The sequence below is a fragment of the Protomyctophum bolini genome (assembly GCF_963924005.1).
Source record: "Protomyctophum bolini genome assembly, chromosome: 5".
In the NCBI taxonomy this organism is placed as follows: domain Eukaryota; kingdom Metazoa; phylum Chordata; class Actinopteri; order Myctophiformes; family Myctophidae; genus Protomyctophum; species Protomyctophum bolini.
This window is the reverse complement of record NC_137866.1, coordinates 11605506-11675238: the sequence shown is the minus strand read 5'-3', so window position 1 is coordinate 11675238 and position 69733 is coordinate 11605506. Positions and strand designations below refer to the sequence as shown.

The window sequence follows — 69733 nt, the reverse complement described above, 5'->3', positions numbered from 1 at the left end:
CTATGTCAGTTCGGGGAGGGTGGCGAATTTATTTTGCATATAGAGATGTGTGGTGAAAGTGTGGTTCGGTCGGAGATAGAGCATGAAGAATGAGTATGGGTACACCTTTTCACTTGTATATATGATGATGCATTGTCTGAGTGCTAATCGGCGAGCAGAGTAAAGATTTCACACCCTTTAACCACTGTTCCTCAGCAAACTATCTGCTTCAAAACTGAAACTAAGCTTATTTGCATATTAATTAAAGTAAAACACTTTCTTCTTCTGCTTTCATCTTTCCCATTATCTCTCCAGGTGGACTTTAACCAGCACCTACTCTGCGAGCAGTGAGTGACACGGGACATAAGCCCTCTCCCTGATTAGAGCAGCACTGTGGTGGAGGAGGGGGCTTGAGGCTTATTTACTCGCCCCCTTTTTTCTTTTGATTAGTCTGAGGAGGGGAGAGGAGGAGAGGAGGGTGGTGCCGTTATAACCAGCCAGAGCATGGGGCAGAAAGTTCCAGGTGGCATAAAAACCATTGACATGCGGGACCCGGCGTTCAGCCCCCTCAAGCTGGAGCTGCAGGCCCTAGACCATACCAAACCATCGCGCCTGGACCTTCTGCTGGACATGCCGCCGGCCGGCATGGACGTGCAGGTGCAGCACTCGTGGAACAATGACGACCGCTCACTCAACATCTTTGTCAAAGACGACAACAAGCTGGTGTTTCACCGGCACCCCGTAGCCCAAAGTACGGACGCCATCCGCGGCCATGTGGGCTACACGCGGGGACTGCATGTCTGGGAGATCAGCTGGGCTATGCGCCAGCGGGGCACCCACGCCGTGGTCGGGGTGGCTACGGTCGATGCCCCGCTGCACTCTGTGGGCTACACCGCACTGGTAGGAAACAATGCTGAGTCTTGGGGCTGGGACCTGTGCAGGAATAAACTCTACCATGATGGCAAAAACAACCCGGGAAAAACGTACCCTGCCTTCCTGGAGCCAGATGAGACCTTCATAATACCAGATTCATTCTTAGTAGTGTTGGACATGGATGAGGGGACTCTAGGGTACGTGGTTGATGGACAGTATCTAGGGGTGGCATTCAGAGGACTGAAGGGCAGAAAGCTGTACCCCGTGGTGAGCGCTGTGTGGGGACACTGTGAAATACGAATCCGGTACATTAATGGACTTGACCGTAAGTACCAAGCTTTGCCACACTTGCATCCTAAGCCACTATTCATTCTGTCTCTCTTGGGGATAAGGAAAACTGGTTGTGTCTGGACAATAGTGCAGACACGTCTAGCAGGGTTTCAGACAAAGTAGAAGTGTTTATTGTTGCAATAAACCAAGTTGTAACATTATACGGCTGGTCAAAGGGGACATATTAGGGTTACTTACTGTAGAGCAACACTATGGTTTACTGACTAGATTTGGGTCAGTCGGACCACAAATCCAACTATTATGTAAAGGAGCCTGACACATCTGATAAGGTGACATGACATCATTTTCCCTTTGCCCTATATCCCAGAAACTGAAATGTAATCATTAAACTCCCATAATCATACTTTCCTCAGAGGGAATGATGTTGTACTGTGTAACATCTTGTAGCACTGTCTTTTTAGATTTTAATGAACAAAGCAAAGATATCTGTACACGGTTTTCCACTTAAACCCTATACGTAGTTGACCGGGATCTCCCAGGGCTCTATACTAGGTCAGCTAGTATTTCCGTCTACACCAATTCGGGCAAATGGCTGATCTACAAGCAGTTTACAATGTGTTATGAGCCTTGTACATCTGATATTTTTGATGAACCTGTGATGAGGCCTCGGGCTCTCCAGCATCAATGCAGATCGCTTTGAAGTGTGAAGTCTGGTCCTTGTCCATATGTAATTTATACAAACAAGCTGCTTGTGACTTTCCAGACCAATGTCAAATGACTTCCAGTAGACTCTCCTCCATGGCTAAAGTGTGAAGGTTCATCACTAAGAAAAATGATTGCATCAATGTTCCCCGCAAGTAGTCATTGGAAAAGTCTGGTCATTTAATATTTAACTCTATACTTTTTTTTTAAATTGTTCGTAGAGCAAAGAATTCATTGTCCACATTGATGAACAACAATGTAATCCTTATACAATTTTCTTCTCTCTAGAAAGCCATAATTGTCAAGGCTTTTATTTATTTTTAATTTGGGCAACAAATACTATAGTTGGTTTCACTGTACACTTTAAGCGGAAGCCACATACTGAAATGTCTTGTTCCGCAGCTGGCGGGAAATCATTTTTTTATAAAGCACATTTAAAACAACCAAGATTGACCAAAGTACTGTACAGAATGAAAAACGGCAAACATGTACACGTGCGTTCACATATGCACAAGACATACAGGTATATGCTAAATCTATTTCTATCATATCAGTATAATAGTAATCACACTCATTGCTACCTGTACCATCTTAAGAAGTATTTTTATGATTTGTAATTATATACACTTTGGGTTTAGTTGATCACTTGATAATCACAAAATGTTGGCAGATTTTCTATTTTGAAAAAGTATTTAATTTCTAGCAATAGTCTACACTACAGTATTATTGAAAACCTATTTTTGTATTTCATGTCAATGCAGATCTAAGAGAAATTAAGCTTCTCGTGATCATTACTTTAGATCAGACAATTCATCAGTCTTAACATTTTGTTAAGACCCTCTGCTTACCACTCTTCTCCTCTTCTCTTCCTACCAGCGGAGCCCCTTCCTCTGATGGACCTGTGTAGGCGCTCTGTGAGGGTGGCTCTAGGAAGGGAACGTCTAAGCGAGATCCATGGGCTGCCCCTGCCGGCCTCGCTTAAGAACTACCTGCTCTACCAATGACCAATGACTTGAGCTGATAATCACGCATAGCACACACCCTCCTCTATCGTATGTCTCTGGGAATCTTAACTTGGGTTGAACTGGTTTGACCACATCACTCCAGCCTGTAGAGAACTGACTCAGCCCCTCCCAAAGGGCCTTTTCAAAACGACGCCAATCAGCATTATATTTTACCTAAGTGGGAGTCTATTAGAAGTGTCTGGTGCTCCTTTTGGCTTTTCTAATCCTATTTTTTTAGGACTCATCTCAGTTATATTGGGGGACATTTTTAATCAGGATTTGAACACTATGCAGACCCGATGGTGACCCAGGTGCACCACCTCTAGGCAACATGATGTGAAGTCGGATGAGTTTTGTCGGTACCTCTGCTTTGACCTCCAGACCTCTTGATATTAATTATGATTTGTTTTTTCTCCTGTCTCATAGCCTTTTTAAAAATGAATTGAAATTTCATAAATTAATGTGGTGATGACCACAGTCTGCTGTACTCGACTCTTGGCTTTGAGGTTGTAGTGCAGTTCTGCACTTTCTGTCTGACCACAAGGTGGCAACACACACACATTTCATCATTAATGTCCCCTGTCTGTACAAGAGGAAATCCTAATGGCTTTTTAGAAATCATTGATTTTAACTAGTCTATAGATAAAAAGTTACTGCTCACAAAACGGGAGGAGATGTTGACCGCTACACTGTGAGTCGACGATGCAGTGTTTGTAAATGCACTGCTAGGTAGCTCGACAGAAGTGCAAGGCTTTGACTTTGCAGATGCGGTGCAACTGTCAGACTAACCAGCTGTGCCCCTCCCCACCCCCCACTCCCCTTGATTCTCTCTTTTGCACTCTCTCTACACACTATCAGGTTTCTCTGCAATATGGAAGTGCCTGTTTGTTTGCCATCGGGGCTTCAGATATGAATTACAATTCATTCCCAGAGATTTTTACAGAAGGATAACGTCACTGTGATTATTTGTAGCATACATCTGCAGGAGTTTTTTCCGCAGTGCAATCACATGGTCACCTCTATCTTTTTGTCACTCCCTGCTTTTTTCCCCTTGTATTGTAGTGTTTGTATTTTAGGATTTTACGAAACTGGGTGGGAGCGTTTGGGAGACATGCGTAATACGTTAAGTGGTTGGTATGGTGCCTTTTTAAAATGGTAACACTAGTATTTGTTTTTAATGTGCAAACTTAAGCCAAATTTATACTTGTGTTGCATCACAGTGTTGCGTGCCGAAAACAACTGATAAAACGTGATACGCTGTTGTGCAACTAAGTATAAATTAGGCTTTTGTCCCTGCTTGGCACTATGCTGAGGATGTACACACCGTGCCACACCTTGTTTTTCCTCCTTGCTTGCAACTGCTCATTTTATTTGTATACTTTGATGTAGATTTATTTGTAACTACCTAATAAAGTTTATTTCAATGTAACCTTTGCTTCCTGTGTGTTGTTGGAGCCTGGAGGAAATAATTGGCCATATTATTTGGTATCACTGCTTTTTATTGTGTAGAATTTGTACATTTTTCATGATGCATTCATTAAATTTTTAATGCCTTTTAGATGTTAAAATCCATGTTCTTCATGTAATGGTACTTTTAAAGAGCATTAAAGACTTATTTCACTATAATCCTGTTCATCCAGGGTATAACTTTTACTGAACATTGTAAACTTTTTTTAATCTCTTTTAGCTGAACACTACATTTTCTAATTCACAGTATGATAAAAGCAAATTATCCAAAATGACAAACTACTGTCCACGAGGAAAGGAGGCTCTGGAGCAACTCGGACAGCGCTCCAGTGCCTCCTTTCCTCCTGTAACCTGTCCTGCCTCTGAGATGCACCAGACTGGCCTACCATAGGCTAGCGGCCGGTTGGAACTCCCTTCTGCTTAAACTACTGTCCACACCAGAGGAGGATGCTGCAGTGCCCATGGTCTGCCAGTAGAGGATGCTGCTGCAGTATTTACCAACTACTGTGCTAGTATTCATTGACCAATCCATTCCAAATGTATTTGTTTTAGCCATAAACCAAATGCATTTACTTGCAGATACCCTGATACAACATAGACTCAAAGAGAAGAAAAAGATTGAAGAGACTTGTGGCGTATCCCAAGGTGGATTCACATGGTTCACCCTCCAGACATTTTATTTTTCCCACAGGTCTATTGACATTTCATTTCCTGATGTAGTTCAAGATGTAGTCCCATGTGTTTACGTCACTTCCCATGCACCATGGCTCGGTTCTTGCATACTATAACATAGTTAGAGCCTCTAGCGCAGCCAGCGACTACCTCTAAAGTCTAAACTGTAAAAACAATGTTGCACAAAATCATAACTAATATTCTTGACGATGTCTGAAGTGAACTGTAGCCTACAAACTGACCTTGTCTCTGCCTGTGTGTATTCAATCTGTGATATTCCAACTCTGAACTCCTCATAACCTACTAGCCTATCAGTTATCCTGTAACTTTGTAATGTAAGGTTGCATGATCATTGTTTCTGACCCAGCTCCACATACCAACTTTACCACAGAACAAAAATAACTTTCCTCCCAGACTATAGCCTATACAATAAAATACAGGAGGCCTATTATGTAATTAATGTCGGTGAAAGCGTTTAGACAGCACAGAAAAATAGTCCATGAGCGAGAGAAAAAAAAGCTTGAATCTTTGGACAATAACTTGTTATTGAATGTTATTTACATGATTTCGTATAAAACCTATGCTTGACCATGTATTCCTATTTGTATTCTATGTCCATGATTTTATGCATATTCTGTGTCATTCTTATGTTAAATAAGCTGTCAGCTTTCTTGCATTTGTCCTTTTGATAGTGATGTAGGCCTATATATCTATGTGAATTTTTCTGTACATGTAAACATTGGCAATAAACATGTCAATCAATCAAAACTGTGAAGCATTTGATTTCTGTCCTGCCTGTGAAGCACTTTAAACTGCAACTCTGTATGAAAGGTGCTATACAAATAAAGTTTATTATTATTATTGATAATACTGAGCTGCCAGTCATGCAGGACCTTTACACCCAGACGGTAGCAAAGTCAAGATTGTGTCATGCTGGCTTTCTCAATCACCATCAACAAAGGTCAGGGGCAAGAAAATGAAAGAATTGGTATTCCTGCCATCCCATGACCTCTCCAGCAAGTGAAGCATTCGTTCGAACACATGAAAATATATATAAAATAACATTCTGCAGTCTGCAATTCTGCAAAATAAATCTCAAACTTCTGCTTTTCAAAAATAAAACTATACTATATGCTCTGCTGATAGTGTCAGGGTGGAGTACAGGTGAGGGGGCCTTTGTTTAGTTCAGAAGAAGAGACCCAAAAACATGTTCACCCCCCCATATTGGGCTGTGAGGTGCTAGCCTCTCCTATGTCCAGCTTTGAGGGTTTGTGTAAACGCCAACATTGTGTTGACACAAACATTGAATGCCATTGACATTGAATGCCCAGATTTTAGTGTTTGTGTAAACACAAACATTGTTTTGCTTTTTGCTACAGTTTCCTATGACTAGTTTTGAGTGTTTGTGTATGAGATGAGATGAGATATACTTTATTGTCCCACAAGGGGAAATTTGTCTTAAGCAAAAGTGCACTAGTACATCAACGTTTAAAACACACAAACAATAGCAGCATTGTACAAGGTATAGTATCACAATAGTATCACAAGATAAGAACAGTGCAAATTTGCAATCAGAAAGTATGAGTATAAAAAGTACAAGAGAGTATTCACCAGTTATAAGAGAGTATACACAAGGTATAGTATCACAAGAGTATCACAAGAGAACAATAAGTAACAGACGAAAGGTCAAGAAGTCCCTACCCTACTAAGAGCTATGTGGCTTCAGTAGAACAATTGAAGTGGGTTATTATGGTGTATGATGATAAGAGTGCCACTCACTTCCCACGGGTGTGATTTGTAGAGTCTAAATGGGCATGCCTGTCTATCTATCTATCTTATCCCCATATATGGAAATCCCTGGAGTCATGTTGTACTGAAGTATCCTATTAGAGTAGACTGACAGTCTAGTACAAGTACATGCCTTTTTTAACCTTCATTTATGGGAGTTTTTTCCCCCCAAATGAAAATCTGAAGAAAGAAAAGTGAGTGGCACCCTTTATCATGCTGACATGTATGATGATGTAGTTACGGGGGTCACACACACAGCCACACACGTATTGATTAAAACAAGATGGCACCCACTGTGGCACCCAGCCACTTATGTCATAGTTAGTGTAATGTATTTTGCCATTGACTTGGCCTGAAAGATTCTGCTGAATAACGTCACAGGGGGCACACACACACAAAAAACAGAGATGTATAAATACACATCAGTCAGCTGAATCATGTTTATATTAATATACATTAGGTGAGGTGTTCTCTGTCTATATGGTGCAATGGGTATATTGTACCCGTCCGACAGGCATTGTTCCCAACAGGCTTTGGTCTGTAGTTAGATCTAAAATTGCACAACAAACCCAACATAAACCTCATCTTTCTAGTCTGTTTTCTTCCTGAGATATGACCAATTATGTCATTTTGACATTGACCTTTGACCCTTTAAACACCAACTTAACAATTGGCCAGGTTTCTGGTCATGCCCTCGTGAAAATCATGAAAATCTGTCCATCTTATGGACAGATTATCAAGTTATGATCTTGAATAAAAAATTAAAAAAGTGAGTGGTATTTCTGATTTTGTGTTGTCATATATTGCTGTACTGTACTGTACTGTACTGTACTGTACTGTACTGTACTGTGCTGTACTGTACTGTACTGTACTGTACTGTACTGTACTGTACTGTACTGTACTGTACTGTACTGCTCTAAAGCCCAAACCACACCAAAGGATCGGCAGACTCGGCATGAGACTGTTTTTAAGGAAAACCACACCAATGCAACTCATTGCAACTCAATGAGTTGCATTGGTGTGGTTTACCTTAAAAACAGTCTCGTCCCGACCATTTGGTGTGGTTTGGGCTTCATCATCATGCATCATCATACATCATCTCATTCCGGCCAATCACAATTTGTGTCCTCACTTTTCTGTCTTCACTTTTCTGCCCTCTATATGCAATATGATAATAATAAATTAATAATAACAATAACAATAATATGCAAATGTGTCTTCCTGGTGTATTCCCGGCTTCTTCTGAAAGCCTTTGAGTCAAAATGTCAAAATCAGGCAATCCTCTTATTATCATACAACAGGCGTAGCTATAGAGGTATTGTATCTTTCGAGTATTGTCTGACATTTCTCTACCAGCCACATATCGTTATGTGATGCTCAACCAATGGCCACCCAATCACAATTTGCGTCTTCACTTTTCCGTCCTCACTTTTATCTTCAATGTTTGTGTTTACACAAACCCGGAAAGCTGGGCATAGGAGGGGATAGCACCTCAAAAATGCAATAATATATTGATTTAAAAAAAGTAATAACTGACTCATTTCAGTCTTTTCACCCATACACTCATTTAGCATAATGCATTTTCTTATGTAAAACTAAGAGAAAATGTTGGTCTCTCTGAGTTAAACTTTTTTCTCAGTTGAACTGCTTTAAGTTTTAATGAAAGTAGTGCAATATTGCAGTAGTGCAGTATTGCAGTATTACCTCTACTGGTAGACCAGAGTCAGACCACCATGAGTCAGTTATTACTTTATTTTTTAAATCAATATATTATTGCATTTTTGAGGTCTGACTCTGGTCTACCAGTAGAGGTAGTTGGGAAATACTGCAATATTGCACTACTGTAGGAAGGTTCATTAAAACTAAAAGCAGTTCAACTGAGAAAAAAGTTTAACTCAGAGAGACCAACATTTTCTCTTAGTTTTACATAAGAAAATGCATTATGCTAAATGAGTGTATGGGTGAAAAGACTGAAATTTGATTGAAACCACCACACAATGGAAAACAGGGAGAAACTCAATGTAGTTGGAGGTGAAGTGGAATATAAATATAAATTGGAAAGTATTTAGTAGGCTATAAGATTCAAATGATGTCCAATTGTTTGTGTGTGTGTGTGTGTGTGTGTGTGTGTGTGTGTGTGTGTGTGTGTGTGTGTGTGTGTGTGTGTGTGTGTGTGTGTGTGTGTGTGTGTGTGTGTGTGTGTGTGTGTGTGTGTGTGTGTGTGTGTGTGTGTGTGTGTGTGTGGCTTTGTTTCATAATAGTACAGAGTTGAAACCCAGTCTGTCAGTATCTGCTGTACTGTACAGCAGATACTGACAGACTGGATTTCAACCTTTTGTAGTCACAGTGTTGACCTCTCAGGTAAATGGTGAACAATTAGCATTAAACATAAATCCAACAGAGCCTGTGTGAATGCCTTAAGACCAATTTAGCTTGTGACCTAAACAGCATTATGTAATTGTAACTCAAGGAGTAGGTGGCAAAGGAGTGGGGCCTAGGTTACATAATAATATAGCATATTTTAATGTGAATCTTGTGTAATTGTTATTCTTTTACTCTATACATTGCATGGAACTTTCAAATTTAAAGCAACTGAAGCTATGTGAAAGTTTCATCATGTCAGTCCAATGGGTCACAAAGTAACTGAACGCATATACTGTTAATGAAGACAGTCCGAATAAGGACAGTATTACAGACATAATTAAAATCTATAGAATCTATAGGCTATAGAATAGTTAATAGTCCATAGGCCAAATTATGTATCTTACAACAATCTTCAATTACCACTCAAATTGTACAGTTGCTTGGTACAGTATACATTATTAAAATGTTGGTTGTATTTACTTCCCATGTTTGTTTGGTTTGTTTGGTTTTTTGTTGGTATTTTTCATTCTTTGCGTTATTTTCTACTTCTGTCCTACGTTTATACTGTATTTAAACATATTCCATCTCGGCATCACTGAAAAGAGGACTGAGGCTGAAGTGCTGAACCCTCACATGTTGGCATATAGGAGTATTGCAAAAGTTCTGCCAGCCGTGGAAGAAATCACTAAATACTATTTACTATAATACTATTTAGGACAATTACCAACAGCATAAATGTATTGTAATTATTCTGTGATAACTGTGGTGTATATTCACATTTCTTGTTGAAGACCAAAATACATGACCTGAAATTATTTGTGAATAATAATAATAATATTAAAAAACGCGTGAAAAGCAAGGTCAGCTGACTGTTTTGACACAAAAATACTTTGTTATTGTACTTCTGTCCTGACAAACAACCCCCCAAGGTGACTGAACAACCCGGTTATCTGTCTGCTTGTTTAGATATCACCGCGCAGGGTGAGAATGTAAGTCAAATTCCAATCCTGTTCACACACCTCCAACTCCTATTGGCTGACAGAACATAAATTCACTTGCTAGTGACCAGTGGCTGGTTACTGTAAGTTACAGTACCATGTTCAGATGCCGTGTAGCGGATCATGCATGGTGTCATGTTTACCCCCTAATGACCTATACTGTATGTTTTCTGCTCTTCTTATCTACAGTATATGATATGTTGATGTTCCGGTTTTCGTATCTAATTGGATAGCTATAGCGCCCCTCAAATTTTTTCTCTTACACAAACATTGAATTCCCATTGACAATGAATGGAGAAATTACGTCATATGTAGACGAGCAAATCGGCTATTATTGTCCTACACAGTCCATCACGTCTCGTGACACGTCACACAACCATTTACTGTATGGTCGTCAATCCGCCACGCCTCGTAACACGCTATATGGCCTTCTCCATATATGAAGATCAAACCCTGCATAGCCATACATGGACTGGATCATCACCTCGATCTGCATATAATGGAGCTGGCTAGCCGGCCAGCTCAGAGTGCTCAACAGGCCCGAAAATTAGGCCTGGTCCAACCTGGGCCCTCATCAAACACTGTACCCTAAAGACACTGCCACCTTTAGATCTCCATATATGGAGCTGACCTGTTCTGACATTCCATATGTTGATCTGACCTCATCAAACCCTGTACAATCAAGACACTGCCCCGGCTGCCACCCTTAGATCTCCATATATTGAGCTGACCTGTCCTGTTCTGACATTTCATATGTTGCTCTGACCTCATCAAACCCTGTACACTCAAGACATGCCCCATATATGGCCAGTGAATAATTCATTCTGTTGATCTGCCCCCCCATGCCAAAGCGGCAGCACTCGCCCAGCAGTCTGTCGTCACCCAGGCGGATGCGTGCACATGACCTGGTCGCTTCTCGCACCCTCAGGGCGTTTTTACTGGTCAATAATGGGAAATTATGGCTTAGATAGCAGACCAAGAGGATCTGATTCCTGAAGAAGATCCTAAGGGATCGAAACGTTGAGTCAAATAAACCAGTGGAGCTGAGTTTTCATACCAGTGTTGCGGACTCTATTTTTCCCTCTTGTACTGCCTTTTGTCCAGCACCTGGGCTAGAGTGGAGGTGCATGCTCTATTTATCTAATCAATAATAGGAAATTATGGCTTAGATAGCGGATCATAAAAAGGAAGGGATGTACGCACACTGTTTCTCTGCTCCCAGGAAAACCTTTTATTGAAGTCAATAAAAGATTTTCCTGGGAGCAGAGAAACAGTTTGCGGACATCCCTTCCTTTTCATTGTAAGTATATTTTTGACCAGCACCTGTAGAATTTCTATAAATAATAAATAATAATAATAAATAATGGAAAATTAGGTCATCTTCTGTTGCCTTGCTCATTTAAATCATTAATCATCATCATTCATTCTTCACCTGAAAACGGAGTGCCTCAGTAGTACCTTTTCCCTACAGTCTACCTCACCACAAGCATAACTTTTTGGCTTTTGGGCATTCCATTATTATTTTCAATTAATTCATTTGGCACAAGGTTTGTGAGACCAGTTTGTCTTACTTCCCAACAATACGGGATGGGGATATCACCCCTCTAATAGTTCATGCAACACCAACGCCTAATCAGTATTGGAAAACACGTTTTCTAACAAGTTTCGACATTTACTTGAGTAAATATATATAATATATGTATATGTAATATATATAATAAATCATATGCATGATTTGAAGCAACATAAGAACATGCTTGAACATCTGACATTTAAGGCCTAATATCTGTTGCAAATAATCACTCCAAAATCTGTTGGCCTGTCAGCTATTATGTATGTGTAACAGAGTTTTAGGGTTCCACTTGCTCCATCAGTAATGACATTTCTTATTGGTTAGTGGCCTACTAACACTGGTGTCCACGTTTAGAGTGGTGTCAGTCTAACATGAGACATGCCTAGCCCAAATATTTAGACTCTCGTAGAGGTTTTTTTTCGATTCTGATGAATCTCTCTACGTAGCGAGATTAGTCAGAATCGAAAAACACCTACGAGAGTCTAAATGTTTGGGCTACCCATGGTAAGATGTGTTCCTCAGCACACTATATTTTCAACAAGAGTCTGTATGTTTACTGTGATACTGTGATGAATACTAGTTGTTCTAAACATGCTAAATGTACCAACATGAAGTGGTGATTTTGTACATGTTTTCAATTCATTATTTTGACATACTAAACTGTAAACTCTTTATAAAAACATGCTCTTAAGGTCACACTGTTAATTCTGTTATAGACGTGCTGAGGATTGGATGTGTTACACAGACAGAAACTGACCAGATACGTCTGTGTATTTACCAGGTACATTGTGTTGTATTGTATGTTTATTGATTGGGGCCAGTCTAACATGAGACATGCCCATGACATGCTGAGGATTGGGTGTGTTACACAGACAGAAACTGACCAGATACGTCTGTGTATTAAAGATTAAACTGTCAACAAAGAGAGAAGTTGTCCGGAACTTCATTATTCCACAACACAACGCAGATCACACGTTACATTATGGTAATAAAAAATAAGACCATAATAAGACCATTTTCCGAAATCTTACAAAACCCCTAACCTGCAATGTTATAGCCAGGTGCCCACTTTCCTGTATCCAATGGAACAACTTACAACATGAACATACTACATAACCTTTAAATTAATGCAGCACTTTTGCAGTGTGCAATATTTAGTGTTTTTAACTAGTGGGTTTAAAATTACAACTAAACCTTAGAATGGATACAGTGGCAATATTTAAACGTGTGTGTACCTATGGTGTGTACTCTGTTTTGTTGTGTTGCGGTCTGTTCAACAGACTGTTCTGTTGATGCTTATGTTACGTAACAAAATAAGTGCAACAGAGCTCTCAGGTCATCAAGTGTAACAGAGAAGAGCAGAAGGCCCCACACAAAAAAACACAACAGATCTACAAGCTAACAACGCCTCGCTGCGCGTCGCGTTGTTAGCTTGTAGATCTGTTCTGAATTTCTGAATCTGATTCTTTTGACGAGCGTTTGGTTTTGCTACGTCATGGACACACCCCCGTGTCCGGCCCCCTCATCATGACGCAGCTGCCAGCTCACAGACATCAGATCAGCAGAGTGACTCGTGAGCAGACAGTAAAGCCAGAGCTATATGCTAAAGCACACTGCCGCAACCAGGCGGAGTCGACCGCTTCACAGAAAAGCCGGTTGCTGGAAAAGAGGACAGGACACAGGACGTGAGTCAGACAGCCAGCTGCTGCTTCGGATCGGTGTGGTGGCCAGCCTTCCTTAGTTCCTTCCCCTCCCTCCCTCCACAGACAACCCTCATCAACTTTCGCTGAAACATCCAAATTCTTCCAGTCATTTACAAAGAAGAAGAGCATGGTGGCGGTGATTGTTTAAACTAAAGGAAGGAAGGAAGGAAGGAAGCAGGGCAAACATGGCACAGAAAGACACGCTGTTACATCTCTTCGCCGGGGGGTAAGTTTAGTGACATTTTATTTATATTACGGTTTCTCCGTTTGGAGGAGGAGGAGGAGGAGGAGAGAACAACGGGGTGGACGTACTGTACTCTGCGGATCTTTTTTTCCCCGTCAGGCACGTGCATGGAAGCGTGAACTCTGTCCTTCACGTGTTCGACGTTTTGTATTTTAATTTATTTAAATAATAACTAGTTATGCTTATCGTACTGCACCAGTAAGCTTAGTTTTGCTTAACTTTTGCCCTGGATAAGTTCAAATATTATCTGAACACTAGTAATGCTCGTTGTTTAGTTTCTTTGTGTGTGTGGAATACACGAGAAGAATCATTTATATTTCCACAATCCCAAAACCGGACAAACTAGCTGTCATTGCTAGCCATGCTAGCTCTCATGCTAACGCCAGACAGCTAGACAGTCACCATCTACTTCCAGGGAGTCCTTGTTAAGTTGTATGTACTTACGGGAAGGCCCAATGTTGCCTCCAGAAAACACATTTGAATGTTGGTATTTTGTGGTAGTTTCATAACTGTGAAAAGCATCTTATCCTTTCACATTAAACCACACTGGCCATGTAATGTAGCTCAATGGCAGGACGACACTATTTCGTTCCGCAAATTAGTCAAATCCGCCTCGGAAGTCAGCCATCGTTTTGCTCGTTTGTCAGTAGTCTGGTGGGTTTGATTCTTATCTCGTGTTGTGTTTTTAACAATGACATTGACAGACACTTTAGGTCAAATTTATGTAAAAATAAATAAATACAATATTTTGTTTTCATAGTGGTCTCAATGCCCGGCATAATTCGAGAGGTTGAAAGTGGCGCAGTCATGAGACTGACCTTAGCACAATGTCCTCTGCTGTTACATAATACTTACAGTTCTAGTCCTTCCATGACAGCCGGCCGGCCAGCCCTGGATCTGTACTGACTTAGCATGGCAGTGTTATTTAAATATCATATGGATGCGAAAGTAGCCGGTTTTCTGCATATATTAATGGAGTCCGATTACGTTCATCATGTAATGTCTGCATTACATTTGAATGGCTGTTATCGTTGATCAAGAACGACATGTTCTACTCTGTGCAAACAAGTCTTAGTAGGCTTTCAACACGGAGGAAAATATAGCGTAGGATGTAAATCTAATTATGAGATATATATATATATATATATTACACACACACAACCATAACTTGTTGACTATAAATTGGGAAGTGGTTAGTATTGAGCTTTATTATGATCCCAATTGTTGTGTGCGTGGCTTTGCATAACAACAGGTACTGACAGGCTGGGTTTCAAAATCGTTATGCAGCTGTCACTGTGTTGACCTATTGGATGAATGAATGGTGAACAATAAACGTTAAAGATAAATCCAATTGAGCCATGTGTGACTGCCTTTGACCAGTTCAGTTAGTTAAAAAACAAACCTGCAGGAGATGTGGCCATAGTGCCATGATATAAGTTTATAACTTATGTTAATGTGATCAAGAATTAAATTTGTATTAGTGTGTGTGTGTGTGTGTGTGTGTGTGTGTGTGTGTGTGTGTGTGTGGTTAATACTTAATATTAACATATTGTGTAATGTTCTCAAATGTATAGAATACATGTAAGGCAATGTTTCAGTTTAGATTTTTTCTAGATTCGTTGTTTTTATGTTGTGTTTAATGTTGTAAGCCTGAAGGGAATTTGACTGCAACTTTTGTTAAGGACAGCTTTCCCTACAGAGATTAGAACCAACCTACTGCAACCTAACCTAGTGCATGCTGATGTGACATACATGCAGTCATTTCAAAAGTGTAACATACAGTCATTTTAAAAGTGTGTTACATTATTTCACATGGCCTATAATATATGCCCTATATCATTATAAGGAGAAACAGGAACTTCTCTTGAATGCATGTCATTATCCCATCTTTGGGATCGGTGTCATGCACACAACAGCTCTTCTTTGTCACCTCACTTCAGCATCAGCAACATTTGTTTGTCAAAGTAGCCTAGCTGTGTGTGTGTGTCGTATAACAAGTCCACATCCAAAACCATGATCAGATTTCGGACCATGTTACGTTCCATTAGATGGAAAAGGTGCATTGTTTACAGATGAATGGGTTCGTGGCTAGGTCAGCTGTATTGGACAACTTTCTTCAGACACAGACAGTAGGCCAGTACAGTAGAGTAGTAGATAATCTGACTAATCTGATTTAAACGGGTCAATGGCAAGGTGGTAGATCAGATTGCTTATTAAGACTACACTACTAGTGGGAGGGGAGCAGGCATTGGATAGTATAAAACAAAGGAGTTTTAACTGCATAATGTTTTCCTGGCCCATAGCTGTGAGTAGACTTGTCAAATGGTGTGTTTAAACCGGTATGGTCCTTTGACTCCTTTCTATAAGCTGGGACTCCTTTCTATAATCTGGGAAAGGTACATCTATTCTGAGATGTCCCTTCTCACAGCAGCAGTGTCTGAGCCCTCATCAACCTTTTGTCTCTGATGTGTTGATTTGATACAGTGGCAACAGCAGAGCAAATGGAGAGGAGTCATTATTTTACCACAACTGTTCATCACCTAGAGCTGCACAGCTGTGTTTTCATGGGAAAGTAATTTCCCTCTGCTGATGTTGATTGTAGTCTCACAATCACAAATCTCAGGAACACACTGTTCTAAGAAGTTTAGGCGTTGTCTTAAATAGTAAACAATATGTAATGTGATATGTAGTCTAGGTTCATTGCATTGTGTCACTCACACATACCGTATTCCACGTTGCAGTCCCTAATCCCCATGTTTGTGTAATTGATCTGTTGTTTACAGATGTAGTGGTACAGTGGGAGCAATCGTGACCTGTCCCCTGGAGGTACTGAAGACCCGGTTGCAGTCCTCTGGCCTTAATCTACGGCCTGTCTTCCAGGTCCAGCTGGGTACTGTGGGTAGTACCGGAGTCATCCGGCCAGGGCCAGGCACTGTTACGCCTGGTCTGCTTCAGGTTTTACGGTAAGACTGATGTTGTTGGTGCTGTTGCAGTGCAGGGGCACTTGCTGTCTCTTGAGGCAGTTATTAGTATTTTTCCACTTGCAGACAGCATGTTTTCTTTCTTTCAGCAGGGTACACCTTTTGTTCGCCAAAACTATTATGCTGGGAAGGGCATAATTATACAGCTGATGTCTTGCTATAGTCATTAGGCACTGAGAATGTGGGAAACACCAACGTTGCTGTTGTGTAGGAGCATGCCATGTAATTGGGATGCAAACCTGGTTAAATAACATGTTTTGGGGGAACTTGTGTAAACTCCAGGGTTTCAGGTCCAGGGTATGCATTCAAGGGCTTCTTCTCTGCTTTCCTCTGCAGCCTTCATTTGTAGGCCATAACGCCTGTGTTATGTAAGGAGATGAGATTAAGTACAGTATCCTGCTATGATGTAGTTCTCACTTCTCTTTAACAACTGTACCAGGGAAAGATAAGATATTATGCCACCAAGTTCAGAGAGACTGAAATGTAAGAGCTCTGAAGTGCTTGGCCACATGCGCGTTGAGCTGTTTTGGGTTAGGGTAGCTTGCACGCAGCTACACATGTACCATGGAAGGAAGTTGGGACATGCAGTGCATGAGGTTTTAGGTGTTATGTTACAGTACATGGACTAGACGCAGTGGTTCCCAAACTGTGGTGTGTGCACCCCTTGTGGTGCGTGAGCGCCTTCTACGGGGTGCGCGAAATGAAAAGGCTAATGGTGGTGCGATGTCATTTTATATTATGCCAATATATGACAAGTATATGCAGAATATAGCCTATGCTGCATATATATGCCATATTCAGATTCATATATGTGGATAAATAGGAAATATACTGTGTCTCATTATAGCATATGCAATTAATACTGTATTTCCATGTGGGGTGGTGCATCAGCTAGGTCGGGAAGTAACGGGGGTTGCATGACCTAAAAAGTTTGGGAACCACTGGGCTAGGGTGGTCTCAGTTGAACTGGAATTGACTGGCAGTCAGTCTGACAGCCCTGTACCTAAAGGCCTACTAAATGTGATTGATGGCATGTATTTATATTATTATTTTGAGGGGCGCTAGCCCATCATATGACCAGCTTTGAGTATTTGTGTAAACAATGAAGACAAAATCAGACCAATCTGAAGTGAGTGGTGCAACAGCGCCCCCTGTTGGTACCCTAAACACAGGGACACGGACACTACCAGGGACAGACAAAGCTGGGCATTGGAGTGGCTGCACCCTATGGTTGCACCACTCAAATGTGTAAACCCAAACATTGATGTATGATGATAAGAGCGCCCCTCACTTCACACGGGTGTGATTATTTACTTTAACTCCATTACAATGTCCTAAACTGTAAGGATGCTATTTGTGCATTTCACAGAATTGGGATTATAGTTGTGTGTACCGATGAATGACATCGAGTCACTTAAGGATCTCTCTCTTTACAATTTAGCAGATGCTCTTTTTTTTTTTTTTTCACTTAATTTTTATTGAAGAACAGACACAAACAAAAACTCAACTAACAAGACAATACGGAAAAGAAAAAGGACAAAAAGTAAAAGAAAAAAGGGCTGCATTTTTCATATTACAATAAACATTCATTGAAATTCTATTGCAATATCGCTAGGCTGAGAGAAGAAATTCCACTTTTCCCATTTTTTTTATAGAATTTATCCTCTTGTAGTCTCGGTATGAATGCTAGTTTTTCCATAGAATACAGTTCCTCAATAATGTCCATCCATTGATCTTTCGTTGGTGGGTCCTGTTGGTACCAGCGTTGTGTGATTGCTTTTTTACTTGATGCTAAGAGGATCTTGATTAAATATTTATCATGTGTTAGAAACTCTTCAGGGATATTTCCCAACAGTAGAAAAGAAACAGACAGAGGTATCTCAAAACACAGAATGGTCTCCAAAGTGGAGTGAATATCCTGCCAGTATTTCTGAATTTTAGGACAAGACCAGAAAATATGAGCGTGGCCCGCTTCCTTGTGGCCACATTGTCTCCAGCAAGGCTGTTTAGCAGATGCTCTTAATCCAGAGCGACTCTTTTTCTTTTGGTTCACTGAGAGATACACACAAGATGCATATTGTATAGAACCGGTTTAGGTTTATTAGTAAGTACGACTTGTCTACCCTTCCCCCTTCACCTCGCTCCAGTCTGGCCAGTTTGTCTGCTTGGAGAATGAGGGTCACTCTGCCAATAGTTGAAAAGAACATGTGGCAATGGCCTCCACATGACAAAACAAGCATACTGAGGAGATATGTTTCATGGTGCATTACCTGGGCCAAAGACAGTTCAAGCAAATATTAGGAAGAGGGGGCATGATGTTTGGAATGGATTCATTCCAGTAGTAGTGACGTTTTCAGACTTTTTGTGAACATAACACAGACTTTGTTTATGTAAAAACATATAATGAAGTCCTGGTTGTCAGTGTGTCCTGAACTAAAGCTAAAATAATATTTTTTCTCAATGTTGTTCTATTTCAGGTCTATTCTAGAGAAAGAGGGACCAAGATCACTCTTCCGTGGCTTAGGGCCCAACCTTGTCGGTGTGGCCCCCTCCAGGTACAGTAACACCAATGGTTACAGAAGGCATATACAAATTATATGAAGTCCATTGTCCACTGTCTATATCTTTGCTCGGATCCATTTGGTTGTGGTTGTTAGAAGAAAACAATGTGTCTGTTAAGTTTTAAGTGTTCCTGTAACAGTTTCCTGCCATTGCTGCATAAAGTTAATACAGGCTAGACTAGATTTAGATTTAGTTCAAACAGTGGCTTGTGAAAAGTGATGTTCCCTTCCCTTACAAGTAGTAAGTGAAGGTTCAGCATTTTCTGGGTCTGATAAAAGTTTGACCCTTGTGCTTATCTGTGGAAAATATTAACACACAATAACAAACATATTTTTAAAGTTGTACTTGCGTGGAATGCATGCACTGGACAACTAGGAAGGAACACTGCTAATGCATACTATATAGTCTAGACCTCAACTATAAGTTAACATTTGAGACTGAACTGAATTACCCCCCCCCCCCCCCCCACTCACCCGCCTGCCATAGTTAATGAGTAGCGAATGTATGCTTATTGATGAGTGAATTGGCTACTGGTCTGATCCACTAACTACTTTGGAAAAGCCAACGTTCAGACCGGCACCAGGCCCATCGCTGCAGCCTAATGCTTATTCAGCCCATTCTGGCACTTTAACAGGCTGTTCCAGAAGCATAGCAGAGAGTGCGGACAGAGGATACAGATGACTCTGGACACACTCTGTCAAAGGCTCACGTGTGATCTTTACATAATCACATGGCAGTTCTAAAACGACATGCCCTTATTAAAGATGTATTAATAGACTTGGGCAACACACGTTTGTCTTGGCAACAGTTTTTATTTATTTTTTGCTGTGCAGATGTCTCATTGTTTTTGTTTTTCTTCTATTTTAGAGCCATCTATTTTGCTGCGTACTCAAAGTCTAAAGAGATGTTCAATGGGGTGTTTGTACCCAACAGTGGACCGGTGCACATGTCTTCTGCTGGGTTTGCAGGTGAGCCATGTGAATGTTGCCCTTTGTTTTCCTTATCGAATGTCTGCCTTATCGAATGTGAATTAGACACAACGTTGTGTAACGGGTCTCCATGTTGGGTTTTTGCTACCCGTGTGAAAACCTAACTGTACATCACGCTTTCAAATGGAATAATTCAGTTTCCCCCCCCCCCCATCCATAGCCTTTGTTACAAACTCCCTCATGAACCCTGTGTGGATGGTCAAGACGAGGATGCAGCTGGAGAAAAAGTAAGTATAACGCTTAACTTCCACTCCGCCTCTGTGCATTCATTATTAAAGTGTGCAGAGATTCCAGACTTATTTTAATATTTTGTAATGCCTGGGATTATTTGAGACTTTGACGCCCCCTGGTGCATTGTGGGCCTTCTCTACGATGCTGTCCTTGGTTTATGCAGTGCATGCAATTTAACATGTGACCATGTCTGTAAATACACATGCTGACGCATTATGGTGCGCTCAGAAGAAGAGTCTATATTTGCACTGCCGGTGTCCAGTACGTGCACAAGTATCATGTTAGGTCACACGATTAACTCTGTTAATGAATTAAAGACATCGTAAGTGTGTGTGGGGGAGGTCAAAAATAAATGTGTCAAGTGATTTTTATGATCATCTGTGTCAAAGATGCATCTAGAAGTCCCTTTTGTCATTAATGTTTTCCTTTTATGCTAATGTCAAGAAACAACTTTAAAAACGTATTATTGAATAAAGCAAAATAAATCGGCTATAACCAGTGAGTAAAGGCTGCAAGAACTTATTCCTTCAGCATCATCATTCAGCATCTCTGATATGTCTTGTTTTGACACTGACACCTCTTACCTGTCTCACCCTTTAGAGCCAGGGGAGAAAAGAAGATGAACGCACTGCAGTGTGCCCGCTATGTTTACAGAACAGAAGGTATGAGGGGCTTCTATCGGGGCCTGACGGCATCCTATGCTGGCATCTCTGAGACGATGATCTGCTTCCTTATCTATGAGACACTGAAGAAAGAGATCGCTGAAAGACAACACCCAAATAGTGTAACGGACAAAGGAGCAACAGACTTCTTGAAACTTATGATGGCAGCTGCTTTTTCGAAGGGTTGTGCTTCCTGCATAGCCTACCCACACGGTATGCATAATATATTATATCGTACAATTTATAATATTGTTGCATTACATATTTTATTTGTTCATCCATTACAACTGGTGTTCTCTCATTTTCTGATCTATGAAGTTAAATGCATTCGTTTTTTTTTTACCTTTCTGTGTCCTGCAGAGGTCATTCGGACGAGACTGCGGGAGGAGGGCAGCAAGTACAAGTATTTCTTCCAGACGGGGAGGTTGATAATGGTAGAGGAAGGCTATTTAGCCTTTTACAGAGGACTGATTCCACAGCTGATCAGACAAATCCCCAACACAGCCATCGTTCTCTCCTCCTATGAACTCATTGTCTACCTGCTGGGAAATTCAAAGTGACAATGCGTTTGAAAGTTTGTCCCATCAAATGATGGGAGGCACACAATACCCAAGGCACATTGGACGAGAGACATTTGAAAATGCAGCATGTTGCCTTTTTTCACTTTTTTTTTCTTTCAATGGGCTGCTATAATGACTGTTTTTTTCTGGTGGAATTTGAAGCAGGTTTTACTGTTATCCAAAGACCTACGTGTATTTTTATTTTATTGACGGCATGTCATTAGAAGGGTATCCGAATAGCTCAACAGTTGCAGTACTGTAGTGTTAAGTTAACTAAATTATTTTATGTATTTGTTTTTTGTTTATTACCACACTTGTCAGTTTTCTTTGCTTATCAGTTGTGAATGTATAGAGAACCATCGTTGGCAGGTTAATACAATTGGGGAAGGCATTCTGAAAAGTACTGTTCTTGGAAAACCACCACCATGAGACTATAGTGAGATTTTGTTTATAATTTCATTGACACAGAGTGGTGGATTTTGAAGTTTGAATTATATCAGAGTAATTAATTTATCATATTTTTCATTATCTACAGGCTTATCTGTATAGTTCGATTGTTAAAAAATATGCTTATCTTTTACAATATAATAAGAACTTGAATGCTTATTTGACCAGTGGCTCAATAAATTGCTTCAAGAAATTGTCAATCATTTGTTGGGATAAACCTATTGTAAGGGTAAGCAACAGACATGTTGTGGTTACAATCCTTTTAAAACCAAAAGGACTGTTAACCACTTCAACTCTATACTTTGTTGACTGGTGTCTCCCAGCTTTGTCCTTGGACCCCTACTTTTTTCTCTCGACTCCAAATGTCTTCAACAAACATAGCCGATCTACAAACTCACAAAGTGTCCCAGTGCAAGACATAGTGGGCATGTAGATTAGCTATTTTTGCAGAATGTTCACTAATGACATGACTGTCCAGAATAGTCGCTAGCGTTCATGTGGTTAAGCACAGAAGACATTTGTCAAAGTGAATAGCTCTTAAAATATGTGGTGCATTGCATGGTAGCCTGATTGGATGGCCTGTCCAATGGGCCTGTCAATTAGTTGAAGTAAAGATATCATGATTGAATGCAGATGAACGTAGCGAGATGAACCTGGATAATTTGGAGATGAGCCATAATTCCACAATGTAGTTTATAAATTATAAGCAGGCTTTTCATGCATATTCTCCTTAGAGTATAAGATATTCTCCAACAAGCTTCTGAATGCCTGCTCAGCAGTGCACTGGATAGAGGCTCTGTAGTTTATGATAAATACTGTATGAAATGAAATAGAACAAAGTGAAACACTATCACTGTTCCTTTCTTTCCCTTCAGTTTAAGTGTCTGCATGCTTATGCTTATGGGGCTGCAGCTCAGTGACCTTGTGGTTTGAGTGTCTGCCCTGAGACTGGGAGGTCGGGGTTCGATCCCCGGCCGGCTCATACCAAAGACTGGTAAAAGAAAAAAAAGGGAACCCAATACTTCCCTGCTTGGCACTCAGCATCAGCGGTTGGATTGGGGGTACGTCCCTGCGACATACTAGCGTCATGTCCAGGGGGACGCCATGGCTCGGCAAGGCTTACTTGCTTATGATAACCAACCACAGCTAAAGAAACTTTAATGAAAATAAGAGGACTGTCACACTCACATTTACACTGGAACACCATGGATGTATATTTTATTTTATAACAATGCTTTTAATACTACCCTCCACCTACTCACTAAATTACAGTCAAATCCAAAGTGTTAATTATCTATTAGTGTAAAATATTTACATATACAGTAACAGTGAAGAAATCATTTGTCGACATGGCCAGAATTATTGCAAAATACTCTTGCTATGCTCCACCACCCGCTGTACTATGAGGTGATTCATAGTAGCCTACATCGGGTGGCTCCACCAACCAGAACTAGATTCTGCCAGTTATTGTAGCAGTAGCTGGTGCAAGCTAGGGTGTTTTCTACATGAACAGGGAAGGAAATAAAGCATACTGTAGGTGTTGATGCGCACATCTTTCCTTAAAAAAAGAAAGAATAAAAAAAGATGTACATGTTATTTTTGGTTGGTTTTCCATTTAGATTCTTTCCCCCAAAATAAATATACTTAGGCCTATTGCATTGCAAGTACAACAAAGATAAATGATGAGGAAAAGGCATGCATTATAAATACATTATTAAAGAGCAAGAAAGGGGAGGTATAATTACCACATCACCATAGACAAGTTACAGAAGTTGAAATACACTATTAATCAAGAAAAACACTTGAAAGAGTTGAAGCCACTGTGTTATTAGAGAACCGAAGGTATGGAGCCCATATCTCCATGAAGAGTGAAGCATACAGGTCAAGTATTCAAGAGTAAAACACTCCATAATCATCCTATGCCAACTAGTTTTAGTATGAGCTTTGTCACTTATCCAAGACATATTTTATGCAGCATATTTATGTAAGGATGCAGTGCTAGCAACAATAGTTGCATCTTGAATCGATGACCCAGAGGGCCAGAGTCAAAGACTTCATATGTATCACCACACCCTGGGGGCTAGATTTTGAAGGTGCGTTTTACCTATTACAGTAATATGAGCTGGGGGCGTGAGGTATGTCATATTGCAATTTTAAGCATGTTAAGAAGCGCTTTCGACACCCCGTGGAGTGCGCAAAACGGCCTTGAATTAGTCATGGGAGTGTTTAAGGCGTGTTTGAGAGTTACCCAATCAACATGTCCGTACTATTTTCTTTACCAGTCAGCTGATGTCACATACGGAATGCGCACTTTGGGGATCGTTATTATTACATTTCTTCAGGCTGGCACCATAGAAGACATGACATATGACTTTGTCACATTTGGGTTAATTATTCCTATTGCACTGCATGCTGTCACCTTTATGCCTCAAAATAAGTTGTTTCTATTGAGAAACACCAGTAAAATTATATTTTAATTTAAATTATAATTATATTATATTTGAAATGAGTAATGAGTTGAATGCGTGGTGCGTATGCCCGTGATGGTATGGTCTTCGCTCGTAGCATTTTATTGAAGAAGACTTGGATCGAGTGTGATACAGCGTATGAAAGCAAACCTCTCAAGGATTATGGAGATGTTTTTATTTATTTTTAAGGTTGAGAAATGAAATAATTATGGTCGTTTCTAATCTCAACCTTTCAAAAAGAATGGATGCGTCTTTTGCTGGCTGTTGCCATGTCTCATAGAAACAAGTAAATAGGTCTATAAAAATAATCCCAAAATAAGCGCATTATAACAGGGGTCTGTAACCTATTTTAAATGAAGTGCCATGTTTTTATTTTCTAGATAGTGAGTCTGCTATATCCAGATTAATTTTAATGACACCACATTAAAATAAAAAACATATTTTGATTGTCCACAAATATAAAGTCCATCTTTTTAAATATTTTCTTGCACATTGTTATAATGATCATTATATATCCGCCTGCAGTCAGAGTTCATAGTTTTAATGAATGAATGTGATTCATTGTGAGCTGGTAGATCTGCTATTTTCAAAAGTAACATTTTAATTACATTTTTGTATTAGCCGTCCTTAAGTTGGGCAAATGCATTAATCTGGGGATCCTTGACATGGGAATGTGCTGTGTGAGGATCACTGGTTTAAACAACATTAGGAGAAACCTTTAGAAACAAGAAAAGCAACCACAACTACCAATATTTACAAGCAACTTTACAGAAAAAGAAGCCGCTTATAATAAACAGACTTGGCAACACTCCAGCAGCGTCCCAGAGCCGCTCAAGTGTAAAATCAAACAGTGCTTTAAATTCTTTTTGCGTTTATGAGGTGCCTAGACCCACGTCTAATCGTTATGCGCAGGTCAAGGGGCTTAATAGCAAATTGCGCAAAGCGAAAATAATTAACATATGGACACTCCCACAATGCTAAAATATTCAGCAACGTCGTATTCCATATGTGTGTGCGTTCAACACGGGACGATAAGGCTTTCATAATACGATTGTGCGCAGAGCGAGGCCAATTTATGTATTACCACATGGTAAAACGCACCTTCAAAATCCAGCCCCCTATGTCTTGCATATCTGTGTGTGTAGATCTCTACCGAGACTCTACCGAGACTTTACATTTTTTTTTGTCAAATATGTTTTTATTGAACAGATTATAAATTATTACAAACATTATGATATGAAATACTTTTATGAGACTTTACATTTAAGGCACATAGACGATAGCTGTGGGTTCATATAGTCTTCTATTAGGAGATATTTGCAATCAGTACAGGATTTTATACTCCTGCAGTCTATCACGATTGCACACAGACTTTTCTTTATAATTTACAGTATTTTATGCACAATATTTGTCCTCATATCAATCCATCCATCCACCCACTTCACCTACCTATACCTACCTATACTGTACCTACCTATGCTTTTGTTTTCAAACAAAACATTCGCCCTTTCAACCCTCGTGGGCCAATAAACATGTCTACCTTAGAAGTGGTAAAGTGTACATTTTCTGTGATCTTGTTAAAATGCTGTGAGTGATTTATTTTGCAATAATTCTGCAATGTGGCTTTATTTGAGTATTTCCCCAAATAGCTGAACTTTTAGTTTATTCCTGACTGAGGTTTGTGAGTGACCTCTGTCTGTAGTAAGGAGAATTTATTTTCTCTCTACCACACAATAATGACATAAGAGGCAATGATACAGTTTACAAGGATAAAAACCCATAGTTTTGTCAAAATAAGAACAGGCATGTTCCCTTTACGGTCAGCAAAGTAGGAGAAGGGACACATCCGGCCTGATATAATCAGATATAATTATTAATAATATATATTAATAGATATAATAATAGTAACATCATAGCTTTCACAGCCATTGTGATGACCTCAGTGTGTCTTATTTCATCATACTATTTACAAAAAAAATGTAAAAAAAAAACCTAAACTCTCATATTCTTCCCTCAACTATTTTACGTGATAATATTGACTGTAGTAAAAATACATTGTTATATACTGCAGTATAAGATATTATAGGCCTACAATGATATTGATATAATATACACATAATACAATACAAGTCTTATTGATTGAATTTATTTATTTCACAGTATGCAGAATGGGTACATTTCAAACGAAAGTACAAAAACTGTTACTTTGTGGACGATCCATGATTAAGCATTACACTTATTTACAACATGGTCCACCATTTTAATTTAGAGACATACAAATATACACTTCTATAAAATCATCTAGGAAATCATATAAAGAAATTAAAAACGGGAAATACATGTACAGTATGGGGAGAAAGGGGTGGGGGGGGGGGGGAAACGCAGACTTAATTTATAGGGGCCAGTTTTGAATTGCAGCTGTCCATAGTTGCTCTTTGAGAGCATTTTATAAATAAATAAATGTATTCCCCTGTTTGAGCCAAATCTGGGTATGCACGCGTGCATGCAGTTCAGAATCTGAACTGAATTGTTTGTTCCTGTTAGGCAACAACTTTGTTGCACCTGCCTTCACTCCTCGTGGTCATATAGCTGAATGGGTATAGGGAGGCCATCTGGAAATGTCAAAATGTCCCTGGGCAAGACCCTTAACCCCTAACTACTGTATTAATAGCACCTACTGTTAGGATGGGTCAAATGCAGAGGTACAGTGTGTGCTTAGTGTGATCTTAATGTACTTATAGACAAAAATATTCCATTCCCCTTCCACATCGGTTTACATAGTTTTTTCTCATGGCAGCACAAATACTTAACAAAATCTTCAAAGAAACATCAGGAAATGTGCATAAATACTAAACAAATTAAATAAAAATAATAATAACAACAAAAAAACACATTACATACAGTTAAATCTGTTTACATTGTTGACTGCATGTGGGAGAGGTGTTTACCCAGTGTGCATTTGTTTTGCAGCAGTGTCAGAATTCTGGCATCTAGAATTCTTTAAAGGTCGCTGCAATGGCTCTATCACTGCTGTCAATGTGTCCAATTCTGGGCCTTACTTCCTTAATGTTAACGAAGTCCACAGTACAACACCAGAGGGAGTGCAACGAACCATGTGTTTTAAGTGTCTATTTAGTCTATAAATGTTTTGATGAATTGAACAAGGTGGACCCTCTTGTAAACAAGTGTAATGCTTAATTGGGTCGTCCACTCACAGTTAACAGTCTTTGGATTGAGTTTGTGCTTGAAATGTACTGTAATTCTGCAAACTGTTAATACATATTTCAATCAATCAATCAAAAACCCAGACCCACCCCTGACCTTAGAAGTCATTTAAGGCTATGGACCAGAGCTACCCTGACCTTTAATGGTCACCTTTGACGCGTCGCGTCCTAGGCTATTGCTTTATGTGCATTTGCATTACTGTAAATACACTAGAGACGATTAAATCCCCAACACATACTGTAAGTCACTTTGTAATCTAATTTTACCTGTCCTCGTTAAAATAGGGGGACGGCCGAACACGATGACGTCACTGCGACGCACCCGGAGGCATGTTGATAGTTTACTTTTTCAGCGCGATGCTGCTGGATGATGCCTGGATCCATCCATCATGAGCTTCCTTGGGCTGTGTGGCAGCCGCTACTTTAGAGCATTATAGCGCGTGGATTCATTCCATCCATTCTCGCTAAAACTGTCTATGATGCCAGATATTAGATCGGCTGGTTAGCTGGAGCAGCAGAGCTGTTAGCCGTGTTAGCCAGCTAGTACGGAAGCTAATGTGTTTTGCATTATAACCGTATAACGTTATTTGAGAAAACCCGCATTGGGCAGCTGTCATCATTATCATCAGTGATCGTGATCATCATCCCACCCATCCTGCGGTCTAATGGAAGGGTGAAAGATGCTGAGGATTCTCCACATCCTTTCAGTATTAGGTAAGAGCTTGGCTGGGTGGTTAGCTATAAGTTCGCTCTTGAGCTGTTCTGATTACGCAATGCCCGTCCCCGTCTATTACATGCTGTAGCGTCGTTTAACGTGACACCGACGCGACATGCACTCACGAGTCACATACCATAGGAAAGGGCATGCATATGTAAACAGAACTTTATTTACAGACAGTCCCACACACAACTGTACATTCAAATTTCCATCCACGTAAGGTCCAGCCAGGGACTACAGATTGCATTCGATGTTTTCTGTAGCCAATTCTGGGACAGTTACTGAACTGTCCATTGTCTCTGCTATATAAACACAATAATGTAATAGTGAGAAAGGACTGTATTAACAAATGAATGTCATTTAATTATACATGACCGCATGATAACATTGCTATTTTTCTTCTGACCTTCCCAATCACCTATAGGTTTTGTCCTGTGGGATGGAATCGATGCTTCTGGTGGTAAGGAAATTGGAATTCTACATACATTTTACAAACATGTACAATATCTATACCCAGTCATTTCTGCCCTGTCCTGCTTCTGAGAGTCATGTTCTCTGGTCGGCAGACGGCGTGCGTGTCAGACTGGTGAATGGGGACGAGTGCTCGGGCAGAGTTGAGGTACTCAAGCACTACCAGTGGGGGACAGTTTGTGACCGTGGATGGAACTTGGTGGATGCTGACGTGGCGTGCCGAGAGCTGGGCTGTGGTCTGGCCGAGTCTGCCCTTCAGCATGCGGCATTCGGTCCGGGCAGTGGGGTGATCTGGCTGTGGCATACGCTGTGTTCCGGACACGAGACCAGTCTGACAAACTGTGCCACCGTCCTCCACAGTGAACACCACTGCACCCACAGGAACGATGCAGGAGTTATATGCTCGGGTGAGTGCTCCCGATTGCTTTGATATTCATAAGAATGATGACCATGATATGGGACTTAATATATTGTATTGTTTGTTTTGAACTCATTCGATGCAACGCACAACACAGAATCAAAATAAATTCAGACAGTGTTCTGTATTTAACCTGGATCTGCTTCCAGGTCCTCTCTTGTTACCCTCCCTCTCCCTTCTGACGCCCAACACCGTGTTCGAACGCGGGGAGTCTGTTCGCTTCAGCTGCACTGTCCCACAGGGTCGGCACCTGAGTGACTTCCACCTGTACAAGCACAGTGTGTCCACGCCACTGGTGACTCAGAGAGTGGACCAGAGCCAGACCAGAGTGGAGCTGACGCTATCTGAACTGGAGACTTCCCACCAGGGCAGCTACAGTTGTCTGTACAGGATCAAGGGCAGCTTGCCATCTCAGTTGCTCAGCTCTCCTCCTAGCAACTCCATCAACATCACTGTGGGTGAGTCATTTCTGCACTGTAGCTAGCTCTGGTCCATAGCTCTAATGCGTGCCTTAGAGCTATGTTACTTTCAACTTCCGCCGCTCGCATGAATGCAGACCAGCCTCTACTCTTTAGTGTAAATAAAAAGAACGTTTTTGCTACTCACCAAAACAAAGGCGGGTTGTGTCAATAGAAAGACTACTTTCCTTAGTGGAAGCACTCTGAGCCCCCCACCACACGTATAAACTGTACTTTTTGGCCAAAAAGGGATTTTGTTTCCACCGAAAAAAAAACTTTTTTAGTTACTCCGCTGCGCCCTCTACTGATATTGCCCAGAGAACTGCCTCATAGAGGATATTTTTCCTCCGGTGAAAAAATATCCCTTTTTGGCCAAAAAGTACCGTTTATACGTGTGGTGGGGGGCTCAGAGTGCGTCCACTAAGGAAAGTAGGCTTTCTATTGACACAACCCGTGTTTGTATTGGTGAGTAGGTCAAACGTTCGTGAGATTTCCACTAAAGAGGAGAGGCTGGTCTGATTTCGATTTGTGATTTAATAGGGAAAGTCCCATAGCCTTAATGCAGGAAAGAAATTCGCAGAATCGAAGCATTAATGCTATGGACCAGAGCTACACTGTAGCCTACTATGTAAGGGTGAGAACATATGGTTCCATTGGTGTGTGGAATAAAAATGGGCCAGCTAATTGCAGAATATTTCAATACAGAAACATTTTGAAACTTCCACTACATTATTTAACTTGCCAGAATACCTTGTATATTATAAATTTGAATTGGGATAGAATTCTGCCAATCACTTATCACGTATGGTCCAAATGATGGCCTCTTGTCTTAACCTTAAATTAAGTTTATTGTCACATCACAACTTTTCATCAGGTATTAAATAGTGGGTGAAATCACTTTGTGCAAGCGTGCCACAAACTCCAGTTACATTTTCTGAACTGAACAGACTAACAAACTCCACTCTCCTGCTCACAGTGGATCTCCTGACTCCCCAGCATTGGTACAACACATCAACTGAGGCCCCGGCTGGCTCTGTCATCAAGGGGCATAGCTTCAACATCACCTGCACCAGCCAGCAACAATACCCTGGAGGCTCCTTCCAGCTCCGCCTCATTCGCTCCAATGGCACTGTTCGCCAGTCCCTGCCCGCCCTCACACCCTCTGTCACGTTCACCTTCGCCAGTGCCCAGAGCTCCAATGAGGGCTACTACTACTGCCAGTACCGGGTCCAGTTAGGGGGACGTACTTTTGTCTCCAGACAGAGCCAGCCCCTGCCTATATCCATCAGAGGTGAGGTACTTACAGAGAGCTTACCATACTTAATGCAGTTGATATTTACAAAAGAATGTGCGCAAAATATAGTTCCTGGACATTACTGTTAAACAAGCTATTGACACATTCTTGTGGTGGACAAGATTTACTTACAGTAAATCTCAGAGGGTAGATAATCAAATGAATTATCCACTTAAAGCTTACTTGACCGGATTCCCAAGGACTCTATAACTTGGCCCCCTCCCATAATAGCTTATTTGTTATTTCATATTAATGTCTGTGTTCTATGTTAATCCATTTAATGCAGGCTGTTTTCTCCATCAAGAATGGTAGTGATGGACAGTAGTGTAATGTCTGATGTTAAAAGTAAAAATATTTAGGATGACCGTTGAGCCGATTCTACTCTGGCTCCGAGACATGGACACTTTCAAAGAAACTAGAGAATTCGGTTGGATGGCACTTACACCCGCCGTCTAATGAGAGCGCAACATGTCTTGGAAGAGCCACCCATCGACTAATCTAATATACGGCAACCTTCCCCGTGTTTCTTCACTAGTCCGATCCAGAAGAACACAGTTTGCCGGCCACGGCTACAGAGCTGATAATGAGGTTATATCTTCCCTTCTTCTCTGGAGTCCTGCCTCAAAGCAGACCAGAGGTAGAAAACCGTTCCTTGATGTCATCGCTAGGGACACATCAGTAAGCAGGAACTGGGGATGGCAATGAAGGACCGGAAAGTCTGGCGTGGCATTGTGGAATCCATGATCTCAAAAACGGTCAAAAAATTATGATGATGATGTAATGTCTGTGGTTTTCCTCACCTCAGACCCAGACCCAGTGTTGAGTCCCATGGTGGTGAGCTGGTTGGTGTCTGGTCTGATATTTGTGGTAGCTCTTATCGTCATCATCATCATAGCCATAGTGCTGTGCAAGAAGGAGAAGAAGCCTTCTGAACTTGAGAGGGAGACCAGAACCTGTAAGTTATTAATCATTCGTTGTAGTGTCATAGTTTCCATTTGAAAATGTGCTATTTTTTACTTAGAAATTAGGCTTAACCTACATAAGTCGAGTTAACTTTTAGCTCTCCTTCAGCATTGACTGAATTCAAGGTTTGGTTTATTCTACAGGTGTGGATAACACTTACGTTGCCTTATCCATTAATAAGATTTGATGGGGATGTGCAGACCACACTGGAGACACCTAAAGGTATGGCATTGTTTACGTTTATTCATAGTAGCACATAGTATCCATGTGAATACCAAACGAGTCGCCCCTTTACCAACTTGCCCCGGGCGTACAGCCGGCGGAACTGCGCAGCCTGGTATTCCTAAAGTAACCTAAGTAAATTATGCTTAAACGGTTAAACCTAACCTTATTCCTAAACTTAACCCCAGTAAAACTAACCCTGAACTTATTTCTAACCTTATTCTCAGTAAAACAAAATAAAGAATATAAGAACCGCGGCACCGAGTGGTCGGCGTGAGGTCGGCGGAAAGGAATCGAGGGGCGAGATACCATCCATGCATGCTCCACTGAATGATGTTGTATTTGAGTATTGTATGTATTGTGTATTGTGTATTGTGCAGAAGTAGCTCATTGCAGTGTAGACTTGTGTTAATTTCAGCTTAAGAACCAAGCTGCCAGCGAGGATGACCCTCTGGAAACAGCGGTCACTGACAGCCCTTCTTGGCTTGGTAAGGAAGGAGACCATGTTCCAAAGAACCAAACAGCTTTGTCTGTAAATGTTGGAAATGGCAACGGCACAAGTTGGAACAAGACCTTTCAAGGACAGTCCAGATAAGGCACAACTCTTTGCTGACCTCTAACGTAAACACTAACCTTCTTCGCCTCTTCATACTACTGTACGTTTCAGTACTGGCAAAGACTGGATCTGATGATTATTCTTAGTATTATGCACTGTATTATCTTCAAGATCCTAACTCTACCTAGAGCTACACAAGACTATGGGTTGGAGTCACCATTGGACATGCTGGACTTCAGATTCACTCAGGCTTGGCTACTACTAGAACCCCAGATGTAGGGGCTAAAAAATACTATTGGTACAAAAAGCTTGACTGTGAAACGTGTTCCTCAGGTCACTGTGTATAGACTATGTATACAATTTCTTTTTAAAATGATTACCAGGTAACACTGTAATGGCGGGCGCCACTAGCTTATTATGTCCTTGCTTCCATTGATAAATTATCCTTAAAGGATTAGGTGTTTTATACTTTTTAGTAGCCCTTCCATGCATTTTTGCAGTCATTGGCAGTTTGTTATTAAACATGTAAGTGTATTACACTCCGTTAAACGGAGATCCTTTCCATTACCAACGGTTGGTTTGCTTTGGAAAATGGCACGTTCATTGTAATTGATGTTTTTCTTTTTCATTTTTGTACAGCTAGTTTAAATTTGTTTAAATTTAGACCTACCGATGAATAGCTTTTATAGATAATGTAGAAAGTGGTTTACATCAATTGGCTGCCCTTCCTGTGAATTAAACGGAATGGAATAACTGGTATTCTCACTCAAGTTTGTATACAGTACCAAGTGATCGATGTGATCTTACTTAGAAACCAAGCCCTGATAAAACAACAGAGAAGAGGGTGAGTACATGATCAATATAACTTACATAAAAAAATTGCACCTAGTGGCTAGAGTGTACTCTTGTGTATGAAGAACATTTTTCCTGTCAGTTTACTGTATTTCCCTAATGTATAGGCCTGCAGTATTTCTTGTATAAAAGTTTTTTTGGTGCAGCATTGTGGATGGTGATTGGAACACGTGATACTGACTAGTTTCACATGCGGTGACATGACAGGGTATGCTTTGGGGGTAGCTAGTTTTACAGGGTATAAAAACGCTGCCTTTCTACAAGGACGGGCCTGCTGTAAAGATGTCAGGTCTGACTGCTACTGCTCTCATTGACATTATGGTGTGGCTGATATGCTGCTTGCGTGGAGTACCAAATAAATGCTGATGCTTGGGCTTTTGAAAGTCTTTGTATTTGCCTCGTCACTAAACATTCCCAAAAGTGTCGTCCATGAATGGTTAGAGGGGCCGCCTGCCTGGGAAACAGAAGGCCCCCAGTTCACGTATCGACCTATGTGTTAAGTGTCCCTGAGCAATACACTTTTAACGCCTAACTTCACCCTGGGTCAAGTTAGGGTGCACCTAATTTTCATCAGACAAACAGTATTAATCAATTTTAATTCATTATTTAATAAACAACAACAACACAAAATTTGTAAGATTATACAAAGAGTGATCTGAGGAACAATGAAAACACTAGGCTCAAATACTGTATGCATATGGTACGGCAAAAAAAAATACTGTAATCAACTATTGAATTATTCCTCCCAAATAAAATCTAAAAAGTATCTAATATAAATGTTAAGGCACTTTTGTAGGTGAACGACCCATCATCATCCACATGTAATTTCACTGGACATATTGTGTCAGGTTGTGGGTCATCCGGCTTCCCTGCCTGAAGTAACTCGTTGAGCCACTGCCCACTAGGCACACTCAGTCACTAATTCCGCTTTGTTCTTTAGAGATTTTGCCATGTTAACAAATTGTAACCGACGGCGAACACCAGTATAAGATTATATGAATAACACTAAAATCATCAGTCAATAACCTGTCATTGCATCGCTGCTGTATACAACAATTATTAAACGCATGCATTATTTACACAGAAGTGCTGTCACATATAAAGATGAACAACAAAATACCCAACACACTAAAACATTTAAATCAATCAATTCGTTTGAAAGGTTCACTATATGATGCCTCCATGTTGGAGAACACGTAGTAGAGAAAAGCCGCCACTGCCAAGAAGACCACAAACTGAATCCACCGAGGGATCAGACTGGACTCACGGGGCGACTCTGCAGTGTCCTTGGTAGTAGATTTCATTACTGGTGTTGAACAGGAGATGTTTCTGTATGTGGCTGGTGGTGGTGTATCATAGAGGTGGCGCCTAAAAACGGGAGGTAAAGGAAACATCATAGATGACCGAGCTGCTATTCCAAAACCAAAATAGTGCATAACTAGAAAAAGTGCCCCTCGGGGCACAGGTCTCCACCAGGCCAGGTCAGTTTGTGGCCTACAGGTGGCGCTATTATAGGCCAATGTGAAAAGGGTGCCATTTGTTCTTGGCAAGTGGATGATTTGAGGCATTTTGTTCCAAAAATTTGTTTTGCAAAAATCCACCTGTTGGTGGCGCTATAACAGGCCAATGTGAAAAGGGTGGGATATATTCCATTAAATTGCATGCCGAGTTCATGATTTGAGGCTTTTCGTTCAAAACGGGCCTGCATACTTTTCCCCCCTTTGGTAGTTTTCAGAGAAGCCCGGGAAGTGCAAGCAGCCAGACCAGAGAAGAGCTAAGCAGTCGAAGAGATCGAGAACTGCAGGAGTCCATCTTTTACTGTATATGGAGAGGGAGGAGTTCTCCATCTTTTGCCGCCGTGGGCGGCGTTTGAGGCCGATGTGGGGGTGACACCTATGAACTGGGTAAGCCAATCTGAGTATCCATTGGAAAAGACTAGATCAAAGCTAACCTCTTTGTTAATTACAATAGACTTATCCCGCTACCAAACATGACAGGTCAAAGAGAGTCAGTAATCATAGAAATGTAATTTACTGGAGAATCATCACATTTAAAACGTCAGTTAAGATATTACTGCAGTACAGTAGTAAACACCATGACAATGACATTCTCAGATCACAGAATATAATAGCATAAGCAGTTTACTTTTAATCCTCATTATTTGTTCTCCCCTTGTGCTTTGGTTAGGGCCAATACTGTGGACGCATCAACATGTTGTAAAGTTTACAACATGTTTAACAGGAAAGTCTGGGTGGTCCCTCTCCTTTCCCCTCAGTTTACATTGTAAAAGGCACTATCTAGATTTGTTGTCTCTTTAAGTTGACTTATAAGGAGCCTTGCATGGGCCTTTTACAATTGGTCAGTGTCCGGCCAGAGTGCAGGGACTAAAGGCTCATACATAGTCTGGATTTTCGGTGGTTAGGTGACCACCGAACTACAACATGACGTCACGAGCCGCGGTGAAGAGCAAACTACCGCCACCGCTCCAGCCCTTCTCTCTGTTTTTATTCACCACCACTCAACGTTATTTCAGCTCCGGTGGTCAGCTCACCACCGGAGCGGTGGTCACCTCACCACCGAAAATCCAGACTATGAATAGGCCTTCAGGATTTACTTATCTTAATGACATCTTTGTCATTGTCCATTTTGAAGAGGACAGGTCGGTTTTGATATATACTATCGATTCCCATATATCCCGTTACATCGCTACAATGCCCTACTTCATACAAGTGTTGCACAAAAGTAGTGAAAACAGCAGATCTACACATGACGTGTCGCGTTGTGATGACCTTGTAGATCGGCTATTTTCCCAATAAAATACAAAAGGAACAGTTTTGGATATAAAAGGTTTCCACCTAACAGCAGTGAATTATTTAACACAACATAAGAGTTGTTGTTTTTAGTAGGGTTAACGTCTCCAGAACCAGACTGTATTGTGGAACCAAATGTATTGTGTATACAGTACAAGTCGGACTGCCTTAATTGTTACACTTACTCATCGACATAATCCCTTCCACCGTATTCAGACCTTGAGCTGGAATAGGATCTCCTGTTTGGAAGAGAAGTATATAATATATAAGTATAAGAATGTTTTTATACTGCTGATTCATTTAGTGAAAAACAATGATTGTACCAATCATGACTTGATAAAAGGACTTACTCATCGTCAAACTCCCTCTCAGTGTATTGCGGTCCAGGTCTTGACCTCATGTAAGGTCTGTGTGGATAAATGTGTTTATTTTTAAATATTTTTAATAACAAATTAAATATCAATAATAAATGTGAACCATAGGATTAAATTGGGAGAACTCACCTGTTTTCCAAACCGTCATTTCTAACCTGCAAAATTGGCAATATTTGAATGAACATTGAACTATTCATTTAGTCATATGTTATTACACCATGCATATTCATAGAGAGCTAATTCATAGATACTTACTGTAGGTAACTTATATGTGACATAGGTGACTTCCTCTTCTGAAATGAGAAAAAATTGAAAATAAGGTCAAACGTGGAATTAAATGTTCATGTTATTGTTCAACAGGTATGACTACGTTCTAAATTAATTTCGCTCCTATGCCACCAAAATGTGGAATCTGCCCTACTAACGGTCATTAAGACATGTGAATCCCTTGACTCCTTCAAAACCACTCTCAAAAGGCACCTACAGATGGCTGCAATTCGAAACTGGCCCCCATAAAATCTGATTCCCCCACCCACCCCTTTTTTCGCTCACTGTATGTTTTATTTTCCCTTTTTACATCCTTTGATGATGATTTCCTGTTTTTTGGCTATATAGAAGTGTATATTTGTATGTCTCTAAATGTTATGATGAATTGAACAAGGTGGACCCTTTTGTAAACGAGTGTAGTGCTTTATTGGATCGTCCACTCACAGTTAACAGTTTTTTGTATTGAGGTGTGCTTGAAATGTACTGTAATTCTGCAAACTGTTCATAAATACTTCAATCAATCAATTGTAAAGTTATAATCGTCATGACATGTATGTACTCACCCTCTTCTCTGTAGTATGTTTTATCAGGGCTTGGTTTGGCTTTTTTCTCTTTGGTCAAGGCTTCTCTCAGCTTCTTTTCATACAGACTTCTGGTACTGACTATAAAGGAGTGTGACATATGCAATAATGTATTTAACTGAATAACGTGATCTTGTTGTAACTCACTATAGTTCTGGAAAAAGTTGGGTCTTTTGGTTAAAGTTTAATACAAAAATACAATGTTAAAAGGATTGAACCCAAAAAAGGAGGCTTGTTTCTACTGGCCTGGGGTCCTGTCTGTGTAATGAATTAATTGAAGCATGTGACAGACAAATATACAACTACTACTATGCAAAACATCATGTAAACTAGTAATAATCAAAAAGAAAAATATGTACAGTAAAGGCGTCCGGGCTGCGGCTTACTTTAAATAGCCAAATTTGCCTAATGTTCACGTTAATTGAGCGCTAAATTTAAGAACAAGACTTAAATTCCAAATCTACCAACTCACCGACCACAGGACCGTGTTTTATGCCATAATCGTCAAGCATGTGGCGTATTTCTTCATCGGACTTGCTACTCAACGAGGAGGACATGGTTTGGAGATTTAGGTTTGACGTCTGTTTTTGAAGCTAAAACAGCTATGTTGTTCAAATTGTTAACGGCTTCGTAAAGACAACAACATTGACAGAAACCGCCCACTGCAACAGATCGGTGGTGTTCGTTTTGTAGAACAACGGAACGTTAATGTGACGGTCGGTCAGAGATTAGGGATTAAAACCAAACGCTCCCTACGTCTGTTTACCGTATTTTAAATACATTTCCGCTTCCGCTTGGATGGACTGGTTTTTGGATGGATGCTGAGCATAGAGATGGTGAGCAGCGTCACCTGCTGGCAACAAGACTGCAACTGTTAATATTTAACATTAGACACAAATTACATCATAATAATAATCTAAGTGAGACCTTTATTATGAAAAATGCGTGTTTTTGTACTGTAGATTGTATATATTTAATTCACAAATCAGAATCGGCTTCACATCACAGTTTTACACGTACAAAAGTGGGTGAAATTAGCTTTTTGTGCATATTTCCCATATAGTTTCCCATCCCATTACCAAATTTGCCCCCAATACGATTAATACATTACAATGTTTTTATTTATTTATTATTAGAAAAAAATAAGCTAAGGCAAGTTAGCTAAGCCAGTCTAGTTGATTGTTGTTGGCCCACCAGAACATCAATAGCCCCATCAGTACCACCAAGCCCATTTGCAGTATCAACTTGAGTATGCCAAGACACTGCAGTAAAAATGACAGAGAAGTTGAAGGCATTGGTAGGCATCTGTCATTTGGTGAGTGAAAAGGTTAGTTTGAAAAACAATGATTTGCATACTGTAGCATCAGCCAATGACAATTAACACACCTTGGTTGTTCTGTTGAGAGTTTGCACGTTTTCCGGTAAGAGGTGTGGGGAATAAGGGACATTGTTCATTGTCAATGCTTCAGAATCGGGCTCCATCAGCTCCTGAAAGAAGCAAAACAGTTATGTAGGTGTGTGTGTGCGTACGAGTGTTCACAATTCACAGTATAGACTATTCACATTGCCATGATGTACTTACCGTATCTGTTTGTCCAGAGCTCTGCAGGTCTTCCCCTTCTGTGGAACTACCAGGTGACTCTCTACCACTGCTGATGAGTTGGAAACACATTTGACCGTATGTATGGCAATTCATCTTTCATTAATAAAGGAAATGACTGGCTTCCTACGTACAGTACTTACCTGTCTGAGTCATAGTGAATGACCTCAGACAATGGCTCAGAGCAAAACTGAACTTTTATTTTCCGCCCTATAAAACCATTAAAAAATATATATATATATACTCTGCAGCATTTAATATAATTATGTAAAAGCATACAAGAGTTGGAAAATATTAGTCGAACTCTCTTCAATTTTATTATCTCATGAAAATGTTCATTGTTTCTCTACTACACTCACACCACTTTAGGCCTACCTGTGGAATTCGCCCCTTCACTGTCATTGTAGAAATTGTAGAAAGCATTAATTCTCTCCTGCTCCTGTTCCCAGTTCCTCTCTTGTTCATACTCATCATCTCTAAACTCTCCTGACTCTGTGATTCTCAAGGCCTCATATGCATCGTTGAAAAAAAAGCCATCGTCCACAGACTCTTGGTTGGGAGAGTGCATGGTTGTGTGAGTGTTATCCTTGAGCTCCTCCTGTGAAGAAATCACAGGTGACCATGGTGACGTTTCTTCTTTTTCTGCATCTCTATTTCTAAGAAGTTCAAAGGTCGATGCGACCGTATCCAAATAAATGTCCAAACCGGCTGCATCTGTAGCAGCAAATTCACCAGAGATGCCCCCCCAGACAAGCACAGCTGTGCTTTCACCTTGAAGGTGAACATCATCCTTTGGTTGATTATAGTTTTTGGAATCATGGTAATTGCATTCAGTGTTCTCCCCATAACCTTTCATCACTTGGACATCATCATCACCATAACTGTAGCTGTCACACTCAGACAGAAGTTGATGCCCCATAATGCTGTAATCTTCACTGTTATGTTCATGCTGAGAACCACAGTCAAATGTTTCACCTGACGTCAGAGATGTTGTTTTTATTGTTTGAATTATTGTCTGCTCTTCAGTATAGGTGTTATCCTTTGTTTTAGGCATTAGGTGCAGATATCCCATCTCCAGTTTCATTCTCTGCCAAATATTTGTCACTCTCTATTCCTCCCACATTGTCTATTTCTCCAGCCGGCAAACCTAGAGACATGATTCTTGCCAAATCAGCATTTATTCCTGTCCATCCAGCATCCGGATCCTGGTCTTTCCTCTCAGCACTTAGAACCGATATAATCTCTGTCAAAGATTGTCCTTTTTTGCTCAATCCACTCTCAGAAGTATATGGCAGTACGTGCAATTTGCTTTCTTCGTTATACCCTCCATATACTCACATGAGAAGTCGGAGAGGTAATCTGCAAAGGTCTCCCCTGCTTCTTGGTGGTCATCCACTGAGAAATCCTTAATTTTGTCTATAATAATATCTTCATTGTCATCGCCAGTGATGAGGTCCTGAAGAGTTCGTGTTGGTATTTCAAGGGGACACTGGGTGAGTAAATTCATCTTTTTGCCCTCACTCTCCCAGTTCTGTCACATCTTTTTTTTCAGCCCACTGCCCCGCATGGGGACTTTCCCAATATAGAACTGACTCTCATCGTCATCGTTGTCACTCTCACCTTGCTCCTTATTTCTAACTTGAGGATTTGCAGTACCATCAGGGGCTGGAGGTTGTCCCTCAGTGAGAGTCCCGTTCTGGTTATTGCCCTCCAGGGATTCTTTGCTACAATGGACAGCCATAGACAAACCCAGTTTATTTCCAAGTCCAGTATCCTCTTCCTCTTATCCTCTTATCTTTGCTGGACTCAGAATATCCATGTACAAAGTATTCATCTGAGCTGTAATATTTCTGTTCTCGTGTGTTATCCATGTGCATGATACTAGACTCCTGTGCCTGTGGAAACCTCTTCGTCCATTTTGGAGGCAGCTTCCTCTTCATCATGTTTGTAACTTTGTATTAATAGTTTGTGCGCTAGACAAAGTTATGGTTTGTTTGTTTGGTTGCTTCCTTATGCTGAACCTCTTTTTTCTCTGTTATGTTTTCTTTGGAACTGTTTGTCTCTGCCACCTCAAACCTTTTTATTTCATAAAAATCTAAAGTCTCAAAGTCCAACTCTTCACATATGGTCCGAGTATGGTAAAAAGAAAAGAAACATTGATTACTTTTGTAAAATGAGCAACTGAGTTGAAAACAGCCAAGATGTTTTCCTTACCTGAAAACGTATCACCATATAGATCTGCAAAGCTTTGCCCCATTAAAAAAAGGAAAGTGTAATGAGTAAAGCATATGTTGTAGGAGTTGGCTCAGGAAAAACTGACACTGAATCCTCAAATAAAATATTTTTCTTATGAGACACTTTGTACAAGTCTCTTGAACTGCCAGAAAGGAAGAAACGGCAACATCTGTTGTCACATCTAGTGGCTTCCTGTCTAAAAGAAGACGCTAAAAATGCAGATCAAGGATGACGCTGGATGGAAATTAATATATATATAAAGAATACAAACATGATTAGGTTTATAATTATGTTCTTAACATCTCTGAAAGTTACATCGTATATGTTCTCTTTTCCTTTTTTTCTTTTGCAGCATGGAAACATTCTGTACCTCTGAGAACACATACTGTAGTTATGTCAGCTTTGATGTGGTTTTAGATTCAGATGCACAACACAAAAAAAACCCAGCACACATACATATTTCTTTCATGCTGAAACAACTGATATTTATTAGCCTCTGAAATGACAGAGATGACTGTAGAGTTCTTATGGTGAATTAGTTTCAACAATCTGATTCTGAAAGAACAGATCTATTATAAAAAAACACATGAAAAATCCAATTAAAATCCAATTAAAATAAAATGTTGGGCGTGTTGATAGCTGACTGGTCTACAGCTCATGGCGGAGGAGGTAGCGATGGTTGGGTTTCAGGTCAACTTCTACAGGGAAGTGATCGCTTACCTCCAGAGCCTAAAATCCATTTAAAGGAAGAAAGTCAGTGTTCATGTTCAAGAGAAATAGAGTTAACTTAAGATATCTTTATTTATAGAGCACTTATCGAAACAAAGTAGAATCAAAAATTAAAAGACAGAAAATGATAAATGTTCTCTGTAAACAGAGCAAGTTTACCTCCTCTTCAGTTAAATGGTAGTTCTCTTTAAAGTTGAATGGTTGAGCTGAACCTGGAACTATACTGGAGAAGATTTCCTTTCCATGGACAACAATCCTGTTAAGGGATAAATTAAGGAAGCATATTTTAAATGCATAGCAACTAAGTAGTTGTGATAATCTTAATACAATATGGACCAGTATGTCATTGTGCATCTTGTGAATACTACATTTAATTGAACACTTAATCATTCTGCTAAAATGGCACCCATCACTGACCTATCATAAGCACAGTGTGTTTTCTGACGAACAGTAGTATCCTGCTCATCTCCAATCAGCCAGCGGAACTTGGGGTCACTCCTCAAGCGGACAGCTTTCCATCCCTTGATGGTGACATAGCTGCAACCAGCATTGAGGTCCCCTAATATGACCACGTTCTAGGTAAGGGAAAGAGGAAAGTAAAATAACTAACATTTACTCATGTGTTTTTACACCACATTGAATCCAAAACCCATATAAAGTTATAAGCTGTGATGATTTGAGGGTATAAGCTATGGATCCTAAATGAAATGTTGTGAATCAACTCACGTCTGTTTTCCACTTCTTGTAGATTCCTTTGAAGACGGTGTACAGTTCATCCATCTCTTTCATGGCTTTTTTGGGACAGGTATGCTGACCAATCAGGACAAAATCCTTGACCACTGTGAAAGAGGTACATGTGTAACACACCATGAACAATCTGCTATCCTTTTCCCAAAACACTACAGATATTTTATGAATGTCTCTTACAAGTGGTTGGAGAATGAAAACGAACGATGAAAGGCTCTCTGGAGAAGACGTCTGTTTCGTTGGTTCCCTCCCCTTCTAGTTTAGGGTACTGGTAATGCTCTCTGACCTTTAACACATTGTCTCTGGTGACAAGAAGACACACAGGTGAGGAGATGAACAGCTAATCTTTTGAGTTCATTAGCCTCATTTGATGTATTTACCTGTAAATATAGACATATTGCTCCTTGTAGGTTTTCCTCCCAAGCCTCTCACTTTCCACGTAGGAATAGGAGTTGGATTTGTCAAACCTGGTGATATATAGATGTAATTATAGCTGATGATGGAAGTCTACTATATCTATATTGTATGAGACAGAGATATTCAACTGTTACCTGTTGAGGTCCTTCACCAGTGTTGGTATGGCTGCTCCTTTGGAGTCTCGGACCTCTTGAATCAGACATAAGTCACACCGAGCGAGGATCTTGGGCAAGAGAAGCAAGTTACTTATTGAGTGTGAATGTCATGTTAGCTGGTCTAAGTCGTGTTTTGTTGAATTAAAAACAAACAATAGAACATGTACCTTTAGTAGAATCCCCATAACCTTCTGATTGTTAACTTTTGCTTCTCCAAAACTCTGAACATTGAAAGCACAGATTTTCAGGGAATGTGCGGTGTTGCACAGACACAGCCCCACTAAACACAGCAGGAGAACTGGAGGCTTCATCTTGCAGCAGGTAATCACACTATAAATAAAGTTGAAGTTTGTCAAGACTCAAGATTCTCATTTTCATCTTTTTCATCTCCGCCTGTACAGCCATTTGCCATTTCATAAGCTATTTATTATGAAAAAATATATATATCTTTACGATGACAGGTTTTATTTAATAGTGCAGCCTTCACTTTACAGACTCTTACCTTCACCGCTGGATTTCCAGGTAAACTGACCTCAGACCAGAGAAGAACCATCTCTTGAATGGATTGTGATCTATTTGGGGAACATACAGGTAAACCTGGGTGAAAGACAGTGGGCAGGGATCTGTGTGGTGAATATGCAGTGTCAGACTGTCAGTATTCATTGAGAATGGAGCTGTATCTAGAACGGTTAAAACCACAGAATTCAATGAACAATAGGATCTATCCCGTTCAGAAGGTTCAGTTAGTGAGGGTTTGAGGGATTGTTCTCCAGGTGTATCTGTGATCAAGCAACAGAGGGACTGGTATATTATTATGACAGGTCTATGTCAAATTTTTATGAAACCCTGCAACATTCTTGTCAGTTCCCCATGCAGAACCGGGGAGGATTCTACCACAAAGTAGTGTTAATCATCAACGGTGGACTCTAACGAAGTACATTTACTATATTTTACTTTATTTGAGTATTTGTATTTTTCGATATTCCACTACATTTCAAAGACAAGACATCTACTAGCTCACAATATAATTGCTAACTTGTAGATAAAATAAGATAAAATTGCACAGAAATGCACGTATGTGCTTTGTAATTTGTACTTTTTGAAGTATTTTTTTAAAGCATGTACTCCAGTACTTTAAGTCAAGCGAACCTTCAGGGACAGAGCGTTCAGTGTGGCAGCCCCCACCCTTGGGATCTCTCACAATAGAGATTTGCCATGCTCCAACACTGGACTATTTTAAGGCTGCCTTGAAAAGACACTTATTCTCTCAGGGTTATGGCATATAGTTGATTGTTGTTGGTACATTTTGTAAAGCGTCCTTGGGTTCATGAAAGGACTGCAATGTTCTGCAATCTTGTGTGATACCATTTGATAACCTTTATTTAACCACAGAGGCAGTGATTAAAATGTATTGCACTTTTTGTCACTGACACATTTCATTTGTCTAAAGTTAAACGTGTGCTTCTCAAACATACAGCCAAGTGACTTCACCAGCCAGTGAAGAATGCAAGAAATATCCGTATTGAATTTGAATTTGAACTTGTATGTACCCTACATAAGTAGGTCAAGACATAATCAATGTCACATATTTCTCATGTTTTATTAATTACATTTCTAAACAAATTCCAGTCCCAGGTTTCTAAAACATAAACATGCAAATAAATACACCGGTCTTATACTTTCCACATCGGCAACAAAGGACCACTGAATGAGAAAAACAACATCCCTGTGAGCACTGCTACTTTTATATTGGTCTGAAACATCCTGAGACTTGAGAAAAGTCCATTTCCATTAGATAGTTGTCAATGCGTGTCTGTATGTCTGTGTAAATGTCTTCGACTTGATCCCTGAAAGGAGGATGCCACAGCCACAACATCATGGCAACAGCTATGACCAGAAGAAGTGGAGTCAGGAACATGCATAGCCATCTCCAGGAGCCACATAGTCCCTACACGGTAAAATGGGAGCATGTTGTTATACACAGTAAAATCTTCAGTATTAACTGTATTTGAAACTCTGTGTGTGTAAATGTAACCAAATGGACCCATACACTGAGGATATTACATTGCAATGTACACAAGCACAGCAGTATCACAGGCCTCAATGCTTTAACCACTTAGCCTACCACTATATAAATCTAGTCGGCCTGTTTGGCCATCACAATGCATGCCTGTCAATACCAATTTGCTCAGAATCCTCCAGGGCTGTATACTAGGCCCCCTTCTGTTTTCGCTCCACTAAATATCTTTGCCAAAAATAGCCGATAATCAATCTCTCAATGGGTTGCGTTTGCAATGTGTTATGAGCATGTAGTTAACTAATATTAGCCACCCCAGAATAGGGATAACAGGATTCATGTTTATACTGGCTTGCATGTTGCCCTGGTTTATGCTGCAGCATAGAGTTTATCACTGTGAATGTGGCAAAGTGCAAAACACACCTTGTTGAGGTGGAACAGTCTACAGAACATGTAATCAGTAGTCATAGTGGTAGACAATGTATGGGAATAGACACTTTCAATATGTGTAAGGAGATATCTCGCACGCGCGCACACACACACACACACACACACACACACACACACACACACACACCCAGCTGCTGCTGCTGCTTCTGCGGTGGTGGCTGAGGAGACGAAGCTCCTCTCTGCACTGCGTCAGCCGGGCCTGGCTGGACTGACACTCCTGTTCCATGGCCCCCAACTCTGTCTGCAGCTCTGCACACTGCACACACACACACACACACACACACACACACACACACACACACACACAACTGCATTATTCGCTGCACTATAATTTTGCTTTGCTGTCATTATTTTGGAACTACTTGAATGTATACATGTAAGAAAAGTAGAAAACAAAACATAATCTGTATGGTATTATTGTACATTGTACTGTATATGATAGCAGTGTGAGTTGGGGGTTAAGTAACAGTCTGACCTCTTTCTCCTTCTGCTGGAGTCTGTCTTGAGTATGCCTGATCTGTTCCTCCGCCTGAGAGGCCTCTTTCAGTCTGATCTGGTCCTCCACCTGAGAGGCCTCTTTCAGTCTGAGCTGTTCTTCCATTACATTCTTGCACTCTGTGCTGCAGTCTAAGAGAAGAGATAAGTTGGGGTCTTATTTACCCAAACAGCGACCATTCTCACACATGTCACCCAGAAAAATAAATATATAGCCTATATATATATATATATATATATATATATAGTAGAGTGACAAGAAACGGCACGCAGCGATTAGGCATTGAACCTGCAACTCGTTGTATTAGACTAAACTACAGCCTATATGTAGTTTTCTTCTCCTTGATTCTGGCCCTGATGTCTTGACGTCCAGCAAGACCTACACTCTAGTCTAGAGTGTATCATTTTTTGGGGGCAGAAGTTGTGGGATTTTGGCGGGAGTACCGCTCAAGGAAATGACATTGACGCTTTACAAATCAGTTTACATTCTCCGTGAATGAAACAAGTGTTGTGATTGGTCGAAAAAATATAGTATCCGGGGGAAATACATCTGACGGATGTTCTGGCCCGACACTTCCGCCGATACACACTCTGCCTTTAGGCTTTTCTCTTCGCAGATGAGTAAGGCTCGGACCGAGGCTATCCCAGGCCAGAACATCTGTTTGATAATCTGAGTTTCAAGGTCGACCCTGATCATTGATGAGGTGATTTTAAAATAACCCCAGATCACCTTGGTTTGACTTTGACCTAGGAGGAATTCTGACCTCTAAGGCTCTCCGTCTCTTCTCTCAGGGTGAGGTTGTCTGCCTCTAGCACGGAGAGGTTGTACCGTAGCTCCTCGTTCTCTTGCTGCAGTGACCCCGTCTCATCTCGCAGTTCTGCCTCTCGGCCCCTGGACAACTGTGCAGGAGAACACGTGCAATTTTAACAACTCGTGTTAAAATGTACCCTTTTGACAGTCATGCTGCTGTATTACTGTACCTCCAGTTGACCGTGCAGCTGTCCAATGCTGAACTCTTGGCTCTTCTTCAAATGAGCAGTGCTCTGTTTCAACTCCGCATACAGACTCTGCCACCTCTCTGACTCAGCCTTGGATACCTGCAGCGCCTCCTGGTGGGACACATAGGACAGTACGCAAACCCCAAGGAGTCACTTGGATCACTATTGAGTCTCACTTTGCAGATTCATTTTGAACTGCATACATTTATGTGAAATCAACAAGTTTATATCCAGAGTCCTAACCTGGAGAATATCAGCATTAGTGAGGGCCTCTGTCTTCTCGTGCATTGCCTTTTGCAAGGCAGCCAGAGCCTTCGACTCATATAAAAGCTTCTGCTTCTCCATCTGCAGTGCAAGCTTCTTAACTCCATCCTTGGGGAACTTCTGCAGGAGGAGAAGAACAGAACAACACCTTGTTAAATGTGCACATGTTTGACCGGTTAAAATGCAGCCTTAATTGTTTATACAGCCAATGGATGCAGTCCACGTTAACTGTGTAGAACCCTTAGAGTATATATGAATAGAGAAGACACCCGAGTTATCCTTCCATCCACTTGCATTAAGTTGCTCAAAAGCGCATGAGGCGATTTCACTCCTCCTTCCGTGTAGGAACAGAGTGCATTCTGGGATGGATTTGCCTCAAACACATGAACGCGCTGCCGTTGACTATCATTGTGCCGTTTGTGCACGTTCATGTATGAAACATTCGTTCACGTGTCATGGCCTCAAACACATGAACGTGCGCAATGATAGTCAACGGACCAGCACTGGCTCGAGCTGCAATGACAAATTCGGCCACTATGTCCATTTCGCCTCAGGGTTTCCTCCGGGTGCCTTCTCTATTCATATATACTCTAAGGTAGAACCAGTCTCAATGTGCTAAAACAACACAGAGAGATATAGTTGGTTGTTTTGAGATGACAGAGTCTGGCTGTGGTTGAAGTAAAGAGGCAAAGTAAAGGCAAATGTATACATCATCATATGAATATGTCGCTTGCCAAACTTATTTTCACCCAGGGAACAAAAAGTTTGGAGTTTGAAGAAGAGGTTACGTTTTCTTTTCTTTTTTATTGCAAGCAACACTACAAAAAACTTTCAATGATGCTGTGACGTAGCTGTGGAGTGGAGACACTGCTCCTACAACCTAGTTAAATAGCTCTCACCTGTTCCTGTGACAACACGGATAACAGTCACAGGAACAAGTGAAACATATATAGTAGTCTTGAAAGGAGCTGAGCCTCACATTCCGACGGCCCAGCTGTACATTGTGGCTATTATTACTTTACTTTACCTGTAGGCAGACTTGCAGTTGCGCTTCCAGAGCCTTGATCTTGATTCTCAGCAGGTCCTCATTGCAGCGGGCCTGTGTGGGTTAGAAAGGAAATGACTGTCACACCGAGAATCCTGCAGAGGAAAACGTAACGCTTGATAAACCACAATCTGCAAGCAAGTGCCTCCACTGCCTGCACCCACTGGGGTGCCAAAGAAACTTGCAGCATCAGTAATTCTAAAGACAGGTCATGTTTAATGTAACACTATACTCTTCCGAACAGTAAATGTATATCTTACAGTAATATAAGTTGGCTATTGGTAACATACCTGGACAGGAAACTGTTTACACAGATGAGAAAGCATATATTTAATCTAATTTTACTGTGCAAATGTAATTTCCTGCATTTTGTTTTTTTTACCTTTGTACATCACCAGCATGTCAGAATAATGGAGACAAAGGAGAAACTATATCGACTTGAGGACAGTGGGGCTTTTGAAGTAGTATAACACCTATAACATCTGACACTAGCTTCCTGTGTGTGAGAGTGAGAGAGCTTGCACTCTGCCAGCATACAGAGAGGGGCAGGAAGCTACAAAGTCTAAACCACATGATTCAGTTGTCTTCTTAACGCTCAAGTAGACATACAACTACAGTACTTATACTTAACAAGAAACTATTGTTTTGTGCACCACAGTCAACATACAATCTTATGAATACAGTAATGTGATTCTGCTGTTTGGCAGTTTAAATGACAGGCAGTGATGCTTCTATTTCGGAGAAAATCAGACAAGTAAATTAATACAGGAAGAGAGTCTTTCATACTCCTATTTTACCGCTGTTTCGGCGCTGTAGTGCCGAAATTATTTCTGCTCGTCAGAAACCTCCCGAACCTCAAATGACGTCACATTGTAGACACTACAGAGCCGAACCGACTTTTATTCAGCTCTAAAATAGGAGTATGAATCGGCCCTTACTGTCCATATGTTGTTAGAGGAGTTCAAGATGGTGGAAGCTCTGTCCTGCAGGACAGCTAGTTTCTTCTTTAGAGCCCCTTCCCTCCATAAAGCCTCCTGATAGGAACAGGAAAAAACATATAGTTAGTAAATATCAATCAGTGCTGGAACACACCACACAAAAGATTGCTAAGCAGACGTTGATTATATATAATGATGCAAGTCTTTACCATAAGTTATAAAATAAGAAAGCACCAGAAACACGAATGCATTTGAAATAAGTGGCTTACCTGCAAGTAATCAGTTAACTGTTGAACATCCTGTTATTATGGGAGAGATGACGGACAAGTTTGAGAAAGAAAGGCACACAACTATATATTCTTATCGTTAAAAACCTGAAGAAAACCCCATTGTGTCTTTTACTTGGTCTCCCAGATGATCATGTTGTTGATATGTCAAACATAAGAGGTTATTCAACTTATTAACGTTTGATGCTAGGAAGAATATTCTTTTGTTTTGGATCAAGGATGTTGCTCCATCAAAGAAATCATGGCATAACATTATAATGGACTGTATTCCTTGTGAATACATTACATGCATGTTGCATTCTAAATTGGACACTTCCTACAGAATTTGGGACCCTTATTTAGATCATATTGGACCAACATTGTCTGCCACAGTACTTGGAGGTTTTCCGTGCCAACCTTAGATTTATTATATGCCAGCATTCTTCCCTAGTGGGTGGGGGCTTGTTCGCCCTTTGGGTATGGGGGGGGGGGGGGGGGGGGTCTCGATGCGTTGCATTGGGGCCGCTTCTTGGGGCGGTGGCCCTGCCGCCTGGAGGGGGGGGGGGGCTCAGGATGTAGAGTGGCAGTTGGGAAACGGAAGGTTCCGGATTTGATCCCCCGCTCCCCCTTGAGCAAGACAATTGAACCCATATCTGCTCCCGATTAACAGGTTGGTGTCTTGAGTGGTTTCCTCCGGCCGTGAATTTGATGCATTAAAGTGCTTTAAAAGGTGCAATATAAATGCATCATTTATCATACAGAGCATTAAAAGTGAGCTGTGTGGGCCTTCCTTTCATAAGCTGATTGATTTACTTTTTCTCAGCACCAAGATAGGGGGATTGTGTGAACTGAATTCAAGTTATGCTATTTGATTATACAAGCGATATTATCATTCTGAATGCAAAAATGCTCAGCTTCATCAATGAATCATTGGCAATTAAGTACATTCAATGATTCAATGATATTACTTAAGTTGCAACTCACCGCTTCCTTGACAGTGATAAAGCCAGACCTGTAAAAGAGAAATAGAAATCTTTGTAGCTTTTGTAAAGATGCCGCGAAATGGACATGCAATCAGATATTAATGACTAAGGTTTGGGGGGTGATAAAGTCAAACTCACTCTATCTGTGCACTGGCATCTTGCTGTGTCTTTGTTTTGAGAGTCGTTTTAGTCTGGAGTGAGAATTGTTGAGTGTGAAGAATGTTTTCAGTTTCCATAGAAGTTCTGATGCTTGTCTTTTGGGCTTCATGTAAGAAGAAAATAAATGTTAGTATCTATTAAATATCATTCTTCTGACAAAGAGATATGAAGCCAAGCAATGGAAACTGTTGAGACTGCTACCATTAATGATGTTCTGTCTTTCTTCGGGTCCTTTCGCCCTTTTCTGGGGTGGTTTCTTTATTGAAGATATGGCACTATTTGGAGCTTCTTCTTTTCTTGTTGAGCTTTTATCTTGTCTTACTGGTGTTACTGGCTCTGACCACAACAAAGCCTGATGAGAGGAAATGGTCAACACAATGCTATAAATAGATTTACTTACAGTGTAGTTAATTAAATTACTATTTTATGTGCAGTATTTCACTGTAAAATGTTGAGTGACCCTAAGACTCTTTTGCCTTTTTGCATTTTCAGATGTTCGTAATAGTATAGGCTAAATACGGTAGTTCAACATTAGTCAGGAGAAGTGGATAATGATATTTAATTTGTATTGTCTTCCAACATGGCATACATCCTACATGTAACAAAACATCTCTCCAACTAGGCCTACTCTGTGACAACCACAGGCCTCAAAATACCACACTCAAAAATACAGTATTTTAAAGTAGTCAGGTTCTTACCCATTTACTATTGCTTTGGTCGTCGTACACTTTGCCATTGCTTTGCGTCAGCGTCACCATTAGAGGCCGTCCATTAGAGCTGGGAGTCAATTGAATATTCGATTGGAATGTTTTTGACTGAGTCTCTTGACTGTGAGGTTTCACTAACATTTTCTTTGCAGAGGATGTTTTCTTTGGAGGACGGTAGTGTGCCTTCATACTTGGGTCTGGGCTCACTGGTCTCCTCTTTTGAAACTCCAGTTGTCTCTTATATTGAAGCTCACTCTTGATCACATTTGTGTCAAACTCTCTTGTAGGGCTCCGACATGAGGTCACATTATTGCGTCCTCGAAGGTATTCATGCTTCTCTGCTCTTTTTGAGATTGTTTCATCAAAGTCTTTCACCACAGATGACCTTACCATGCTGACATCCTGTGTGTCCATAGTAGCTCTTCCCTGCACTAGTGCCTCAAACCTACAATGGTAATGTTCCAGAAAAGGTATTATCATTTATATGAACTGAATATATGCACACAAATCAGAAGTCAGAAACAAATCTTTTACTAGGTACCGGTAGTTTAAGTATAAAATGTATTATGACATGCAGTATGATTAGCATACTCAGGATACATGCAGAGAAAACATGTACTGTAGGCCTATACTTGTTATATACGAGTAATTTAATAGCAAACATAATATATTAAGATTCTAGAAACAATTTATGAAATATTCCTTAATGTTTGATCTGTATAAATGGGTATTTTGAAAGCATAGGAGTGTTAGTGATCATTCATTAGGCAAGTAGCGGTTATGTAGAAAAGGCTATCCGATTCGTAACAAAACAATATGACATGTTCAAAGCTGAGTATTGCTCAACGGTGTAAGCAAAGTGGATCTGTTATCGTGATAACAGTAGGCCTATAATAGAAATTGGAACTCACTTGTCATTTAAATAATATAGCTATACAATACAACAAGTACAATCAGGAAAACCTTCACAAATACTAGGACAGGCCTGCTCTCATACTTGCTGTAGTCTGTAGAGGGAAAGAGTATCATGCAAACAATGCAATGTAACTGAAGAGACATTAAGTAACTTACCTGCCATTAAGCCATTTCATTCATTGGGGGAAAGGCTCTAACAAGTGTTAAGTACACAACACATCAACATGTTTCCTCTGCAAAAATGTGCGGTAACAGCTTGCAGCTTCTGTGTTTCTCATATACCGTTTCTGTCAAGCATTACAGGAAGTGAAGGGAACGTCATCTGTTCCTCTATCTCAGCCACCACGCGTGTTGCACTGATGCCATACACGGGTGGGCCCCAAGATTACAGACAAACCCTGCCAATTCCATCTCAATTTTGAGACAAAAGAGTACCACTTGGGACAGCTAGTGTTCTAAGCTGTAGAGTAGACTGTCTCATTTATGATAGATAGAACCATTTGTTTCTCCTTAAAACCGGCTCATGACTCTTACATCCAACATAATTATGTGAAGCATACTCACTCAGTATGTGTTTTCGTGGAGTCTGTGTGTGTGTGTGTGTGTGTGTGTGTGTGTGTGTGTGTGTGTGTGTGTGAGAGAGAGTGAGTGAGAAAGAGGGAGGAGAGATTGCCTACACTCCCTTCTCTCATGTTTGTGATAGTTGGCTATATATTTTACAGACTGTTCAGATATTTGGATATTATATGGCTTTTATGATTTTGAATCCCTATTATTATTATTATTGCTATTAGACCTTACACACCTATATTATATATTTTGTATTTATTCTACATTGTTGAGGAAGGGGTCTTTAACAGGGGGTCCAGCCAGGTCCTCAGAGGTACTACAGAGAGCAAATATCTGTGTGTAGTACTACAGAGCCAACAGCCAACCGCCAAGTTTTTGAGGGTTGAGTGCTTATGTCTAAAAATACAACATCCAATATATTAATCCAACATATTAACAGAAAATATCATGTTTAAACAAATAAACACTTAATTTACACAACACTGATGATAGTGCTGTCAAGTCTATGATTAAGTTTAATCTGCAACAAAATGTTATAGCCTACTATAGTGGGGGTCTCTGCTTCATCTCTCTCAGATAAAGGGTCCATGATGTCGCCTGGAAAACGTTGACGACCCCCTGATCTAGACCTTTTCACACTAGATAAGACAACACAAACATTCTAAATGGGTCCAAGTTTATTTCCTGTTAGTTTTACTGAGGTTAGGGTTAGGCTGTCAATCACAGCGACTGGCCAATCACAGCGCGTCCTTGAAAACCCGGATAGGTTTTGGAATGACGCTTGGCTTTTGTGATCAGTTGCTGAGGTTGCTGACAGGAAAGAAACCCAAATTGTTCCCTAGCAACGCACCGGCTGCTGACAATAATGAACACCTTGAACCTTGATATGTGCATTCAATTGAATTATTGCAGAATAAATGTTTGAACATAGGAATTGCAATGAGAATGTGCATTGGGTTACAGACAGTAACTTACAGCCAGGCTGTAACCCAAATCACCCTTCAACTAACGATCATTATTAGGCCTGTTTAATTCATTGAAATCTAAATCCAATCTAGCCATGGTTCACATCAGATGATCAGAGACGCTCGTACTTCAGTCATGTTTCAGGGCTAAAGATAAGCATACACTGCCATCTAGTGGAAAGGCAATATATAAAGCCAACATACTGTAATCTCGCGTTGTTTGACAAGGATTTCCTGTGTGTTTGCCATCCTCTTTGCAGAAGGGCACGAAAAGGCTGACACAAGGGTGCCAGTTGAAGTTGTAGCAAGAACTTCGCATTTCATCCTTCAGACATGCTGTCAAGGGCCGTTTTCGTGTCAGGTATGCTTTAATTCAGTCCTTGAGATCGCATCTAACATCACATTTTAATATAGTGTAATTGCAATGGAGTAAGCCGTAACGTTGCACTGAATGTGTATGAAGGGTAAAGTGAAGGCCACCGCACATTGAATGGGTGACTACTGGAACTATGCTAAACTAAGCTAAATGTAGCTAGCATGTAGGCTGTAACAAATATAACAACATATGTTATCGAAAGCTGAGTGCAATAATGCATGCCTGGTTGGATAATACACGTTGACATTTCTCTCTGCGCGTTAAATTTTCTCTGCGGTCGATAACTAACTAGTATACACTCTAGCTAATAGCCTTAGCTAACACTAGCAGCTAGCTAGCTAAAATATGCCTGCCTGCAGATGTCACTTTTACAGTAGTCTGAAACTGTCATTGCATATTTGCCGAAATGGTAGCCCTGGACCAGGGTATGTTATCGATGCTGGGATACATGTTTTTATGCAACGTCTCTTTATGTGCACATTACAACCGGGCCAAGCAAGCTGTCAATAACAGATCTTTTAATCGGTGGTTACATAATGTTCTGTCTCTTTAGAGACCACCTGGGCTTTATGTTGACTTTTTGACATTGAATGTGTCTATGTTTTGTTTTTCAGCCAATGCCTTGAAAGGCAGAGGTCACTTTGGAGCTGGGTACGTTTAATAACTAAATCATTTTCTGTCTATTAATTAATTAATTCTAGTTAAGATGATCTACTGCTTGAACGACAATGAACAATATACATATCAGTAGTTTTAGTATTATTATTATTCAACACAAGACACAAGATGATGTGCCCATTGTGCTGTTCCCATCTGTACAGTATGTTATTTTAATCACCTTTACCTGTAATTTATTCATTTTTCCCATATCATAGATTGGTCCAGGCATCCCGTTCCCTCCACACAACATCGCAGAGTCTGGCACCCGTACCCCCTCTTCCAGAGAAGGGAGGCAAAGTCCGCCATGGACTCTTCCCCGAAGAGCTGTTCCAGCTTCTATACCCCAAGACTGGAGTCACAGGTTAGCTGGCGTAGGCCAAATATAACCATAGGCATTTTCAATAATGTCTTGCCTACTAGGGTCAGGTTATCGATTCTTCCTTGCAACTGGGGTAGAACTACCTACATCTATTTAGAGAAGGCTCCCTTAACTCAAATACACCAGAGTAAGGCCAAGTGTGGACAAGGACGGACACATGCACACCGCACAGATTAACAGTCTGGTGAGACGTAGGAGGAAACTAGGCAGGAGGCAAACCATAGTCCTAGAGACCTCCCAGTGCCTGATGTCCCCCAAGGCATAGAGATCTTCCTACTAGTTCTGGCAGGGGAGAAAGGACAGTGGGCAGGTCCGCGGGGGTGTGCCCTGGGTTGGAGACCACCTGATGACCTCTCCTTCAGGACAAGGCATCCATTAGAAATGGATTATATTCGCATCTTTGATGTATTTACAAACTGAAGAACATGGTGAAGCACAACACATTAAATATTGCACAATCTTTCTCAAGTCAAGTTTAAACAAGGGGACAATTACATATAGGCTATACCATGATGCTATATTATGTCAATATCCACTCTATGTTTCTACATTTCATGACTGAACAGTGACATTGCCAAATTTAATGTACTTTCATCCCTGTTTTCCAGGCCCTTACATGCTGGGTACCGGTCTCCTCGTGTACCTGCTTTCCAAGGAGGTCTACGTCTGCAACCCTGAGACCTTCGCTGCCGTTTCCATAACTGCTGTCATTATCTATGGAGTGCAGAAATTTGGCCCCGACGTTGCAGCTTTTGCTGACAAACTGAATGAGGTGGGCTTCTCACTGAGACTATTGTTTTTTCACAACGTGGCTCTGCAAGAGTCTAGCCATCTGAGAGGGGAGGGAAGACACAAAATGGACTAACACAACAATGGCTGCAATAATAGGAACTATAATAATAGTGAGAGGGGAGGGAGATGCAAGGTGGACAACAATAATAGCCAATAGTGCACAACTATAATGACAATCACAATAATAGCAGCTATAATAACTGTCTGCAGCCAGTCATATTCCATGGAATCCCCATGTGCTGTGTCAGCCATGTGAACTTGGACCTTTTGCAACCAGATCTTATTTTAATGATGTTTGGGAGACAAGAAACACTTTCCTGAGGTTTTTATGTGTTATGTGTTTAAATATTTTAGAAAGTGTCCATGATGTCATGGACACTGGTCTCACTTCCTTCCTGGACTACAAGTTGTCTCAGTAAGGCACATTTACCCACATGAAAACCCCAGGAAAGTGTTTCTTGTCTCCCAAACCTCATTAAAATTAGATCTGGTTGCAAAAGGTGTGAAGTGTCTTAAGTCATTTTGTTTTCCGATCGCTTAAACCTTTTTTGTGCTAATGTATGTGGAGAATATTGACCTATTACTTTGTAAGACCTAACTAACTTCCATCAGGATTTATGACCTGACTAATTTGGCTATAAACTGTAATACTGTTTTCAACCCTTCTGGCAAACGATGGTTTCCTTGTACTGTATACAATCTAAGTGCACATGTGATCGTGTGTGTGTGTGTGTGGCTTTGCAGGATAAAGTAGCCAAGGCTCAGGAAGTGAAGGACTTGGCCATGAAAAGCCTGGTTCAGGCCATTGAGGACGAGAAGAAGGAGCAGTGGAGAATAGAGGGAAGATCACTGCTCTTTGATGCTAAGAGGGTAAGCAGAAATGATCATTTTCCACTTGTTGTATAGACCCCTTATCCAACCACAGTTTCCCTGACATCACACAGACATGCATACGCATGTAGGTTGCAAACGAACCTGCAGCCAAATGCAGTTTTCTTCCCAATGCGGAGGAAGAAGGCTTAGAACGTATACTGTGAAAATATGTACTCCTTTGTTTCTTTTGTGTGCAAGTGATTCCCAAACCAGTTGTTGGGAATGAATCACTTGCATGCAACCTGCGTGCGTGTCTATATACAGTACACATCATGCTCTTCTTTAGCAAGCAACCTGATAGAATAGAATTCCAATTTCCACTTCAGATCTGGGCATTATTCAGTACTACTGCAGCTAATCTCTGAGCTTTGATGGATCACTCCGGTTTTTAAGTCTTTGTTTGGTGAAGTAGGCTTGCATCCTCTTATTTCTCTCTCTTAGAACAACGTGGCGATGTTGCTGGAGACAAACCGCAGAGAGAGGATACATATGGTGAACAATGACGTGAAAAAGCGATTGGACTACCAGATCGCCCTTCAGCAGCTTCACCGCCAGATGGAGCAGGAGCACATGGTTAACTGGGTGGAGAAGAATGTTGTTGGCAGCCTCACCCCCCAGCAGGTCAGTAGTGGAGAGCACGTCATCAAGGCAGACAAATGAAAAAAAACGCTGAAGGCTTCATCTGCTTTTTCTATTTATTCAGGAGTCAATTTCAGTATATCTCTTCCAACTCAAGTGGAACATTTTCATCCTTAGCATTAGACTGTTGACACGACAGTGACGTTTGTCACATCAGCAGGGGATTTCTCTTGGTAAACTATTTAACACATCACACTTGGATCATTTCACAACAGTGTAAAATAAAATGTATTTATTTACATTTTCATAATACAGGTGTGGTTTAGCTTTCTGCTGTAATGTTAAATCATCATTTGACTCGCCACTAGAGGTAGCCACTGAGTCTTAGTAGATGCTCTGGTTGATTAGAATATAATGTGAAGGCTCCCAATCCTGTGCCATGGAGGGGGCAGGCAGAGTACTTGTCTCAACTAATCATGAGTGAGAGAATTTGCAGCAGTATGTGGATCTGCCTACACGTTTGAGATTGTTATTTTATGTTTATTTGTTTAATCACGTGTTTAACTGGCCGGAAGTGGCGTTCAACTTCTTTCCGTTAATTTATTTCAGCCAGGTTAGTTGCCTTTCACTCACCGAAGTCGGCAGGGTGCCTTTGAATTGTGTCACTAATAGGGGCCCCTCTGAAGGTTTTATAATTGGTTAAATCCCCAGGTGTTGTAGCAAAACACTGCTCGGCCCCATTGACATAAAAAGGTAGACGCCTCCTTCGTTTCTGGGGCGTGTCTCTCTTGAAGGCAACATGGAGGCAAACTTTCCTGAGATTCCTTGCGAAGCATAGTGGAAGCTGCTAGAAAGTTCCTAGCTTCGCTGGAGACACATCGCTCCAATGAACTGCAATGGCCAATGAGGCATTTATTTTTTATTATCTGGCACATGTTTGGGCTCTTCTGAATTAACCCTTGTATATCGTCAAAGAAACTGAAACAAGAACCCATGTTCCAATGTAGTTAATTAACTTAATTTAGCCACAAGCTCTTGTTAATACTTTTCATTGGTGCGATATCTATATTATAAATATAATATTTATAAAACCTACACACACATGTCAGACTCGGAGTCATGACTTTGTTTTGTGTCCCCTGTGTTCTTGCAGGAGAAGGAGAGCATTGCCAAGTGCATCACAGACCTGAAGGCGCTGGCTAAGGCCAAGGCTACAGCCTAAACTGTCAAAAGTCTTCAGAGAAGACCCTCCTGACTCGTACTGCGACGAGACTCCCCCCTTTTCTTTATAAAATAAACTATTTCCCCATGAAGAGGGTCTCTGTCAATATTATGAGTGTGTACATAATATACACGTCAGTCCATAGTAAAATAAATGGTTCTTCACCAAACTTGTTTGTATTTTCAGTATATTTGTATGTCTGTGTGAACTGAATTGATAAAGCTCTCATATTTAGTAGATTATACAGCATATATGAGTTTATCACAGCATAATGAGCATATATAAGGACTGTATCACTGCCATCGAACTACAAAAACAATGACGCGTATACTTACATAAAGGCACTTTACTTTACACACAGGTGTGTCAGGGCCATGACCACCTGGAAAATTGATATCGCTAGGCATTTCTAAACCTTTGGACTCATAATCACCTGGAGACTTGACACATTAAATTATACCCTGATGTGATGTTTTGCAATCACACTAGCCCAACCCTCCTGAGCAGTCATTTCAGCCGTTTGCACTTTGATCCTTCTGCCTTCATGCAGGAAGTTAAGAATCTTTGCTCTGTATGGAGGGCAAAGAACAGTACTGATGGAATCTGTATGAAGGAATGGAGCCATGAGATCATTGTCGAGACATTAAGGTAAAGACTAAATTAATGCATTAAAAAGTGGAATGTGCTGCACTGACTGCTGAAGGTTAACTGGGACAACCTGAACTGTAGCATATCTTGCTGAAAAATGGAACTGCGAAAGAAAAGGCTGTAGAAGAACAGGCTCTTAAAATGTGTAGCGCGACAGGGTAGAATTCCAACTTTTAGTCGATATTGTAATTGGTGTACACACAGATGGGTAAAGCATTTATAGAATAACATCCTGTCATCAGTCTAGTGAGTTGCTTATTTCAGATTTCAGACGTGAAGGGGTCTGTATTTAAATCTTATTTAAATGACATTAAATATTTATTTAATCAATGTGCAGTTATTTTCCTGCACTGAAAAGAGCCACTTTACTCCTAGCTATTGTGTGATTTGGTGGAGTGGTCAATGGTCATTATGTCAACTGTGCAATAGGTTTCGGTTTACCTCATATAACCTAATCACACAACAATCGGGTCCATAAAGGTAGAGTCCACCCTTGACTCTTAAAACAGGCCTCAGACTTGTTTTATTTCGGAAGGCCTTTTTGTGTTAAATTGGTACCAGTAACCTCTTTCAGCAATATCCTTTTGTGCTTGACATTTTTAAACCCTGCTTTTAGCATTCTATGATTATGTTTTAACCATGTAGCACTCTGGGATTCCCTGTGAATGAAAAGTGCAATACAATAAAATGTATTATTAGAGTACATACAGTAAAACATTTATAGAATTAGGAAATATGTTCTCTTAGTTTTTCAGTGATTTCTTCAATCCTATCGTTCCGTTTCTCTCTATACCAGAGGTCTGCAGGTCATTAATATTGCTGCTTGAAAATGTATGGAAACAATGGAGGACCGTTTTCTTATTCCCCGAGGTCAGTATTATTAACCATGTCATCTCCTGTTGGGTTGTGGTGGCAATGTTAAAGTGGGTGAAGTACACTGTACTGTTCACACCCTTTCATGTGAGTTCACTGATAATACGGTACCTCATGTTACCCAACAATACTTTATCTTAATTTTAGTGTCATGTATTATTGGAATGTGTTATTGACATGCAGTGGTGGAAAAGGTACTCACATTTTTTTCTTAGGTAAAGGTAGCAATACTGCAATATAGAAGTACTGTTACAAGTAAAAGTCTGGAATTAAAAATGTACCTGAGTAAAAGTACAATAGTATTGACAGAATGTACTTAAAGTACGAAAAGCAAGTACTCATTATGCAGAATGTCCCGTTTCAAGTTTTCAACTGTATAAAAATCTTTTGAAAATAGCAGATCTACAAGCCCACAAGCATACTGTTAATAGAATTGTCAATCAATCAAATCACAATACGACGCACTGTGAGCTTCTAGATTGTCTATTTTCAAATGGCGAAAATGTATATAGGGCTTAAGTGGTTAATGTATGTTTAGTAATATTAATCAAAACTACAAATTTGTTTTCAAATATATGTAAAAGTACAATATTTGGACCCAAGATGTAGTGGAGTAGAAGAAAAAGGAAATTGCAAATACTGAAGTAAAACAAATATCTCAAACTTGTACTTAAGTACTTAAGTAAATGTACTAAGTTACTTTACACCACTGTTGTTGACATGTTATGTTGCCCTAGGCAGCTGAGCACTAATATGCTATTACTCTTGGTTGATTTGGGCGTTGTGTTTTAGGGGATTTCCATCAGAAGATTTTCTCCAACACAGAAGAGGTTTTCAGGGTCACCAGCAAGATGAAACAAAAAGTTCCCAGTTCCAGAGAAAAGGTTTTCAAAGTCACCAACATGATGAAACAAGGACTTCCAATTTGCAGAGAAACAGCTCATCCAGGCCCAGTGGCAAATCTATATACAGTATGTTCTCAACAACCCCTACACCATCCTATATGTTTCTAAATCTAAAATACTTTATATACAATTGTTCTTATAACCAGATGTTGCCCTGTTATTTCAGTGCAAAGAAAGGAGTACTCGGAAACGCTGAACAAACAATCTGATAACTTTCACTTCAGAGTGGAGGTAAGAGCAAAATAAATATGCGTCTCTGTATAGATAGATACTTTGGTTTCGGTTGGCAGCTCATAGAAACAAAAAATATGGTAGGCTACTGTATCTCCAACTTTCCTACAAAAACTATATAAGCAACAAAACAAAAACATGATGTATTTAAAACAATGTAGTGTTCAGTAGTAGACCACATGACTTAGTTATTTATAAACATTATCCACTCGAGGTTGTCAGCCCCATTGGGTTATATACAGTACATGTAGAAACAAAAGTAAAATGTATTCAAATTTTGGTAAAGTCTTTTTCTTTTACAATCTACAATTGACATGTGTTTCTGAATAGTTGGATAGGCCACTCAGGATGTGCAAGGAGGTGCATGTGTCTATATTATGTTATTATCCTCACTCTCCACAATGACTAATGTACTGTATTGTAGCACCTGTTCACCTGTGAATTGGATGGCCAGGAGGTGAAGAGCCTAAATGACTGTGTTGCCAAGCTGAAGAGACTGGACACCAAAAGCCGTGTGTGGCCTCAAGATATGATCATGGAGCTCCAGGGACGGGATTTACTGCTTAGTGACATTGAGACCAAGGTTTGTTAGGATTTTCAGAAGAGTGCTTTTACATAGCAGATGTGGAATGCAAAACCAGTGATTGCCAGGATTTTGACTGTCTTTATGCGTATGGTTTTGTTTAGATTTTTGTTTGTGTACTATTTATGAATAATGCACCATAAACAAATTTTATTGAATTTTGTATTCACAAAATAATGTTGTCACGCACAGCTTTAACCTTGTCTCTACTCTAAAAACATGGAGATATTTACAAATATTACTCATCTGAAAACGTAGACACATTTTCCTCTGAAGGTTTCAATTAATTAATTATGAAATGTAATAGAAAACTATCCTTTTCTTCTTCTTTTGCGGTTCCCCAGGTGGCACTAGAATCACTGCAATTAGGCTGCATCCTGGAAACAAAGGCTGTGTTGGACAGCTGTGCTTATAACTCACTCCTGACCATTACGCTGCAGGACCGAAACAGGGGCCCTCCTCAGGTCTACATGTTCCAGTGTGAGGAGGTTGGGGTGAGTCAAATCTAACTACTGTACAACTTCAACCCTCCATGACCTTCTCAAGATGCCCAAATTGCAGGTTAATTGTGGTTGGCTACTGATAGAGGAGAATGAGATAATAAAGTAACTTGTATCCATGGCTAAATTGCCACAGTATGTTTTGGTCTAATATTTATCATTTTCATCACGTCAGGTTGTGGGTTGTTCCGTCCCACGTTACACGTATCACTAAATTGTACAATCTAGATGAGAGATGTACTCATGTTTAACCTTCGGACTGCTTTTCCAGTAGTATTCGTGTTTACATTTTACATACGCCTAAAGCATCACACCTGGTTCATCAGGCAGAGCATATCAGTGGCGATCTGGACAAGATATTGCAAAACAGAGGCCCTAACACGGAACCCCCCAGAGAGCCCCCCAGAGAGCCCCCCAGAGAGCCGTATGACATCAGGTACAGTGGCTTTTCCCTCAAACGTGCAAAGTCATACTTTCTTGGATGAAAACGATAATTTTTTCTTGATTGAATCGCTTCATGTGTAAACTCTTCTGTCTGGGGCGTTCTCAGGAGCAATCTAGAAAACATTATAAGCCAACAAGTTCCAGGAGGTGTCCGGCAGCCTGGACATCGTGCTGTGCTTCCTGAAAGTACCCCGGCTCCACCAGAATATCCGCCCCCTCAGTGGCCCAGGAGAAGCTCAGGTGCAAATTACTGTAGGCCAGTGATTTTTACCGTCTTAATCTTAAAGTGAAGGACCCCCGGTTTGATATGCATATACAACCATGCTGTTTTCGTGCTCAGAAGCACCCAGCCACCCACCCACACACACACATAGCTCTGTAAGTGAGTGGTTGCACCACTCAAAAATGTGTCTTTGGAACCATCTGGGACCCTAATCTTCACTGGAAAACTCTGACAGTGCAGTACAAATTATCACAATGAGGAACCATGAGGGTCCATTTGGTTACATTTGTAAACTCTCAGAGTTACAAACCTGTAATAACTTGGACCCAACATTGAGAAACTTATTACAAAAGTCTATAACAAAATCGAGTTGAGAACATGACACAGTCCCATCATTTGTAGCGATCCTGCTAATCTCATACTGCAATTGGTTGAGAATCTATTGTGTTCAGTAAGGTTGCATATCTGAGGAGTGTAGTAGGTTTTGATCCTAAAGAAGAACATGTAGGTTCACAGACTCAGTGTATGCTTTCATTTTAGATATATTCTTGGGGCATTTTTTGCCTTTATTGATTATACAGTAAGTAGACAGGAAACGGGGAGATAGATGGGGGGGAGGACACACAGCAAAGTTCGTCGAGATCGAGACTCGAACCCGCGACACACTGTCATGCTGGATCATCGCTAAGCCTATGCTTTAATTTTTAAGAATATTAATGACTCATTTATGTTTGTTTCTCTTAGACAATATGTTTCCTCCACCGGTTTACAACCAAGATGAAAGGCTTGAAATGAATGGATCACGCAATCAGCAAGAGGTGCCTCAGCAACCCCAATATACGGAGACAGATAGAAACATAGTAAGTTGTATTTATAGTACTCCATCCACAATAAGCCACCTGCCAAGGAACTAAGGACTAAATGTTTCCTCAAATTGTCGTTACATAAGGATAATGTATCATAGATTGTTGTCATCATTTGAATAGAACATAAATTATATCATACATACCACTAAATGCCACTAAGATGTTAAGTTATTTATACATATACTACAGTGACATGTGTTATTATCCCCCTTCCCCTCAGGATATTCTTAATCATGTCTTAAATGATGTGGAGGTCTTTGTGGGAAAAGCATCTGCTGCCGCAGATGGATCTGCATCCAAAGAGGGGAAAACTAAGAAGAAGAAAAAGAAAGATTCAAAGAAAAAATGTGATTTAGTTTATTGATTTGTTATTCCACTGGCTTAAGCTAATCATTTTATAATTTTATTTTACAAATATTTTGTCATTATCACATCACATTTGTCTACTTTCACTGTGTCTGAGAGACATGCCTACCAATGACATAATCAGTTGGCAGGTTTGGTAAGGTTAAAAATGGTTGAGGTGCTCCTATAATATCAACATACATACTATATTTGACCCCTTTCTCTAACCGCCCCAGCTGTACCAGAAGTCAATCTGCCACCTTGGGAGGAATACGTTTCCTGTCTTCAGAAATTCAAATATGGGTTCAATATTTTGGTATGTCTTGAAGCTCATGTTGTTGGTTGAATGAATGAATGAATGAATAGTTTATTTCGATTTTTATTTGTCGATCTTTTTTTCTTTTTAACGTGATTGAAAAGGTATAGGCAGAAGCTTGTAGCTTATTAAGGGTGATTTGTACTTGGTTGCATGCTGGAGAACATGATCCACAGGCACACAACTCGCCACAGTGCAACGCATTGTGAGCTTGTAGATTGGCTATTTTCAGTACGCAACACCAGTGCACAACTAGAACTATAAATCAGGCATTAGTGTGTTGAAAGAAATGTGACAGTTATTGCACCCCATTATGGAAAAGTTTAAAGGCTAATTAATATTTTGTCACATGACCCTCAAGTGTCTTTAGACAAGTACTGTAAATGGTTAAAAAAAAATCACTTGACAAAAATAGCATATTTTAACTGAAAATGTGTCACTCTGGAAAAAATAACTCTAAAAGATGTTTTCGGCATTATGTGATGTTGCAGGGTAAACTGAATGGAGAACTGAGCAGTCCCACTGCTCCTGAATATGTCCATTTCCTCTTCGCTTATTTACAAGCGGTGAGTTCCTCTTCTTTAATAGTCTGCACTAGCATTTTTAGCTGTAGGCTACACACAGGAAGGCCCAGGGTACAATAGTTAACAATACTGACCATCTTCTTCCTTCTAACTGTCACTTGGAAAAACCATTAGCCAAATGAACGTGTACAAAAGGTCATTTGTTCCTAGTCTTCTCTACAACGTGATGATTGTTTAATTATTTGATGTAATTGGACAATATTCTGACCATAGTCAGACAATGTATTATAATATAATACATTATGCTAAAAAGGAAGTAGGCTTCAATAGAATACAATATTATTGTATTCTATTGAAGCCTACTTCCTTTTTAGAATTTTTATGAGGGGTGTGGCTGTTGATAAGTGATGGTTTAATTCCTTTATCTTTCCACAGATAGTGCCTAAGTATGGCCCAGACCTGCCCCCATCAGTCCTCTGTCCTTTGCTTACTGAGGCTGCCCTGGTGATGCTCAGCCAGGAAGTTAGCCCAGAGGAGGACCAGCTCTGGAGGTCTCTGGGAGACTCCTGGAACATCCCACGGTAGGTGGCCTCATCAGTCCTGATGCTATATGATCACTTCAGCAGGCAGGCAGTAAATAACATTCTTCCCATGGCCTACTAGCTTTCTAGGTGGATCTACTATTGTATACCTGCCTTAGAAGTGCATTACTAAGGCAATTGCAGTGACTCAGGTCAAATTGGGCGACCTCGTAGTGATCGGACATCATCGGACCCACATATTTTTGGCAACCTACGCCCCCTGACATGATTCTGTCTTTATCGGGATGTAACTGCCTCTCGTGGCTCAAGTCCGCTTCAAACGGCTCCGTCGTAACGTTGTAAGGTTTTTTGCCTAACTACTTCATAACTTATTATTAGGGTCTGTAGTCGCCATGAAGCAAGCTGCTTGGTTTGCCACGCTGGGGTGTGTTTTAGAGTGAATGTTATGTTTACCATTCTGATCATCTGTGAGGCAAAGAATGTATATTTATAGAGTGGTTTGACCTTAGTGGTTGTTCGTTTAAGTTGGTATACCAACTTGGTAAAGCACCTGTATTAAGTTTAATCACTTCTATACTACAACTGGACCTGAGTTGGCTCTGTATTTGATCTGCTCTTTTTTCTTTTTACACTCTCTTCGCGGAAAATAACCACTCTATAATCTCATAACACATCACAGTGTTCTGAGCTTGTAGATCTGCTATTTTTGGCGAATGTCATCGCAGAATGAGGATTCTATGGTTGAAGTGGGATATTGTTATTATATTGCACCAGTCAACTCGGGGACCACGCAAGCCGGGAATGATGCAAGTAGGTTGTTATTTGAATTCTTACTTGATTCTTGTCATGCCTAGGTCTAAGTGGCCAGATGGTATGGTGATCCCACCCTACATCCCAGAATTCTATGATGGTTGGCAGCTGCCACCGGTACCTGCCCCACCTCCTTCTCAGAACGGACCATTGAGCAGGAGCAACAGCCAGCACTTCTCACCTGCCCCTCAGAATGGACAGATGGGTGACAGCCATGGCTACCCGCCTAGAGATACGCAGCAGCTACCTGAAGAGGTCAAACACTACTACATAACCCAGTATATGTAGAACTGTATATGATGCTAAAGTTAACAGGAGTTCATCAGCATATAGGCTTTTATTGATATCATTGACTATTGATGGGATGGAAACTCCACCAATTATCACATTGATGACACTGACACAGTCTGTCCTGTGCTATTGAGATTCTAGAAAGAGAAACGCTTAGTTCAGAGTCCAAAACATGTCTTGAACTCAGACACCATAAACTTCTCAATACACACTCGATACACATTTAGGTTTACAATGTGGGAGTGTAGGAGATAATGATGCCCATAAAGCAACTAGGTATTCATTCAGTTGTGTCACATTGCCTTTTACAGCCCAGAATGACCAGCCCCTGGGGTCCCCCACCACCGACACGGTACGCAGTAAACGTACACTCCAGTGCACATAACTATACTTCCGGCCAATATGGTTGTATTTCTTTGTATTCAATGCTATCTGTACTTGTTTCCACTGCTGTTGCTGTGACACTTTTGCTATATGCTTTGCAGCCGCAGTGAGCCGCCACGGTACATGCGAGTCATTTATGACTTCATGGCCAGGAACAACAAGGAGCTGAGCATCATGAAAGGGGATGTAGTTCAGGTACTGAAAGACATTTGATGTCTTTCATCAGGGCTACAATATATTAATATGACATTAATTCATTTTATGGTTTGCTTTGTAATTTACTTCTTATTGAAAATAAAAAATGTTGTATGTAAATCTTCATGCCGCGTTTGTACACAAACTGTATTAGAAATAGATTGGTTCCAGTAATTATACAAAGATAAACACCACTATACATTTGCATTAGTACATTGGTTTATTCTCACCCTGGTTTTTTTTTTTTTACTTTTCACAGGTGGTGGATAAGTCCAGTCAATGGTGGCTTGTTCGAAACGCTCGTGAGGAGGAAGGTCACGTTCCTCAGAATGTTCTGGAGCCTATGGATGGTGTCATGCCCATGGAAGATTCACGGGTGAGCCAAGACATTCTACTGAGGAAGTGTAGTAACCTACATTTATTGAGTAGTATACTTGAACTTCTATCTATTCTATCGGAAGTCCTGCATTGGTTTATTCGGCCACACCCGACACTGCACCAAAAGCAGCTGAATCACCACCCAGAGCGTAACATCATAGTTTCCCGAGACTATATATATAATATATATATACACACACACGCACGCACGCACGCACGCACGCACGCACGCACGCACGCACACACACACACACACGCACACACACACACGCACACACACACACACGCACACACACACGCGCACACACGCACGCACGCACACACACACACACACACACACACACACACACACACACACACACACACACACACACACACACAGTCACACACACAGTCACACACACACACACACACACACACACACACACACACACACACTATGCTTGGCTTTGATCATTGCATATTCTCTTTTTATTTGAAAGAACACTGAGTCTACACCTGCCATATGAAATGTGTTATAAATACATTTTACTTAATAATAGGTGATTATTTCTCTTTTTCTCTTGGTCCACCTAACATCAGGAGTCACGTGGCCCACCTCATCTGGATGCAATGTCCACACCTGCAAATGTAAAATCCTGGTTAGTGTACAAAGGCTTTTCAAAAATGTAAGTCAAGTAAGGCCTGTGGATCAAAAATATTTCCGTACAAAAAACTGTCCTTTTTTAAGTTGTGGAGCACATAACAAAGAAGCTGTGCTTCATGCCTTTACAGAACCGTGCGGAGCCTGGGCGTGTTGAGTGGACAGCTGCTGCTGGGAATGTCCAGAGATGATATTAAGACTGTATGTCCAGAGGAGGGAGGCAAAGTCTTTTTCCAGCTTCAGGCTGTCAAGTCGGCCATTGCAGTGAGTAATCTACCATGTAACTTGTAAAGTTTACCTTGTACCTTGTTAATTTAAGTCTTGAAGTGTACCTACCTATGTACTATGTCTGAGAGCTAAATGTAGTGTACATATTTACATACAATATTTCTTTCCCCTTTCCCACAGCTTGCCAGTGAATCAGCATACAGTCCCGCTGGCCAGTACTACAATGGCCAGTACTAAATCCCAACGTAAAACTGAGATGCCTTCATCACTGAAATGTTCATGTACGGTAAACAGCATGAAGGTATTCTAATATAACAAATACATAAGTTACAAAAAGTAAAATAAAATGTCAAAAAAGTCTATGAAGAATCTACAGTAATAAATTACTTTATGCCAACCTGTCTTGACTTTTTACTCGTCAGTCATTTATTTAAAATATTTCTTTCCTAGTCAAATAAACCTTGTAAGAGGGCTCTTAGTGTTAGGGTCATCTTCAATGTG

General features: G+C 40.5%; 8 protein-coding genes and 1 long non-coding RNA gene across 13 annotated transcripts in view; 5 read left to right on the top strand and 4 right to left on the bottom strand.

The window, feature by feature from the left end:
• Positions 1-4564, top strand: part of spsb1 (splA/ryanodine receptor domain and SOCS box containing 1) — an 11755-nt gene extending 7191 nt beyond the window's left edge. Inside the window, exons 1-3 of one of the 2 annotated variants that reach the window (XM_080763539.1) lie at positions 136-150; positions 295-1177; positions 2722-4564. In XM_080763539.1, the coding sequence (XP_080619665.1) occupies positions 484-1177; positions 2722-2849 (822 nt within the window). In that variant the 5' untranslated portion in view covers positions 136-150; positions 295-483 and the 3' untranslated portion in view covers positions 2850-4564. Of the gene's footprint in view, positions 1-135; positions 151-294; positions 1178-2721 lie in introns of those variants that run through there. The other variant, XM_080763538.1, reaches the window with a different exon arrangement.
• An 8718-nt stretch (positions 4565-13282) lies between these two features.
• On the top strand, positions 13283-22290 carry slc25a33 (solute carrier family 25 member 33). Its single transcript, XM_080763295.1, has 7 exons — positions 13283-13640; positions 16442-16621; positions 19117-19194; positions 20069-20169; positions 20351-20417; positions 21022-21296; positions 21444-22290. The coding sequence occupies exons 1-7, from the start codon at positions 13600-13602 to the stop codon at positions 21641-21643; spliced, it is 942 nt and encodes a 313-aa protein (XP_080619421.1). The 5' UTR covers positions 13283-13599; the 3' UTR covers positions 21644-22290.
• A 5819-nt stretch (positions 22291-28109) lies between these two features.
• On the top strand, positions 28110-34201 carry LOC308316326 (uncharacterized protein). Of its 3 annotated transcripts, none has more exons than XM_080764880.1 (8): positions 28110-28496; positions 28925-28960; positions 29067-29378; positions 29539-29847; positions 30824-31138; positions 31947-32096; positions 32248-32326; positions 32745-34201. In XM_080764880.1, exons 1-7 carry the CDS (start codon positions 28463-28465, stop codon positions 32289-32291), a joined length of 1200 nt encoding a protein of 399 aa, XP_080621006.1. In that variant the 5' UTR covers positions 28110-28462; the 3' UTR covers positions 32292-32326; positions 32745-34201. The 3 variants fall into 3 exon arrangements, with proteins under 3 accessions (XP_080621006.1, XP_080621007.1, XP_080621008.1); XM_080764881.1 differs by having other exon boundaries at positions 32728-34201; XM_080764882.1 differs by lacking the exons at positions 32248-32326; positions 32745-34201 and having other exon boundaries at positions 30824-31143; positions 31947-32092.
• A 115-nt stretch (positions 34202-34316) lies between these two features.
• On the bottom strand, positions 34317-38844 carry LOC308316327 (uncharacterized protein). The gene is made up of 7 exons (XM_080764883.1): positions 38239-38844; positions 37749-37847; positions 37174-37211; positions 37048-37073; positions 36895-36951; positions 36730-36783; positions 34317-35102 (listed from the first exon to the last, which is right to left on the bottom strand). Exons 1-7 carry the CDS (start codon positions 38321-38323, stop codon positions 34877-34879), a joined length of 585 nt encoding a protein of 194 aa, XP_080621009.1. The 5' UTR covers positions 38324-38844; the 3' UTR covers positions 34317-34876.
• A 48-nt stretch (positions 38845-38892) lies between these two features.
• On the bottom strand, positions 38893-39410 carry LOC308316362. Its single transcript, XR_013964156.1, has 3 exons — positions 39349-39410; positions 39153-39254; positions 38893-39028 (listed from the first exon to the last, which is right to left on the bottom strand). It is a non-coding gene; the product is annotated as an uncharacterized lncRNA (long non-coding RNA).
• Positions 39411-42074: 2664 nt separating this feature from the next.
• Positions 42075-44659, bottom strand: dnase1l1l (deoxyribonuclease I-like 1-like). Its single transcript, XM_080763323.1, has 10 exons — positions 44152-44659; positions 43817-43979; positions 43629-43717; positions 43458-43544; positions 43258-43379; positions 43057-43169; positions 42748-42905; positions 42490-42586; positions 42188-42330; positions 42075-42156 (listed from the first exon to the last, which is right to left on the bottom strand). The coding sequence occupies exons 2-9, from the start codon at positions 43958-43960 to the stop codon at positions 42250-42252; spliced, it is 891 nt and encodes a 296-aa protein (XP_080619449.1). The 5' UTR covers positions 43961-43979; positions 44152-44659; the 3' UTR covers positions 42075-42156; positions 42188-42249.
• Positions 44660-45001: 342 nt separating this feature from the next.
• traf3ip3 (TRAF3 interacting protein 3) lies at positions 45002-54069 on the bottom strand. 2 transcript variants are annotated; one of them, XM_080763319.1, is made up of 14 exons: positions 54002-54069; positions 51964-52417; positions 51467-51617; positions 51245-51368; positions 51108-51135; positions 50127-50156; positions 49858-49953; positions 48902-48973; positions 47854-47994; positions 47593-47721; positions 47376-47511; positions 46592-46743; positions 46244-46372; positions 45002-45597 (listed from the first exon to the last, which is right to left on the bottom strand). In XM_080763319.1, the coding sequence occupies exons 2-14, from the start codon at positions 52384-52386 to the stop codon at positions 45394-45396; spliced, it is 1815 nt and encodes a 604-aa protein (XP_080619445.1). In that variant the 5' UTR covers positions 52387-52417; positions 54002-54069; the 3' UTR covers positions 45002-45393. The 2 variants fall into 2 exon arrangements, with proteins under 2 accessions (XP_080619445.1, XP_080619444.1); XM_080763318.1 differs by lacking the exon at positions 54002-54069 and adding an exon at positions 53044-53312.
• Positions 54070-54646: 577 nt separating this feature from the next.
• On the top strand, positions 54647-59472 carry LOC308315331 (ATP synthase F(0) complex subunit B1, mitochondrial-like). Its single transcript, XM_080763269.1, has 7 exons — positions 54647-54783; positions 55413-55449; positions 55674-55819; positions 56446-56609; positions 57374-57499; positions 57944-58123; positions 59235-59472. The coding sequence occupies exons 1-7, from the start codon at positions 54756-54758 to the stop codon at positions 59301-59303; spliced, it is 750 nt and encodes a 249-aa protein (XP_080619395.1). The 5' UTR covers positions 54647-54755; the 3' UTR covers positions 59304-59472.
• Positions 59473-59910: 438 nt separating this feature from the next.
• Positions 59911-69499, top strand: eps8l3b (EPS8 signaling adaptor L3b; the record flags this gene model as incomplete). The annotated part of the gene is made up of 16 exons (XM_080762769.1): positions 59911-59951; positions 61650-61795; positions 61896-61960; positions 62385-62543; positions 62888-63037; positions 63370-63479; positions 63594-63727; positions 65158-65237; positions 65729-65803; positions 66197-66342; positions 67158-67391; positions 67872-67983; positions 68243-68359; positions 68944-69029; positions 69136-69268; positions 69413-69499. The coding sequence occupies 16 exons, from the start codon at positions 59911-59913 to the stop codon at positions 69467-69469; spliced, it is 1845 nt and encodes a 614-aa protein (XP_080618895.1). The 3' UTR covers positions 69470-69499.
• Between the last annotated feature and the right edge of the window lie 234 nt (positions 69500-69733).

Bases quoted from the DNA above. Each gene is read 5' to 3' on its own strand.
- slc25a33 (XM_080763295.1), top strand. From the start codon at position 13,600: ATGGCACAGAAAGACACGCTGTTACATCTCTTCGCCGGGGG. The intron at 13,641-16,441 runs GTAAGTTTAGTG...TGTTGTTTACAG, and splicing joins TTACATCTCTTCGCCGGGGG to ATGTAGTGGTACAGTGGGAG. The intron at 19,195-20,068 runs GTACAGTAACAC...CTTCTATTTTAG, and splicing joins GTCGGTGTGGCCCCCTCCAG to AGCCATCTATTTTGCTGCGT.
- LOC308316326 (XM_080764880.1), top strand. From the start codon at position 28,463: ATGCTGAGGATTCTCCACATCCTTTCAGTATTAG. The intron at 28,961-29,066 runs GTAAGGAAATTG...TCTGGTCGGCAG, and splicing joins TGGAATCGATGCTTCTGGTG to ACGGCGTGCGTGTCAGACTG. The intron at 29,848-30,823 runs GTGAGTCATTTC...TCCTGCTCACAG, and splicing joins CTCCATCAACATCACTGTGG to TGGATCTCCTGACTCCCCAG.
- LOC308316327 (XM_080764883.1), bottom strand. From the start codon at position 38,323: ATGTCCTCCTCGTTGAGTAGCAAGTCCGATGAAGAAATACGCCACATG. The intron at 37,212-37,748 runs GTGAGTACATAC...TTCTCATTTCAG, and splicing joins AACATACTACAGAGAAGAGG to AAGAGGAAGTCACCTATGTC. The intron at 36,784-36,894 runs GTAAGTCCTTTT...TCTTCCAAACAG, and splicing joins GAGAGGGAGTTTGACGATGA to GAGATCCTATTCCAGCTCAA.
- dnase1l1l (XM_080763323.1), bottom strand. From the start codon at position 43,960: ATGAAGCCTCCAGTTCTCCTGCTGTGTTTAGTGGGGCTGTGTCTGTGC. The intron at 43,545-43,628 runs GTAACAGTTGAA...ATATATCACCAG, and splicing joins CTGGTGAAGGACCTCAACAG to GTTTGACAAATCCAACTCCT. The intron at 43,170-43,257 runs GTAAGAGACATT...CCTCTTTCACAG, and splicing joins TTTTCATTCTCCAACCACTT to TGGTCAAGGATTTTGTCCTG.
- traf3ip3 (XM_080763318.1), bottom strand. From the start codon at position 53,063: ATGAAATGGCTTAATGGCAG. The intron at 52,418-53,043 runs GTAAGTTACTTA...TTACCATTGTAG, and splicing joins ATGAAATGGCTTAATGGCAG to GTTTGAGGCACTAGTGCAGG. The intron at 49,954-50,126 runs GTAAGCCACTTA...TGTTCCTATCAG, and splicing joins AGTTAACTGATTACTTGCAG to GAGGCTTTATGGAGGGAAGG.
- LOC308315331 (XM_080763269.1), top strand. From the start codon at position 54,756: ATGCTGTCAAGGGCCGTTTTCGTGTCAG. The intron at 54,784-55,412 runs GTATGCTTTAAT...TTTGTTTTTCAG, and splicing joins AAGGGCCGTTTTCGTGTCAG to CCAATGCCTTGAAAGGCAGA. The intron at 56,610-57,373 runs GTGGGCTTCTCA...GTGGCTTTGCAG, and splicing joins TTGCTGACAAACTGAATGAG to GATAAAGTAGCCAAGGCTCA.